General features: G+C 40.4%; 7 protein-coding genes across 7 annotated transcripts in view; 5 read left to right on the forward strand and 2 right to left on the reverse strand.

Moving 5' to 3' along the window:
• Window positions 1–7,058: 7,058 nt before the first annotated feature.
• On the reverse strand, window positions 7,059–25,269 carry csde1 (cold shock domain containing E1, RNA-binding). Its single transcript, XM_029435138.1, is given in 23 exon segments — window positions 7,059–8,618; window positions 9,090–9,222; window positions 9,362–9,525; window positions 10,378–10,556; window positions 10,670–10,789; window positions 10,883–10,995; window positions 11,089–11,219; window positions 11,221–11,268; window positions 12,552–12,659; window positions 13,951–14,115; window positions 14,232–14,372; window positions 14,547–14,762; window positions 14,891–15,016; window positions 15,465–15,593; window positions 16,097–16,178; window positions 16,264–16,361; window positions 16,834–16,920; window positions 17,801–17,910; window positions 18,312–18,510; window positions 19,187–19,375; window positions 20,597–20,846; window positions 21,851–22,553; window positions 25,115–25,269. Coding segments are annotated over 21 exon segments (2,712 nt in total). The 5' UTR covers window positions 20,723–20,846; window positions 21,851–22,553; window positions 25,115–25,269; the 3' UTR covers window positions 7,059–8,570.
• Window positions 25,270–26,426: 1,157 nt separating this feature from the next.
• sike1 (suppressor of IKBKE 1) lies at window positions 26,427–29,824 on the forward strand. The gene is made up of 5 exons (XM_029436670.1): window positions 26,427–26,925; window positions 27,530–27,635; window positions 27,732–27,874; window positions 27,994–28,107; window positions 28,776–29,824. The coding sequence occupies exons 1-5, from the start codon at window positions 26,767–26,769 to the stop codon at window positions 28,902–28,904; spliced, it is 651 nt and encodes a 216-aa protein (XP_029292530.1). The 5' UTR covers window positions 26,427–26,766; the 3' UTR covers window positions 28,905–29,824.
• Window positions 29,825–30,181: 357 nt separating this feature from the next.
• Window positions 30,182–31,834, forward strand: micos10 (mitochondrial contact site and cristae organizing system subunit 10). Its single transcript, XM_029436671.1, has 4 exons — window positions 30,182–30,328; window positions 31,213–31,260; window positions 31,400–31,506; window positions 31,638–31,834. Exons 1-4 carry the CDS (start codon window positions 30,265–30,267, stop codon window positions 31,644–31,646), a joined length of 228 nt encoding a protein of 75 aa, XP_029292531.1. The 5' UTR covers window positions 30,182–30,264; the 3' UTR covers window positions 31,647–31,834.
• Window positions 31,835–34,336: 2,502 nt separating this feature from the next.
• On the forward strand, window positions 34,337–38,955 carry htr6 (5-hydroxytryptamine (serotonin) receptor 6). The gene is made up of 3 exons (XM_029436474.1): window positions 34,337–35,251; window positions 36,551–36,685; window positions 38,550–38,955. The coding sequence occupies exons 1-3, from the start codon at window positions 34,337–34,339 to the stop codon at window positions 38,904–38,906; spliced, it is 1,407 nt and encodes a 468-aa protein (XP_029292334.1). The 3' UTR covers window positions 38,907–38,955.
• Window positions 38,956–39,352: 397 nt separating this feature from the next.
• Window positions 39,353–48,298, reverse strand: tmco4 (transmembrane and coiled-coil domains 4). Its single transcript, XM_029436473.1, has 14 exons — window positions 48,149–48,298; window positions 47,302–47,455; window positions 46,417–46,591; window positions 45,914–45,941; window positions 45,691–45,820; window positions 45,278–45,375; window positions 44,860–45,003; window positions 44,555–44,674; window positions 43,163–43,327; window positions 42,185–42,321; window positions 41,811–41,895; window positions 41,437–41,554; window positions 41,136–41,253; window positions 39,353–40,163 (listed from the first exon to the last, which is right to left on the reverse strand). The coding sequence occupies exons 1-14, from the start codon at window positions 48,189–48,191 to the stop codon at window positions 39,684–39,686; spliced, it is 1,995 nt and encodes a 664-aa protein (XP_029292333.1). The 5' UTR covers window positions 48,192–48,298; the 3' UTR covers window positions 39,353–39,683.
• An 11,851-nt stretch (window positions 48,299–60,149) lies between these two features.
• Window positions 60,150–68,540, forward strand: vwa1 (von Willebrand factor A domain containing 1). Its single transcript, XM_029436614.1, has 6 exons — window positions 60,150–60,510; window positions 63,224–63,781; window positions 65,205–65,534; window positions 66,356–66,631; window positions 66,932–67,207; window positions 67,561–68,540. Exons 1-6 carry the CDS (start codon window positions 60,432–60,434, stop codon window positions 67,587–67,589), a joined length of 1,548 nt encoding a protein of 515 aa, XP_029292474.1. The 5' UTR covers window positions 60,150–60,431; the 3' UTR covers window positions 67,590–68,540.
• A 1,303-nt stretch (window positions 68,541–69,843) lies between these two features.
• The window catches only part of LOC115010933 (ral GTPase-activating protein subunit beta-like), a 23,537-nt gene continuing 22,980 nt past the window's right edge, over window positions 69,844–70,400 (forward strand). The window contains exon 1 of the mRNA XM_029435848.1: window positions 69,844–70,036. The gene's annotated coding sequence lies outside the window, so the exon portion shown is untranslated. The remainder of the gene's footprint in view (window positions 70,037–70,400) is intronic.

Below are 70,400 nucleotides of genomic sequence, written 5' to 3' on the forward strand. Positions count from 1 at the left end.
GGTATAACAATGTTTTGTCTGGCAATGAATATTACTGGTGTCAAGTTCACTGGTGACCATATCCTCCCTGCATGTGGGAAGATGTCTGAAACCTGTGCTTCTCAGCCACACAGAGACTTCTGACATAAAGCAAAGCTCACTGCAGCATTAATCGTTTTAATGTATTGTGTTGTCCCAGAGTTTATTACTGTGGCAGTGGGGTGTGGTTAGGGCGCCAGGCTGCTGGGGAGAGACACGAGTGTCCCAGCTGGAGGCCAGACAGCTGAACGGAATCAGGTAATCAGTCACATAATAAATGCACGGTGATGGCCTGGTTCTGTTCTCTTGCAGTAGGCTGGGTTCCAGAGGAGACGGAGACGCTTCTTCAGCGACGAAGCAGCGCAGGCTTGAGAGCAGCGGACAGGAGAGCGACCTGTCAGTGGTGCCTGTAATATCAATTTACCTGTGTGCGAATAAAGCTGTGTGTGTGACACTATACTCTCTCTCTGTCATCCCTGTAACGGACTGTGGACAAGAGGCTCCACAATTACATGCTAAATCTTTTGAACAGTCATTTTTATTATACATCCATTGAGTAAAAAAGCAAAAAACAAAAAGCTAAAGACTTCCACTTTTAGGTCTGACAGCTACAAGGTTTTCAGCTTTAGGTTGTAAGCCTCCCTGTAAACTTCAGATTTTACTTTATATACCAGTTTATATAAATATAGTTTACTTATCTCTTTTTCAGTTTAGTTGTTTTTTTGGTTTGTCTACCCATGTGCCATCCAGGGCTGAGGGGAGGGAGAAGAGAATATTTTAAAGACTGGAGGGGCAAATCAGAGCCATGAATATTATAATATACATGGATAAACAAGAATAACATGTTTGTATACTTGTGTTAAAATGACCAATGCCCAGTGTTACAGATGAATGTAAAGGCTGATGACTTGCTGTTATATTTAATCTAACCTCCAGTGATAAATATAAACAATTTGAATCACAAAAAAGTGCATTAGTAAAACAGTCTGAAATGAAAATCTCTGATTTTAATGAATGACAGTTCAGAATATTTAGCAACACAGACTCACTGAGGAATGTGCTTGATAGTAATGACTCACTGGCGCAGTTTACAATTTCAGCATGTTTATGTTCTGTTGGGATTGTTATCACCCTTCCTGTTAGAAAGATAGAGGAACACCCAGATCTAAAAACAGCATTCCCACGTAAACACTTGTGAATGCACGTATACAGGAGCCGTTTGTTTCCAGGAACAGTATGTTCATAAGACTGTTTAGCTTTTACTCCACTAAAGGCATTGCTTTCAATACTAGTTATGCTACGACATCCAATAGATTATGTTTGCTTAAACTAGACTGCACATTAAAGAGTGAAATAAGCAGCAATCTTACATTTTAACATATCTCATAGAACTTGCTGATTGAGATTGAGTGACCTACAAATGGTGGCGGTAGTGGTGGTGCGTGAATGTGTGTGTGAGAGTTGGGTTGAATCGCAATGGACGCCGTTTAAATAAAAGAAAAAAGCTGGTTTAAATCGAGACTGTGTAACTAAAAAAAATAGAATAGGAATTATCTTGAATGAAAAGTTAAACTCATTGACAATAAAACACACTGACACTGCAAGTGAAAATAAGGCGACAGTACGATTTTAAACGTACGAAGGAAGATGAGCTATCACACAAACACAGCAAAGACACACACACACAGACACGCACGCACGCACACAGTCATGGTCGCTAGCTAGCTAGCTACAGCTAGTAGTATCTGCACAGTTGGTACGAAGGCAGTTTGGGTTAAAACATGGACTGCATAAATACATTTGTCCGAATAACACAACACTGAAAATTTCCTTCACACTATTTTATGACATTTAACATTATCCTATGATGCCATTATCCTTTGGCTGCTGTTAAATAAAAGTTTGCTTTTAAACTGCAGCCACAATACATTTGGTGTAAGCACTGATTGATAAATCAAACTCTTGTTTACAGCTACAGTATATCTCAAAAGTGAGTACACCCTTTAGATTTTTGCAAATATTCTGTTATATCCTTTCAGGGGATAACATTATCCTACTGAAACTTTGATATAACTTAAAGTAGTCAGTGTGCTGCTTGAATAACAGTATAGATTTATTGTCCTTTGAAAATTACTCAGTACACAGCTGTTAATGTCTAAACAGCTGGCAACAAAAGTGAGTACACCCCATAGTGAACATGTCCTAATTGTGCCCAATGATGTTGTTTTCCCGCCCTGGTGTCATGTGACTCGTTAGTGTTACAAGGATTCAGGTGTAAATGATAAGCAGGGCTGTTAAATTTGGTGTTTTGGGCACAATTCTCTCTGAATGCTGGACAACATGGCACCTCATGGCAAGGAACTCTCTGAGCGGCTGAAAAAAAGGATTATTGCGCTTCACAAAGATGGCCTTGGCTATAAGAAGATTGCCAACACCATGAAAATGAGTTGCAGCACAGTGGCTAAGATCATACAGCGGTTTTCCAGGACAGGTTCCACTCGGAACAGGCCTCGCCAGGGTCGACCAAAGAAGTTGAGTCCACGTGCTCAGCGTCATATCCAGAGGTTGGTTTCCAAAAATAGACGTGCGAGTGCTTCCAGCATTGCTGCAGAGGTTGCAGAAGTGGGATGTCAGCCTGTCAGTGCCCAGACCATACGCCGCACACTGCATCAAATCGGTTTGTATGGCCGTCGCCCCAGACAGAAGCCCCTTCTGAAACCGATGCATAAGAAAGCCCGCAAACAGTTTGCTGAAGACAATGAATCCAAGAACATGAGTTACTGGAACCATGTCCTGTGGTCTGATGAGACCAAAATAAACCTGTTTGGGTCAGATGGTGTCCGGCGTGTGTGGCGGCACCCTGGTGAGGAGTACCAAGACAAATGTGTTTTGCCTACAGTCAAGCATGGTGGTGGCAGCATCATGGTCTGGGGCTGCATGAGTGCTGCCGGCACTGGGGAGCTGCATTTCATTGAGGGACACATGAATTCCAATATATACTGTGACATCCTGCAGCAGAGCATGATCCCCTCTCTTCGGAAACTGGGCCGTAGGGCAGTTTTCCAACATGATAATGACCCTAAACACACCTCCAAGATGACAACGGCCTTGCTGAAGAAGCTGAAGGTTAAGGTGATGGACTGGCCAAGTATGTCTCTAGACCTAAACCCAATTGAGCACATGTGGGGCATCCTCAAGAGGAAGGTGGAGGAGTGCAAGGTGTCCAACATCCGTGCGCTCCGTGATGTCGTCGTGGAGGAGTGGAAGAAGATTCCAGAAGCAACCTGTGCAGCTCTGGTGAATTCCATGCCCAGGAGGGTTAAAGCAGTGCTAGATAACAATGGTGGTCACACAAAATATTGACACTTTGGGCACAATTTAGACATGTTCACTATGGGGTGTACTCACTTTTGTTGCCAGCTGTTTAGACATTAACAGCTGTGTACTGAGTAATTTTCAAAGGACAATAAATCTATACTGTTATTCAAGCAGCACACTGACTACTTTAAGTTATATCAAAGTTTCAGTAGGATAATGTTATCCCCTGAAAGGATATAACAGAATATTTGCAAAAATCTAAAGGGTGTACTCACTTTTGAGATATACTGTATGTAACTCATACCACATCGGTACTGACAGCGAACTAACAAATGGTCTATTTCTTTTCTTTTTGTCGTACAATTTTTATACAAATCAAGAGAAATTCAAACGCCGTGATTTCTCCGGCTAAACAGAAACTATGCAAGATGGGTGGGATCTTAAACTGACCTCCAGTGGTAGATGACTTCAGGAATTCTAATTGCTCTTAATTGCTCAAGAGTTCCTCCCCACCAGAACTCTCCCCCAGATCACAGCGGTCCGAGCATCTGTACTAGAGACAGGACAAAAAGGTAGGTGGATATTTCTTCTAAAGCCATTTTTAAAAGTTTGTTTTCTGCTCATTTATTTTCAGTATTATGGGGTCAATGTAGACGTCCTACAGAAATCCTTTCAACTGCCCTCAAACTTGACCAACACATGATGGGCAGGCAGATTACAGTGACTGTTAATGGGAGTCATAATGCTGTCTCCAGCACTTCCGCTAACATAGAACAAGCACCCGGTGACTAAACCTTTATGTCCTTTCACAGATTGGGTACAATGGAAGTGAAGGTGTCGGTGGACGGTATCCCACGTGTGGTTTGTGGCGTTACAGAGGAAACAACATGCCAAGAAGTAGTGATAGCGTTGGCTCAAGCCCTGGGTATGTACAGTACATTATATCTGTGGCTGTACGTAGTAATAAGATTTATGTTCTGACATGGTGACAAAGCTGACAACCACAATGTCACCCCTCTCTTTAGGTCAACCCGGGCGCTACACGTTACAGGAGAAATTTAAAGACTTCGAGCGGTGCATGGCGCCCAATGAATGCCTTCTGGAGACTCTTGAGAAGTACGGCCAGCAGGCCAGGGAGGTCCGACTCACACTGCTCCACAAAGGACCCTTGGTCTGGGACGAAATGAGCAGGACAAAAGTTGGCAGATACCAGCCCTGCCCACCATTGAGAAGAAAAGATGCAGGCACCAGAATGCGGCGGAGTAGCGGTTTACTGAGTTTGCATCGTCAAAGTTTGCCGCCGCTGAAAAGTTTAAGACAAGATGCCGAGCAGCAAAAAGAGGACGTGAAACGGCCGAAAAGAAAGTCTCTGACGCTCATGGAGGAGGCCTGGGAATGGCTGGAGAGTCTGAGTAAAAGCAAAGTCTATAGTACTGCCTGTGATAAGGAAAGCAGTAAGACGACAGATAAAAGGAATCTCACTACTTTGGGTATTTCTCTCACTGTTGACGAAGGTTACTCAGGTCGAAGCAGTAGAAGCAAAGTCAGAAGTCAGAAAAGTTTGAAGTCAGACTTGGACCATCAAACATCCTGCTGCATTGGAAGTCAGACGAGGGGTAAAGTAAACAAAAGCCTAGAGAAAAATCAAAAGGCAACATCAGAACTGTCAAAATGTGCTACATCTGAAGATGAGAAAAACAGTCTAAGAGAAACCATAATCTATCAACTCAGCTGTTTGCAGGATTTACAGGACCAGATAGGACGCATGGACAAACAGATTGTGGAGCTTGAGGAAAAACAAAGGGCCAAAAAAGCTGAGCAGGAAGCCCAGCAGAAGATGGTTGAAGAGGAGATGGAGCAGATCAAGTTTTGGGAGAATGAATTAAAGGCGGAGGAAGGTTATGAGAAAGATTTGCAATACCAGTTCCTTGAGATGAGAGCAAATGCTGTGGGGTGCAAGGCCAAACTGGAGGAGTACAAGCGCAAAATGCAGGGGCTTGATTTCTTTGCCACTCAAAACGTTGTCCAAGGGGATTCAGAGAGGTTTTCAGAAGACGGTGCAAAGGCTGCAGCAAAGATTTCAGTTGTATCAAATAAAGACCAACAATCTGATCCAGATGGGGATGTAAATATTAACAGGAAGTTCCTGCCCAAAGAGGATTTGAACCCTCCTCATGCACTAGTTCCTCCCAGCCAGATAAAGGAGCGACGCTCCACAGGGCCCACCGAGCTGAGGGAGTGGTGGACACGCTGGGCTCAAGCCCAAACTCCTCAATCACAGACTAAAAACAAGGTGATTCACCGCTCTGAGCTCACAATATATCTGGGCAGTACCAAGGTTTAGAGGTGACAAATATTAAGACAAGAAATATTAGGAATGCTTCATCGCACAGCAGTTGTGGTAATTTCATTACTCACAATGAATTTGTGCTCAATACTAACAGCTCAGCATTAGAAGTGCACCTTTGTGGCCCTCAGCAAGAGAACAAGGGCAGGGGATCAAACTCAATGGCCTTCAACAGGAAGTGTTTCTTTTACAAATACATTTTTTTGTGTACAATTAACTGACAATGAGAGAAGATTCACAAACTTCACATTTGAAGTCTGCAGGTAGGATTTCTTGCCATCGTCAGTATTTATGGAATATATTGTACATGCTATAGTGAAAGAGAGGGAAATATCAAAGCGCATTATTCCTGCCTTTGCTTCAAGGAGAAAGCTTTCATGGGGATTATGCCCTCAATTTGAGGAAAGATTAACTTTTTTTATTGAATGGAATTGTGACACTGGTAAAATCTGCTCTCTGAGGAAGCATGCAAATAATTATAGATTGGAAAATGCATTATCATGGGAGAAGTATTCAGATATTTTATACAAGTAAAAGCTGCAATACAGTGTAAAAAATACTCTTACAACTAAAAAGCCAGCATTCAAAATGTTAAGTAAAAGTCAAAAGGCATCAAAATATACTTTAAGTATCAGAATTAAAGGTAATCATTGTGCAGAATGGCCCATTTCAGATTAATAAATATTACTAGATTATCTCTAATAATGCATTAATGTGTACATCACTTTAATGTTGCAGCTGGTAAAGGTGGGAATCATTACTTTATACTGCTAAGCAGCTTAACCTACAACAATACATCATTTATTTGTTGATTTATAAAAAATGTTAATCAGAATCTGCAAAGTAAAAAGGACAATATTTGCCTCTGAATCGAAGGAGGGGAAGTTGAGATTAAATAGAAATCAAAAAGTAAAGTACAAGTACCTCAAAACTACTCCTACTGTTCTTAAGTACTGTACTTGAGTAAATCTACTTTAAACTGACTCAAATATTACATACAACTGCTCACCTCAAGAGAGCTGGTGCAAGGGTTCATGTCAAAGGGTGGGGCGGGACTGAAAGCTTCCATTGAGCTTCAGTTTTGGTGAATTCATACATTTTGTCATCTGCAGAGAAACCCTCGTTGTGGTTAATGTTTCTTACTGTGGAGCACGCACCTATACCTATGTACCTGTCTTTTTGTAACACTTGGCTAATCTTGGCACATGCCTTTTTTACAATGTTATTTCTTTCACTGAAATGAACCCTTGAGTGTTGGTCAATGTAATAAAGTCATTTTCACAGCTACTTAAATGCTTTAAAGTTTTTTTTATTTAGTCATGAATAAATCTGACATGCAGGCATTCTCTGAAATAAAACAATTTACAACAGCTCATGATTTTCATAAAACTTTAATTCAATAGTTTCATTCAAGACCATTAACAAAAGTACATGAGAACCTCTGTTCGTGGTTCAACTGAAACCCAGTGATCTCCAAAGTTGAAATTAATTTAGACTGTAACTTAATGTGCAGAGGCACAACAGCTCACCCACCACGTCTCGGCGCACAATAACTGGTATCCTGATCTTTTATGCTTTTTTTTTTTTTAACTGAATCTCTAATACTTTACCTTTCTCCTCCTTTAAGTTAAATTTGTTTTGTTATATTGGAAGTTCCAATGAACTTCACCAAGCCAAAAAAAAAAAAAAAAAAAAAAAAAAGCAAAAAAAAAAAGAGCACACATTACATACAGTATAGTTCAACCCACAGGTTTGGGATGCATATCAGTATTATTTCTACTAGAAGAAGAAAAAAACAAACAAAAAACAAAAACAAAAGCCACCCTAAGATTGTTCTGAATTTTTTGGTGGTTGGCTGGGAACAGAGGATACATCAAATGTTTTGTTTTTTAAATTTCATTTTGCTTGTAGTTTTTAGGCACCTTATTCTTACTTAATTCAATATTAGCAGATTTTCAATGAAAAAAAAAAAAAAAAGAGCAAAAATATGTGCAAGAAAAAACATAGTATAAAAGAACTGCAGATATAAGATGCCACAAGGAATTCTGCACCTGGGAAAAATTGCTTAAGTGGAGCATGTGAATACCAAAAAGGTATCTAAAGGCTCCAGATTGGTAAAAGTAAATCCCATTAGATTAACTACATTGACATTCACGTACATCACACACACACACACCATGCTTTCACTTCAGCTCTTCAATAAAGCGTTTTAAAAACTGCTCAAAAAAACGGAGCAGAGAAGAATCCTCAGTTTAAGCTCGCACATGAGAAATATGATCCTCCTTATGGAGGGAACTTTGCTTTGCTTTATGCGTCTTGTAGGAAAGCATACAGTAGTGGAAACTTGACAATGAAACCATTTTTTAAGTTTCCATGGGTAAAGGAGCAAAAATATGAGAAAAAACAAAAAAAAGGAGCAGATGCTCAAAGACACCCCAGGCAAACTATTGGACAGATTACAGGTGCAGAATTCCAGACAAACCAGATTCAAAAAGATAAAGATAGGGACACAGACAGCCACACAGTCATCACTCTGGTTTAGCGGGACGAGACCCTCAGAAACAAATACCTCCTTTACACACTACAATCACTTCTAGGATACATCACACACGCACACACTCAGAGACCCCCACGTACGCTGCAGTGTGGAACTCTGTATCAAGTATATCATACATGGGAGGCGAGGCAGGGAACTGTGGAATGAGAGAAGTTCCCTCGCAGGTTTTGATGGGGACGAAGATTACACATGCTGATTACTGTATGTGTGCGTATGTTTTGTGTACGAGTGCGTGTGTGCAAACATGTGTCGAATCAAATTCCCTTATCCCCGTTGTCGCCCTTTGGGATGGCATCCATCCAACACCAAGCAGGGTGGGCTCTGTATTGCTCAGTCAATGACACCGGGCTGGCGAGTCTTGCGCTCCACATTGAAGCCCTGCGTAGCAGAGGAAGGATGGCATTAATGTTGAAGCTTAAATAAAACAAGTATATACTTCATTTCCAAAATATACGTTATTGAAAGGGAGCTGGAAATCCTCAACTTGGTTTGATGTTCTCAATATAAAATAAATAAATGTATGGTTTTCGGAAATTGAAAGAAATGGCCTGAGCCTTTTCATTCATTATGCAACACTCATTCTGAAACAGTATAAACAAAGTAATTAAGACCGCTACACTTATTGTATATGATGACTAAATACTACTACGAATATAATCCAGTGAATGTCCTCATTCCCAGTATATGTACTGATTGAAATGTTCAACAACTTCGTATTTACAATATTTGACACAACAAGTTAAATTGGTATTTGTAGTTATGATTTCAATAGTTACACATCAGGTCAAACACTAGCAGCTACATTCCTCGCACAGACAAAAGGTGGTAGGAGTACAGGCTTGGTTGTACCTTTGAATTGTCAGGACCGCGAGGCTGTCTTACAATCACCAGGCGAGGAGCACTGGCGTCGTCAAGGGTGATGCTCTTCAATCGGTTTACCAGACGATCTGGACGCGGGGTCACCACCGGCTTAGGCCCCTCACTGTAACGGCAGGTTCATAATGAGACCAATTTTTTTTTTTAATCTTATGTCACTTGAAAATGTTGCCAAAGATGATTTATATAAAACGCCAGAAATTCAGATTATAGTTAATGGAACTAAAAGGTTCTGGAGTCTTTACCTGACTCTGCGTACGTTGCAGGCACTACATTTTCCTGTGCGTTGATTGAGGACAACTGAGAACTCCACCTCATCCCCGGTCTGGAGCTCGAGGCCATCTTGCACTTCTTTTACGTGGAAAAACAGCTTCTTGCTCTCTCCAACTTCATATGTGATGAAGCCAAACTGGGGACCACAAAACACAACTTCAGCATTCAAAATGTGAAGACATTCACTGCAGCACGTAGTAACGGTCAACACTGAGGTTCCTTTCCTTCTATTGTTTTAATATACTTAAGATAAATGTGAGGCGATGTACGGAGCTCCTCTGGGGTCGCATGGTAGGAAAACAATCTCAATGTGTAAATCTGTGCAAACGGATTTGTAATCCATTGTACATTTATGGAACTCCGTAAACTTATGACCTTATTGGACTTTTTAATCTGCAGTTGTGTCACTATAGCATTTTTAAAAAGGGACTTTGAATAGTACATTTAGTGATAGTATCAATTTAAAACGGTATTGTAATATTTCTACAGAGTTATATCCCATCATGCGTGGAGGTTCAAGCTTATAGTTCACCATTTTATTCCCATTTAGTACATCTTGTTTTCTATGTTGTATATATTGATTTAGGAGTATGTCTGGCACACAGTAGCCATGCTGTTATATTTATTCATTCATTATTAATTTATATGTTTTGTTTAATAATAAGGGTTGATGTCTTGGACTTTACCTGCTCAGTGGTGGAACACAAAGCCAGATCCTTTATTTATGTAAATACTATAATAATAATAATAATAATAATAATAATAATAATAATAATAAATGAATAAATACTTATTAGCAGTAAATGTTTTATTTAAGTAAACGCATGTAGGTCTGAAGTCTCAAGAAAAATGTACCTCGAATTCAGGGCAGTTTACAAATTTCGCCCACATGGATTTATACACAAGTTTATTTTCCTACCATGTGACCCCAGAGGGGCTCCGTAGCAATGAGCACTAATGGAACTGAAAACAAACATCTGATCACTACCTGGTCTTTGACACACTCCACCATGGCTCTACGCTGAGGGACCACATTACAGGCCATCTTCTGTCCAGTTTGGGACACTGTGCAATCCTGGAACTTCACAAGTTCCCCTTTCTGCAGACAATCTGCCTTGTTAGACATGCCCATTATTCCAAAGGGATAATTCTGGCCTTTAGTTGCACCTAAAAAAATAAAATCAAGAAGGGGGAGGGATTAGATCATGTTAAGCCTCCCAAGAAAACACTGTCATTTGAATGTTGAAGGTCTACAAGTCCCATTATAACTTGACACTAACCTTCCTCTGTGACTTCAATAAGCCCTTGGTATTCTGTCTGGGAGGGGTCCACACTGCGTAAGGGACGGATGACTTTCCCCATCATCACTGTAGCACCAACATCTTCACTGATTTCATTCACTAAAAGTGGAGAACAGTTTGCAGTCACTCCCCCTATACTGCCAGATCAACAAATATTATGACTTGAAGCGGCTGGAAATAAACCCCTCATACCTGCAGCCACTTTGGTAACCTTTTCAGCACTGACTTTGTTCCCTTTTCCTTTAGAGAGAGTGTACTCCACTGTGTCGCCCAGCTCCAAGTTCTCCAAGTCTCCACACATTTCACTGGAGGAGGAAACAGATTTACACTGAGACTTGGATTTGAACGAACAAAATGAGCAACTTGTCCAAAAAGGCATCTAGGACTTAATCCTTTACCTGTAGTGAAAGAAAATCTCCTGGTCATGATTTGCTGTCTCAATGAAACCAAAGTTGTCCTTCAGTGTGGCAACGAATCCAAGCAGTCTCTTGGCATTGGAGGCATTGCGGTTGAGGACCCGAATCGAGACCTGCGCTCTGCTGGCCAGTTCGCTTCACTTCATTGATGGAGAACTCCACCTAAAGGACAAACGTTAATATGTCACACACAGGGGGCCACAACTTTGAAGAAAGTAAATCAGCGCTGCAAACACAGCCATACAAGTTGGGTAACATCAGCAGCATAGCTTATATTGCCCAACTCTTCAGCAGTGTCTGCAACGGTTGAGGGGATCACTTCAACGTGCAAGTCTTTGTTGTGTCTGGAGATTAATCATGAACAAGATATTTGGGGGGGGGAAAGAGTAGCAGGACTCTGTGGGCAGATCGGGGGGTCTGCCACAACGCCTTTAGGTTGGCTTGGAAAGGCCCAGGATGAAGGTGGCCCGCAGGGTGAAGCTCCAGGGGTTGAGTCACCCGGACCGTGCTGGTTCCTAGGGCCGTGGACTTAGCGCTTACGGCGGTACAGGGGCCCCCTCTTGTGCTTGACGCTTTGTGGAATTAGTTTTTTTTGCAATGTGATCACCATTAATATCCATCCATCCCCTACCGCTTATCTGGGGTCGGGTTGCGGGGGCAGCAGATCCAGTAAGGAACCCCAAACTTCCCTACCACATCCCCCAGTCGGATCCAGAGGCATTCCCAGGCCAGTGAGGAGATATAATCTCTCCACCGAGTCCTGGGTCTACCCCTCGGGAGGTGTTCCAGGCACGTCCAGCTGGGTGGAGCCCAGGTGGCATCCTTACTAGATGCCCGAACCACCTTTCAACGCAAAGGAGCGGCGGCTCTTCTCCGAGTCTCTCCCGGATGGCTGAGCTTCTCACCCTATCTCTAAGGGAGACGTCAGCCACCCGCCTGAGAAAACCCATCCCGGTCACTTGTACCCGCGACCTCGTTCATTAATATCTACAGGATTAAATTGTGCACAAGAGCACAATGTTTTTTCTAGATCCATCTTAAACTTGCTCTCAAAGTTGACCAAATTGATGTATTTAACTTAAAATGTACAAACATTTTATCTCTAAAGACTAGGGCTGTGAAGCGATAAAAATAAATAATTTAATTAATTACAAGCTTTGTGATTAATTAATCGCATATATCAATATTTGCTGTCAGAGCTCCGTGCTTTCGGAGCAAAAGTCAGGGGCATCTAGGAGTGCGATTAATCTGCGTTAATATTTTTTACGCGTTATTTTTTCTGTGATTAATTAATCGAAATTAACGCATTAATGCGACAGCCCTACTAAAAACACATGACGTTGCCAAAGTCTGCGTAATCGTGGTAAATAATCGTGATTCCGATTTCTGCCATTTAAAAATCAAGCCTACTGTAGTCTTCATCAAGGAAAATAGATGGTAGATACCTTGTCTCCAACCTGTGGGTATCCTCCTCCCTCTAGGTCCTTGTTATGGTATGCCACAGTGAGCTTCACTCCGCAGTCTTCATATGCAATCACTCCTTCCTCAGCTTCCTACAGAGAGGGCAACAAAACACATTATTTTCCCAACGAGCATCACCCATGCTTGATCCAGCTGGCCCCAGCCGAGGCCGACAGTCCATCAATGCCACACCTGTAGCTGGTGTAAGCTACCAATGTCTCAAGCGGATGATTTAAGACTATATAGTGTATTAGAAGATGGTGTGCAGAGAAAGCCCACACAAGCATGTGAGAGGCAACAGTGTGCAATGCATTATTCTGCAGCAGCCTAGTTGTTTAGCATTAGTCTAGGGTACTGCAACAGCTCCGGGTTACACTCTGAAGGTCTAGTATGAAGGGCTGCATAATCACCCACCACTAATGCGGTTACATTGGGAACACTTCTGCAATATTCACACAACGTATTATATCCCTCAATTGTTCACAGTAATTGCCTGAATGCATCACAGCATGTCATTTACTAACATTTTCATGTTAAGCATTTATTCCCAACAAAAGAATAAGTAAGAATTAAGCTCGATCACAGAACACGAGCAGCCCGTTTCATGCTTCTTAATCCGTTGTGTTCTTGCTGCAACTTCCAATTACTCTTACCGTTTTGACTGCAAAAATATTTATCAACAGTCCTAATTTCAAATGCCAAAACAGATTAATGTTGCTGCTTATATCATTAAGGAATGACACAATAATTATTGTTACTGAAGGACATATAGTACTTACAACAATTAACAGCCTGTTCCCAAAAAACGTGTGCTTCTAAGGGTTAATTGTTGATCAAATACCATGCTGCTAACTAAAAGGTAAACGAGGCAATCAGTGCTCAGAAGCCAGCAAAGACCAACCTTTTCTACAACTTTAGCCTTGAAAAAGAGAAAACAGACTCCTATTAGTCAACATCACACTTGTGATGACAGTATTATTACACTGCATCATTTGTTTGTATATATATATATATCTGTGTGTGTGTGTGTGTGTGTGTGTATTTATTAGGTCGAGGAAACAAATGATTATTTCTTAGACTAAATGTTAGTGAACTGCATAAACTATTGCTATAAGTCTGTGCATTTCTTTATCGTTTATTTGTGAGACTTTATTCGTGTGGCTTCATGCAGAGCGTCTCAGTCCTACCTTGTCTTTTTTCTAACCAACAAGGAGCATGAACAGGAGGTCGTCATTGGACGAGAAAGCAAAGAGGAAAAATTAGAACTAAAAACAGAAATTGGGAAGAGGTGTTTAAGTGGACTACAAGGCTGTCGTTTTTGAACGCACTGCCGGGTGCATTTTCATGTACAATAATATTTGTCATAGTTGCGCTCTATGGTACCTTTTCCTTGCCCTTGGTGGGGCTGACATTCTTGGTGGTCGCTGCAACAACTTCCTTCTCCACCACACCCATAAAGCGCTGCTCAGACTGGGTATGGAAGGACACTGTGCCCTTGGGCAGCTTCTTGATGCGCACTGCGTGGTTCCTCTGAGCCGACAGCATATCCTGGCAAGAAACACGACATTTACTTTAGCTTGTTATTAACAAATGCTTAAATTTTGCCTGATTAAGTAGTAAGACAGAATACATACTTTTGTGAAAAGCTTATAAACAGGACCTACAGGCACAACAGTGAACTCCACTTCATCTGAGATGTGCAGCTGGCTTTCCTCCAGGACTTCACTGAAGTGGAAGAACATCCTGGCATCCCGATCCACACACTTAATGAAGCCAAAGCCATCGCGTATAGCCGCAATCACCCCCTACAAGAGGAATGGGTGACAAAGTTACTCTCTGAATAGGTATTCACTTCAGTTCAATGCTTGTGGACGCCCCTTCCAATATGCAGTTTTCTGTCATCTCTACAATCATGATTTACACAATATAATTACCCCACATCAGGAATATCAAATGGATTTATTATTTTGTTATCCCACCATTTCACGGGTCTCCTTGGTGAAGTCGAAGGTGTCTGGGAGGATGTCGATGTTGGTAGCCCTCTCCAACTTGTCTCTGCGGTCGGTGGAGATGTTGAACTGGATGTGGTCTCCCTCCAAAAGAGTCACCTTGGACTTTGTGTCCTTCTCGCCAAAGGGCAGCTCCTTGTCAGTGAAACCAATGCGGGAACTGATACGGCCCGGTAGAGGGTCGTTCTGTGGAAGCGTGAATGAGAGGTTTGTGAAAGTTGTACGTTATGTTCTTGGTTGGTGGGTCAGTGGTGCTTTTACAGCCAAAGCCTTCTCAAGCACAATTCAACTGGTCAGACTTGTTGTCCACTTGCCTGGTTTTTTGTGGGAACCTTGGGAATGACCTTGACAACAGTCCCTTCGAACTGCTCAATGCTGATATCCTCAAAGATGACTGTTCCTTGGACGAGCAGCCTCACATCTGTGGCTACCTCCTTACCCTATGGCCACAAGAACAAACATGTAAAACATGTACGCACGTCATTGAAAACAGGGTTTCTGCAGGTTTCAACAAGTTGCATTGAAGACTTTTTAAGGAGAATTTAATATTTATTTGTATTTTTCAGTTTTAGAAGTATGTCTTGACATTGACACGTTTAAACAATCTAATAGTAATATATAACAGCAATAAATATATTAGGGTTACAGTTCTAGTGGAAAACCTTTATTTTGATTGTGGTTTATTTCTTCAAAATCACTTCTTTAAAATAAAAAAACCTCTTGATTATTTGCAGTTAACACAACAATAGAAATCGTATTTTAGACCTTTTTAAATACTTAAATTTCAGACAATTGAATTAAAGACTTTTTAAAGACTGGGGGAAAACCACGATTAAAGAGTTTAAAAGTCACTCGAGTATTTCCGGAGCTGAAAAGCTTAACCCCTACATTTCTGTCTTTGATGGTGAACTCGACGTCATCTCCAGCCTGCAGAGCCTCCAGGTCACCCTTGAACTCACTGTAGTGAAAAAATATCTCCTTCACCACATCTGCCCTCTCAATGAATCCAAAGGCCTCCTGAAAGACAACACGTGGTTCAACACAACAGGTACATCAACCGTCCTCTCATAATGGGAGATCCTGCCTCAATAGTTCAAAGTTACTTCATGACACTAAAACCAAACTAACATTTGCAAATGTTGAGGCCAAACTTCGTGTTTAGACCGACTTAGGAGTCATATTCAGAGATAAAATGTGTGATGCATTTCAATCATCATCATTTTATTCATCTGCATCGTGGAGATCATGGTATAGAACCAAATATAATTAGCATTTAGAAATGATGCTGAGCTACCCGCCATCATCAAATATAAAGCAGATCTAAAGCCTTCACCTTTAACAAACAACCGAGTGGCTAGGTTGGTAAATCCTGACTGACCGGTTAAGTGTATTACTACTTTTCTCAAGTGTTTTGAATAGTGCCTTTATGATGGTGTTTTGTGGATTCAGCCATCACAAATGATAACCATAACATTTATAACTTGCTCAATAAAACATGTAATGATATTAGTGACCCATACCTTTGTAGCACACACCACACCTTGGCACCTCATTTGCTTTTTCTTCACTAGTTGAATATTACGAGCACTGACTGCACCAGTACTAAAGTAGAAAAAAAAAATAAAGTTAAAAAATAGGGACGCTGGGCATATTAAGACAACAATACTGACATGGTGTAAAGACTTACTGCTTGTTGGTATCCATGTAAAAGCTGACTTTGTCGCCTGTGTCTAGGTGCATATTTGCCTCCACATCATCAGGGGTGTAGGTAAGGTAGAACACTTCCTGTGGAAAGTCACAACAGGGTTATAAAGGTGTTTGGGACACACGTATTAACTCCTATAACTATGTCACATAAAAAAAAAAATAGAAACATCTTTTCCTGATGTCACATTGCATCTGCTCATAGAATTCAGCATTGTTTTTGTTTTTGTCATTTACATTCTCCTCATTCAAATTTAACCGTTTTGTTTCCTTATTCTCGTGCAGCGTTAAAAAGGGATTAGGCCTACGACGGCATTTAGTTGTGCAACCCTATACAACGACAAGTGAATCTTAAAAAAGGCCTGGCATGAACATCTTGCATATCATTGACATAAATCAATCATAACGTGGAAGCAGATGTAAGAAGGCATTTAGCAAAACCCAGCCAAGCAGAGAGCAAGTAATTGATTGTACAAAATCCTCAAGGAAGAATTAAATTAAAATTACAATAACTATTCCATTGATCAAGCACGCTGTAGTCCATGCCACTTACCCCATTCCTTTCATAACAAACACTGCCAGTGGGCACCTGGCCGGGTGCAGACTTTCCATCTAAGTGCACTGGGATTGCAGAGACAACCTGCAGAAAAGGGAGGAAATAACAGAGGGGGTTATTAGCACAATACTTTGCCAAGCGCAGACGGAGTATTAATTGTAATTACATAGCCCAATTAAAATATTTCTGGACATGTGATGGATGAAATGGCTTAATTTCAAAATGTCACAGTAACAAGTATATCAAGTGTCACAAATGTGGTGCATCAGCCACAGGTTTGCATTGTTGCATGATGGTGCCTCAGAGTAAAATATGTAGCATGTTGATAACCTGACTGAACAAATTAGTGAGTGAATTAAAAATCAGTAAAAGTGTGCTTTGCATGTATACCTAGATGCAGTATGTGTATGCATGTATGCATTACAAGACAAGCAGCATCACTTGCATGTTATGAACTATACATCTACAATGAGCAAAGCAATGCCACGGCAAAGCTCGGCCGTCTAGTGCCGAGTTTAACTTAATGATGCAGCAGTTGGGTTCATTGACCTTTCACAGACCAACTACAGTAGTATTTGTTTTAACTGCGCTATACTAGTTGCTGTGAGCATTCACGGAGAAAGGAATACACCCACTGAGCAATTAATTTGATCACTTGACCATATTTGTTCTATGGACATTCAGCACCTCCAGCAAACATGCATGTCTGCACAAGATGCCAATCTTAAATTTATTGTAAATCTTGATGGGAAATGTTGTTCTTTAAATTTAGATGCAGAATTAGAGAGGGGGGTCAAATTTAACAATTCACTTACAATAACATCCCCTGCCCAAAAAACACAATGGGCCATATAAATATTAATTGACAGACAACGACAGAACCAAAAATAAAATGGTGTTCCTTAACTGGATGAATATAACCATGCAGCACAGTAAAGGGATAGGCGTGCAGGTCTGGCCCCACCTGGCCCGAGATGCGCTCCTCTGGCAGCACCTCTGGCTTTATCTTTAGCAGCTTCACTGCTATTGGCTTGCCAGTGCGCCTGTCAGAGGATACCTCAAACTCTACATCATCTGAGGGGAGAGAGAAGCAGGAGAAAAAATAAACACTTGGCACACTTGAAATAATACAGAAAATGTCAAGTGGCATTCTCGTAAATGTTCAATTTAGTAAATGTCTGTTAAGTCACCGGTCGCCTACGGCCCAATGACGAAAATACTGCAATATTTATACATTTGCAGTATTACAAAACGGGGTGTATAAATTAAATAAATTCTGTATTATTTTTCTGCTTATGCAAACCAAACATTTCCTACTGCTGCAGCTTCACATTAAAAAGCATGTAACTGGTAAAGCACAACAATTGTTATAAATACAACATATTCATCAGTGAGCACCACCAGTAATTGGGATGTAGCCACATCAACCACGACATGTTTTGACAGGTTTGGTACACAAGTCCAAGAAATCTCACCTCCTATTTTAAGCTCCTGCAGGTTGCCATTGTACTGTGAGCAGTGGAAGAAGAGACGAGCCTGGCGTTCAGAGCACTGAATGAAACCGTAGGAAGTCAGGAGCTTCTCCACCACACCAGTCTCTCTAATGCCAGGCCCAGTGCCATTAGCGTATGCAGTATGTCCATTGTTATGGAGCATGCCTGGGTCAAAACTCATCTGGGAAAGAGGAGACACAAGTGTTAAAATGCATTCAGCCGTGAAGCAGACCAAAAAAAAGAAGCATGTCACAGTTTAATGCAGTGTTTGATGCCAACCTTAATAAAAAAAAAAGAACCACTTCAAAACATGCAGGTACAACAAATTTCAGGAGAAAGTGGGGAGAGGAAAAGCAATAGTAAAGCTACATCAGAGTCTTCTGGGGCTATCTGGCCATCAACAGAGGGGAACACACATCGATAACTAGGTAGAATTTTAGGATAATTTATCCTATTTAATGGAAAACATAAATGAGTGAACACATTAAGGACACTGTATGGCCTGTGCGTAGTGTCATGCACTTAAAGTTAAAATTCACAGACTTTGTCGAGTGATTTTAGTCCCAAACCACCTAAACACTGACACAACGTTGCAACATGCAAATCTGGTTAGACAGACACACGTTGAAAAACTGTTCCCCCCTCTACCTACCAACCTACCAGTGTTACAGTCCGACTAAGTGATTGTACTGGAATATCAATAAAAACTCACTTTAAAAAAATTCTACCACTCCATCCTGGTTAAACTCACTTTTCACGCAACTACAAACCATGCTGTTAGCAAACATCACATGACACAGCAGCAGCTCACAGGGCTGTTAAAGTCAGTGTGGGCACCACCGGACATGCCCTCTTACTGATCTCTGATACAAGGGGGTCCGCTTGTGTTTTTTACTTCCTGGTTGGGGATGGTATGAGAGGGAGGAGCAGCGGGGGATAGGCATGGGATCAGTAGAGGTAGATGGGGCAGAGCCAGTGTTGCGAGCCACTGGCGGTTCAGAGGAGCCTCTTTCCATTTCTGACACTGGGGATAGGACTTGGATTAGCTGTTGGGAGGAGGCAACAGCTTTGAAAAGGAGCATAGACATAGCGTTTAACTTACAGCAATCTTTTTTTGTTTTTAAATGACCCTTTTTCCAGACATCGCAAGTTGGTAATTACAAAAAAGCAGTTATCCAGCATACCGTTATAAAAATACTGCATCTTCCACTTTACTTTGCTAATCTGCCGTTATTTCATACAACAACCAGTGTCTGCCCAGGAGCCAATTTGTGGAGGCCCAACATGTAGACATTTCACAATATACTACACATTATTGTATACAAAGATTCCTCCAATGCCATTTCATTTTAGCTCATCACAAATCACCAATACTCAAAGCCTGACAGCAAAATACCAAGCCATAAGAAAACCACAAGGACACGCCGTAACAACTACTACCATGACAATCTCTCATTACAGCATCAAACAGCACTAAACACAGGATGGCTCTACAGAGAAGGCAGACTAAACTGAAAAGATTAAGCAACCTCTTTGCGCAGCCAGTTAAGGTGAAGTGCAGTGTCACAATTGTTTCTCAAGGTGGAGTGAAATAAAACTGCTGAAGATGGAGAATCAGAAAATGCAAATGACAGGTCAAAAGAGTGATGCTTCTACAGTGGACAGAGTTGGTGATGGGTTATGAGGGGGGTCCCAGAGCAGCCTCTTCTGTTAGGCCCTGTACTGCAGCTATTCTTAACAGAATACATAACCTATACGGAGGCATTTTACCCTTTAGCAAAGGACATTAAAGATCCGAGCACACAAGCCGCAATGGTTTGGTTGCCTGTGCGACAATTCTTGTCAAACATCCACGTAAAAAAAAGAAAAAAAAAGGTTTATACTGAGATAATGAAATACTTTAGTTCAATGCTGATGGGCCAGTGCTTTAAATACTACCCATTTCATTTATTTCAGTTTTTAAACCATGAACAGGACCAACTGAGATGCAGTTTAGCTTGTATTCCAACTAAAGTTTTACTTGATTGTGATATGAAGGAAAAAAAAAAAAAGGCTCTTCAGGAATTGTGAAAAGCGCCAAATTTGTACGGCCTAATCAGCAGAACACGCCTCACCCTGCAACAGTACAACTGAATAGAGGCTAGTCTCGGGAGCCCGAAAAGGATGAAGGTTAGGCCATTCACAGCAGAGAGATGCAGGGCAAGGTGGGTGGATGGGTGTTCGATGAGGTGGGGCACGTAGAAAAGAGGTGGGAAGGTGGAACTTACGGATCGGCCATATGGCGACAGGCTGAGTCCGACAGGGGAGGTGCTGCTCAGGTCAGCGCTAACAAATGCGGTGGGTGGCGACGCAGGCAAGGTAAACTCAACAAAGCCTTTCCAGGGGCTGCCCATATTTTCCCATAAACTCGGACCACACTTGCTTGAGCACTTGCTGAACTTGATTACTTGTTTGAATTTTTTGCTGGACTGTTAAGTTCTATTTTATGTAACCACCCAATGATACACCGCTGGATGTCTGCAGGGGTGAAGAGAGGAACAAACATAACGGGTAAGGCAGATAGGTCAGCCAGTGTGCCAAGTGTCACAAACAAAACAAAAGGAAAATAGCTGTGGGCTTGTATCCCAAAGGGAGGGAGTTGAAAAGGCAAAAGTCAGGGAGGATATGACTTTAAAACGACAGAATAGGAAAAAGGAGCTGGCTGGGTGTGGGAGGGCAAATCTTTCTCAAACTAAATTCATTAACCAGTTTAACTGTTTGGAGGTGGTGTAGCTTCAGTTCAGCTGGCTTATGTTTGAAGAAGTTATCTTTAGCAAATTGTATCACTGACATGATATAAATCAAGCTTTCTACTCAGTATCAATTATCACACTCATTCCACATTAGGACTGTGCAGTCATGTGCCAAAAAGATTGTATTTGTGTGTATATATATATATATATATATATATATAATGTTCATTTCAAATCAAGCATTGCGGCAGCGGATTTATTTCCATCGCTGTGGTTGACAGTGTGTCATCACTGAAACCAGCTGCTGCAACTATTGACTGAAGATGTTGCCATTTGCCTTTAATGATCAGGCAACACATCCAGATACAGTTTCGATAAGCCATTATAAAAATACTAACACATGAGTGTTTGCTTAAACAACATCCAACTTTGACAAAGAGGACAAATGCACTATTTGTGTTCAGTGACAAAAAAGAAAACAACCTCTGCGCAGCTGGCCAAACTGAATCAGTGTTACAGATGTACAAACACAGATTTTGTATTATGTACAATAAATGTATACAAACTGCAAAGTTACCAATTACAGCTTCTGAAGTCCACCCAACTTTCAGAATTTAATCTGAATTCTTAAACCCCACACAGGGAAATATTTTCAGCATACCTGGGGTGGGGGGGTAGGGGATCATTCAAAACATGACAAATGAAATCATAAGTGACTTAACAATTAAAAAGGACAGTTGTTAACATGATATGCCATATGTTATGAAGGGACTACCAACTGAGACCCACCTTTATTCGTCGTCTTTAAATCTTGTAATTCTCAGGTTCTCGATGACTTTGCAGTTCCTGCAGACCTCTTCACGCACACAGTTGAACACACGCACACAGTTGAACACACGCACACACACACACAAACACTTGTTACAGGTTTCTGGCACAAGTTCGAGATGGTTGCATAAAGCAAAAAAAGGAGAAATCTAGCACAAGAAAAAGGCAAACGCAGGTGCAATAACACTGCTTAGAAAAAAAAATACAGTGAAAACAGTGGGAGGAGTAGAGAAAAGGAAAGATGGGGGAACTATGTGGGGGAAATAAAACTAGCAGATAGCAGCCCACTCCACACCCCGGTGGTGAGTCGGTGGTGTGGTGAGGATGAGGAGGGCTAGGAGCAGCGTTGGGACGTGTGCTTTGTCAAAGCTGTTGAGTAGGCACAAACTTCTGGTTTCAGATCAGTTAGTCTTCTCAGAATATGCTTGGGCATAGGATTGCTTCTCTGTTGCGTTTCAATTGGGCTGATGGACGTCTTCTTTGGTCGTTTCAGAATTTGGTTACTTCTTGTGTTTTAAACCCTTGAAGTGATCCGTTTGTTTTTTATTTGTCTTCTGTGTTGCAACTTGCTTGTTTTGGGAGGTTTATCTTCAGTTTCTTTGTTATGATCTGAACTTGAAGCAGTTGCGGATGGTACAAAAATTCAGTTCCGTTTCACTTCATACTGTAAGGGAAGAAGCACAGGTGGTTAGCTGAGCAGAATCTGATGACTTTACAGATTATGGTAAACACAAAGGACAAAAGGCACAAGGGGCTCAAAGTGTCAGCAAAGAGGCAGTCACTGTCAAATGATAATTAAAAACAATAAACAGTGAGGACCAGTTTTTTAAAACACTAGTTTCTTTTCCCCACATTTATAAGTATTAACAATGGTTTTCCTCAGATGCCTTGATACAGGCCACAATGCCGGGAATGCTGTAGATCAACCTTCAGTTCAGGCCTTGATATTCATGGCGCCATCTGACCTGGGCTCTGTTTTGTACATCACTCAACTGTTGCACACTTATCGTAGATAATCAGTGTGCATCTGAGGCCCAATAAGCAACCAAGATGAATTACGTTTGCGTGTACCGTGTGAAATAATATTGTAAAATTTAATTACAAACTCAGACTGATCTCTATCAGTAGGTGAGAGCAGAGTGTTGTTGACCTAAATACACTGCTTTGAAAACAAGCTGGCTGAGCCAACACGGGACACATGATATCTATTCTGCTGTGACTGTGTTGCAATGGCTCTCATCCCACGCACTTCCCAAAACTATAATGTTGTAAAAATGCTCAAATGGGACTCCTAGCAATAAAGAAACTTGTTTTTGTTGAAGATGACTCCTTAATATTCATATCCAATATGTGAAAATCTGAATTAACCAACAAGCAGCACTTTTGTGTTTTGTTTACATTCACAAGGCTTGGATGCATACTAGCCCCACGGGGACTAAAGCAGTACATCCTAATGATAGTGTCCGTCAGTTATCACAGAATGGATTGGTTAAGTGGGTTAAAGGTTATGAGCAATGAACAGGGACGGTTCTTCAGTGAAAACAACCTTGGGGAAGATGGGCTTTTCTGTTCTCCTTTTTCAGCTTTTGGTGACGCAGAAAGAGAAAAATACAGTCCACCCACTAAACCACCAGCACCGACTGGCCGTTTCAGTCCTTTCCAATGAGAATAAGACTACAGTTTATTTCGGTAATCATTAAACAACAAAGACTAGGGAACCGTACAGCCTGCCCCAGCTAACAGAGGCTCTAGTCTCGCAAGCTTTAAAACGACTGCGCTACCCTGATGTGGGCCCGAACAACAACCGCCCTGACAGCACCAGCCATGTGACTTCCTAGCAATCCGCTATCCTAAGCAGGAACCGCTAATAAGGCCTGCTCCAACACGTTGCGGCATGCAATGCTATCGAAAACGTCACATCCAAGCTAGCCAGCTAATGTCAAACTCATCCAAGACTCTTACACATCTGCACAACAACTGAAGATGGGTTGCGTTTCGTGGATATACTGCTTGCTACGTAAACTAACGCATTCAAGTATAAATCATCTTAATGACCTTGTGTGGACAAACACAACCCGACATATTAGCATCTCGCTAACGCTAAAGTCGTAAACAGCCACTACCCCCGGGCGTTTCCAACTTTTACATATAAATCAAGTCACTGCGACACTTTCATTACGCCACAAGTTAACTCAAATAGTTAGTATACCAGGCATTTTAGTCATGTGGCTGTTATCACAAGTAACGTTAGGTGGCTTGAAGTCTGATCAAAAAGTTCGCGGAAAGTAACCACACAAACGTGTTATTCTTGTAAACCGAGACAACCACGCCAAGCTCTATACAATAAAACCTTCTTTGTAATGTTTTTGGTTCATCCTTAAGTGTATAAACTAGTCAGAAAATAGTTTGAGGTTTGTAACAAAACAATTGAATGTCGCGACAAATTCGGCACCCGTCTTTTAAAAAAGGAGTTAATAATAAACATTAATGAAACCTTATTTTGTAAAACATGATAGCACCACGTACTTCCCTCCGACACAGAGTAACGTCTACGTTTTTAATAGAAATGTGATTTCAAATAAAGGACAAAATGAGAGTTTGCGAGGGTCGGCAGTCACTTCCAAGGCAGTGACTACCAACGGAAAGACTGGACCTTTACCATTAAAGTTATTATACGGGCCAAATACACTTATAACGAGCCAATCAGGGTCACCACAAATGTATAGGTAACAGAGTGTATTCTGCACACGCACAAATAACAGAAATATAACGTTATCAGAGCTAACGGCACGAGGACGGGACAACAAAGAAGCTATGACAAGCGATCCGAGGCTTGTCATCAATTCATCAATTACCGCGTCTGTCACTAATGTTTCACACAGCCATTTATCGCCGCCTCTTTGGTAACGCTACACGTTTTTAGAAATAAAGAGTTGTTTAAGTGTAGTTTTAACAATATAGCTAGGCCGTTCACTATGCTAAGCGGCTAATAGCGGCTACAGTTAGCTAGCATGCTGCTGGACCGCTTGGTCCTTGTGTGTGGTGATTTATGGTGAGGAAAAACACGGCTGCCCCCACCCAGGCCCGAGCTCTGCGTATGACTAAGTGCTGTATATCCCGTTCAATTCTAAAGGCCCACTGGATAAAAAAGGTTATTGTCTTACTGACACAGTTCAAACAAATGTTTAAATTGTTATAATAAACAGGAAAAATAATAAAACTCACCCCAACAGCTTTCAGCACTGTCACCAGCGCCGCTAGAAGCAGCACGGCACATTACGTAGTGATTAGGGAGGCAGCTACCGCGATATTTCACAACGATAGGACCTCCAGAGAGCCTAAAAAGAATAGGGTGGCTACTGCAGCGGAGCTGCTGATGACTAACCCTCATTGTAGTCTCGCAACGATAATTGGAGGACTGGGCATATGTCTATGATCATGATGGCAATATTTCTCTAACTTGCTATCTGGGCTAGAAATCAGGCATATACGAGCAGTGTCACTCGAAATATATTCATCAGCATGTAATTCACTATATCTGGACCACTGAAAAATAACACGTGTGTTCCTCATTTTATCCCCTGACAGTAACTTTCCTCTTCTCAAGTAGAGTTTCTGAGGCCACACGTTGCAACTTGGGGGTGTGTTCAAGAATGAAATCGATCGTATACGAAATGTTATTTGAGGCCGCTCACTCCTCGCTTCACTCCTTTGATATTGTTGATTAAAACTGTGGATAATTTAAATGCTGACAATACTAAAACTCCTAAATATCCTGATTAGATCTTTGATGGCTGATCATACGTGTTCATCAATTTATTATTAAATGTGTTGAAATCTCAAAATGACCTTTGAGCCATAGTGTGACTGTTTGTGACAAAATATGCTTGTATGTTTATTTCCTTTTCATACCTACACAAAGGATATTTCAGAAAGCCTATATCAAGAATTTGTCATTATTTATTATTTTAACTTAATTTGATATTTCCTTGGTACTTAGGTCTTACTTGTAAATGAGATCTCAATCTCAATGTGACATCCTGATTAAGTAAAAAACATTATTTTGTTGTTACCGTATTCGTATGTGTGTGCTGTTGTGAGATGAGAGGTAGCTAAAGCATCAACATAGTCATGATTGATAGTTAATTCCAAATTCATTATGACACAAGTAAATTAACAAAGCAATGGGAAGTATAAAAAACAACAATAACAACAACAAACAAACACATTTCAAGACTGTTCTCCGTGGACGTGTTGATGATGCATTACGATAATACAATAATTAAAGACAATAACTATTTGTTATAAATGCCTTGGCACTTTCGTCTGGAAAATAAATGTTAATTAAAGTTAATTGGTTTCAATTAGACTATTTAAAAGGCTCAATATCCTTTCCTTTTAATCCTCTCCAGGTGGGACTCTTACTGTGTTGTGTTGTTTTGTTTTTAGAATCATAGCCTATTATTTGGTACAGCTATTATTAAATCAGTCTCACAGTTGCTACTGTCCGTGTCAAACGTCATTGTAAACTCTCCAGTAGATGGCGGTATCTAATTCCAATTTGGTTTGCGACTGTAAACAAAGAAGAAGATTGGACGGAAGTGACGTCAACGTTCAGTCTCACACGGAAACGGCACACTTGACAACAAAACAGAAAGACCAATTTTTTATTTGTGTGTACTGTACTTATTCTGTGTACCGACAATATTTCCGAAGGCCTGCAATAGTTTGTACACGTTGCAATAAAGGCATTGCAGCTGCCTCGGCTAACTGAGGCTAGATAGCACACGTAAGCTAACACTGCGAGGTATTTCAATCCAACTGGTAGTGTGGAGTTCCTTGTTTAGGTTACACACAGGAGTTGTCAGTTTCCAGAAATGGCCTGCACTTTGGAAAAAGTGTTGGGCGATGCCCGGACCCTTCTCGAGAGGCTGAAAGAGCACGATACAGCCGCCGAGGGACTGATAGAGCAGTCCGGGGCCCTCAACCAGAGAGTGCAGAGCATGAAAGAGGTGGGAAATGCCCTTCCAGACAAGGTGAGGACAAGCATCTCAACACGGTTACAGAGATTTCATTCAAGTGCTGCACTGCCCAAATGTCATTCACTCAGAAGCGATACAACATGACTTCGTTGAGCTCTAACGATAACCAATTCATTCTGAATAAATATAGTGAAATATAAAATAAAATATAAATGTAAAAATAAAGCAGAAATTATGATGAAATCTGTGGCCAGTTTACCTAAACATCTTTACATTTTTCAAGAAAGATTAGCTCAAATGTTTTGAACATGTATGTGTTTGAGATAACCACAATAATGTTACATTTATTTGTTATTGAATGAAGTTTGGTATGACATGCATTAAAAGAAGTTTCAGTTTTGTAACTCACATGATACTCCTCTCGTCCTGGGACTAAGTGTTACGTGTTTATTTCCTTTAACAAACACAAATAATTTATTGTTGACCAAACATATCAACTTACACCAGTTAGATGTCATGTGAACATTCCTATGGAGCCGATCAATATATCCAGTACTAGTTTACATTATATACTGAGATTTTAGTAAGGAAATGCTTTTCAGAATAACATCATTTTGTGTTATATCTAGTATCTTAGTATCTATCTCTCTCCTCTCAGCACACAGAAGACAACTCAGAGATTCAGGAGCTGACAAAATACAAGCCTCATGTCCTTCTGACTCAGGAAAACACTCAAATCAAGGACCTGCAGCAGGAGAATAAAGGTTTTAAAACGACAACAAGAAAAAAAGCCTCTTCTGTTTATTTGCATGGCTGTTGTTTTATATCTTTCCTAACCTTCTTTGTGACTGTCTCTGCAGAACTATGGTTATCTCTTGAAGAACACCAGTACGCACTAGAGTTGATCATGGGTCGATACCGCAAGCAGATGCTCCAGCTGATGATGGCAAAGAAGGAGCTGGACACCAAACCTGTACTCAGCCTCCACGAGAACCACGCAAAAGTACACTTACTGTCTTCACATTTCAAAATCCTCGCTCATTCTGTAAGCATTCCAAATGGTTGCACAGTTAAGTTGTAACTGACTTTGGGGAAACGTTTTGTTTTCGGATTGTTCTCCAGGAAGTGCAGAACCAGGTGGAGCGGATATGCGAGATGGGCCAGGTGATGAGAAGAGCAGTGCAGGTGGACGATAAGCACTATTGCTCTGTTCAAGAGAGGCTCGCTCAACTAGAGGTGAGCACAGTGCGTCAGAAAAATCAGGAACAACTGTAAATGTTTTTCTGAGTCGATCCATATTTCTGGGGAGCTATTTCTATAAAGTGCACATCAATACTGTCTCTGTGTTGCTTGGTGTGGTGAGGCTGAGCTTCAGTTGCCAATAGATCTGGAGATCTATTGGCAACTGTGACCACTTACGACCATAAACTCTTTTGTGTCGAGACCTGCATCAGATAGTTTTTTTAATCGTGGTGCTGCAAAGGCAGTGGTTGGTGTATTTCTGCTGCGTTCCTGCTTGTTTGCATATTCTTGGAAACATTGTTGAACTTCCTCTTTACGAAGCTTTGCATCTCGTTTAGCAAGTGGATTTTCTTTTTCTTGAGATTTTTTCTTGAAGGCACTGCACAATCCACTTCGCCACAGAAGTTAACCATATGTTTCCATTTTCTAGCAGGTTTTAGCTAGCTTACTTTGTATGTGTAACCTGTTTACAATACATTAGCCTTAACGTTCTTTTCTCATACGCGGAGTGATTTTCAAAGTGCAAAGGAAATTAGACGTCATAGCCAGATTGCTATGATTTGAGCTACTGTTTTTATAATTTGGATGACCTGTCCATTTAACTCTAAAAAATTCCATGTTGACATTCTTCCTTAAATCTATGGTTTTTCTGTCTTGTTCAGATTGAGAACAAGGAGCTGCGAGACCTCCTGACCATTAGCAAGAGCTCTGTGAAGACAGCAAGAGAGGAAACCAGCCAGCCAGCAGCAGCAGAGCAAGAACAGCCCCCTCAGCCAGAGTCCTACGAGTGATCAGAACAGTTTTAGTGTGAATTGTGGATGAGGCAACAAGTCCTTCAGTACCAGGAGACAGGGTGGATCATCTCTTTACCTGTGTTCACCACTTTATTTTTTTACATAAGATGGAATGCAGTCAAACCACAGCATATATTTTTTTGTAGCATTGGCAACTTAAACACAACACTCTGGCTATCGGATGCATTTACCTGCAGGTATTTCTGGATGATAGCTATTGTTTTCATATGTACAGTATGTGTATTATCACTGCAGTCGTGTTGGAGTGACTTGGTTATCACTAATAAGAATTCAGTTGGAGCTAGCCTAAGATTCACATATAGTGGAGTAAAGGCAGTAAAAGCAAAGGGGATTTATTTTGTTTTTGGCCAAAGATACATTTTCAAGGACACAGTTTCTACCTCTTTGGTGCCCCTTTGCTGTTCACACTCTCACTATGTGTAAAATACTCATAACCACCACTACTATGAGTTCACTTGAAGTCCATTAAGAAGCCAACTTGTATTCGACACTATTTTAAGAGGTTGTGCTTGATAATCACTCTGCCAACAAGATGACTTTTGGCTGTTTTACACAGTTTACCTGCTGAGGAGTGACAGTGGATCATTTGTATGTGATTGTTAATCATTTAATGAATTTGATACGTCTGTTTGTAGAATTCATATAAAAGGTGTGCCAGCTGATGGAATATCTTTATTTAATGTTAACAAATTTCAAAACATGCCAAGTTTTTTGTGTGATAGATATCAAATGTATGTGCACTGTTTGTGGCAGAAATTGTATATTGTCATCTCAGGAAATCAGTGTTAATAATATGAACATGCTGTAATGACTTCTTGACAGTGTACTGATTTGTGTCAAATGAAATTTCATTCAGAAACTTTAAAATACATTTGCAATAAATAAATAAAAAGTGAGGTTTTTTTTGTGCCATAACATATATGTATAGACTATAGGTATATAGACAGTAAATATTGAACATACGGAATAAATTATTAATTCTATTCTTTACCGCAGGATGGCGACATTAAACCACTTTAGTTTGAACTCATCGCGAGGTTTGTGTGAGTGGTGTAATGTTGCGTTCACGTGAACAGGCATAAATGTGTATTCCCTTGTTTATGAGTTGTTTTCCCTCATGTATTGTATCAGCAACATCGAGCAGATTAAATAATATATATTTGTTAGCTCTGGTGGCCTAATGCCATTGATCTATAAACAGAACCCTAAACCCCGATGCACTTCGTTACGTTTCCCCCTGCGTTCAACTCGTTAGAATTATACATTTCCGACAGCACGTGAAAGCACCACAAGAGCTGCATTATGCACACTCCTGAGGAGCTAGCTAATATTCAGCATGTCTGAGAAGGAGCTGGGGAAAAAGTTGGACCGATGCCTGGCAGACGGTGCCATTAAACTCGGTAAATATCTCAATGGATTCTGCTTGTAACGACATTGTAATGTCCAGGAATAAGGACGAAATTGGTAGCCGTTTGTACTGTAGTCCACAACTGTCATTGACTGGGCGAGAGGCTAACTAGCTTGTAGAGGGCTTGTAAAGGACAACCAAATGACCATACCGAGTTATTTAATTTTGATATATAAAATGAAGGTTATTTCATCAAAGTTTGCCCTAACGTTACTTATAAATAATTTGGTTTCCCTTTGATTTAGCTGTTGGAAAGAACCTAAGTGAGCGCCAACCAGAAAATGATCAATTGACGCTGTCTTGCTTATCGTTAGTGTACCCATAGCTAAGACATGACATACGACGTTTTACGAGTGCCCACTCCTGAATACGGTATACATACACATCATTTATTGTAATACCATGTAAGCTCTCCAATGTCTCAATTTATAACTCCATGTAGAAATTGCGAACAGGGAGCAGGGTGAAATTTGGCAGATGTTTGAATGGAGTTTGGTGCGATGTCATTGACACAGCATCAGATATTTGAGTGAGGTACCTGGCTCACTTTGTTTTGAGGAGACTGGGAAGTCAGAGGAAAGAACACCAAATGATTGACCAGTTTGTGACGTTACTCCCCGCCACCCGACTGTATAAATAATAAGTTCAAATTTAGAGTTTCAAGTTTATTGCCATGTGTATTAGAAAGGAGTGCATTACAAAGCAACACAGATTGTGTCACGGCTGCATTACAAATATACAATACATAAAGTATGAGAATGCATGCGCGCATAATAGATTATTTAAATAATTTAATTTAAATAAAGTTGCATTGTCCTCCATTTCATAATGTGGCTGTTTTTTTTTACCCCCCCCCCCCCCCCCTTTTATTTCCAGGCACTGGGCTGGGGTTAGGAATCGTGATTTCTGTTCTCTTCTTCAAACGTAAGCAATTTCAATGGATTGTTAATGTGCTGCCTCTTGAACCTATAATCGTGAAAAGGATTTAACACAGCATCTACTGGTATATTTTTGATAACACTGACGTGCTTGAGAAGAGATAAAGTACCTGTTTGCTTTGTAGGTCACACCTGGCCGATTTTATTCGGCACTGGAACGGGACTTGGCATGGCATATTCCAACTGTCAGAATGACCTGAGGTCCTTTTATATGCTGCACAGAAGCGAAAAGGTTTGTTTGTGCAATACAACACATATGGACATAATAACTTACAGAAATAACTGCTTATCAGTGTGGTAAATACCCTCGGTCATTGTTCAAACAAATCAAGGTTTATGTGACTGATTTTATTTTTTTAACAGGAGCAATAGCTGCAAGTCATCGAGGGACTGTCGTTTTTCATTTTTTTACTTTTCTGTGGGAGAGTCACCATTTGCACTGTTCTACAGTTAGATCCTTGTCTCCCTGTTGAACGATCCATCCCACTATGACTCTGTATCATTTGAATGTGCCTGATCAGATCTGTGTATGTTTAATAAAATAATCATAACAAAAAGGATGCCCTGGTGATTAATTTGACCTCTGTAATGTCTTTGTAATGTAATGGATGGAAAACACTTAAAATTATGTTGGAAAAAAAATAATGTAATGAATTATGACTGCTAGATTATACTTCTTACACTCCAAGCTGTAATAGTGATACTTGAGGGAGTAATAGGAGTCAAGTGTTAATGCAGCTTTGAAAATATGTGTTTCTTAAGTTTATTTATGAATGCGAGTGGGAGGGCTTTTCTGAGATGGTTTTGTGGAGGAAGGTGGGGAAAGCGAGTGCAAATGCAGTCCCAGAAGGTGGTGGGCTCGTGTGGGTGAAAGGGGGTCAGAAGGTTGGCAGCAGCTGATCTGATGTGGCAGATGACGGGCGTAGTGATGGAGGGGATTAGTCAGTTCAGAGGGGGCATGCAAATTGAGAGCTTTGCACGTTGTGTTTCAGTATTTGACACGGCTATTGAAATGCTGGGTTTCACATGGTTTTACTGCAGCAATGCTTTTGTTTTATCATATTTTGTGTTCAAGTGCTGCTGTTGGGAAGTGAATCATTCTGCTTGTCTGGATTTAGAATAATGTAGGAACAAGGTGAAGTGACTATTGTTTTCTGAGCTGTTAGGGGAACAGAATGTGAACTTGTTCACCAATGGTAATTTTATGAGTCACCAAAAAATATTTAATGAGCTATTAATGACAGTGAGAGCAAATTAACTTTTTGAAATAAAATATAATAATGGAAAAATTACAAAGCTTTGCAAATATATGCAAATTGCGTGCAATTATATCCAGTGTGATTCAGTCTTAAATCATTAAAGCGAGATACGAAAGGTAAAAACATGTTTTTTCATGCACTGGTTAATTTTGAAAGTTTGGGCTTATTTCAGACTAGTGGAAAGAAAACATCCAAAATACACGTTTAGGTTTTTATTCTACTAACTTTGTCTATTTGTGTCTAGATTTCCCCTAAATGCACCAAAAGTTAGCATTAGATAATGCCTCATTTGCATATTTAATCATAAAATAATCATTGTCTTAATATTTGTTCATATATAATTCATAGCCTGATTTATTTATTTGTTATTCCTAAAAACAGGTATTTTAAGGCTGTTGACAGTATATTCTGATTTATGGAGTTATGATAAAATGTTATAATATAAATATATAATGTTCTAATATGTCAACAAAATGAAACTTTAAATTTGTAAGCTGACTTTATCCAATGTTCAGATTTCGTTCCGGAAATGTTTGCAAATTAGCACATATTTAAAAACCTTTGCATATTTAAACAAGACATTTCAGAAAAATTGTAATACAAAGAAAAATGTTCTTAATGTAAGTAATCAACTGGAGAAGTTTCATGGTGATATCTATCAGTTAAAATCTTTAATCCTATTTACACGTAGTGTCTCCTCTTAAATCATAAAAAAGTCAGAGGGTGACTTCTTTTTATGGATATAATGGATCTTCCTACTACTGCTCTAAAAAAGCAAAAAAGATGACTCCTTAATAGATCTGACCCTCAACATGTCTATAAATTGTACAATGAAAACAATAACCAGGTAGAGTGTACAATTTCAGAGAAATTCTACCTTTGAAGAAAAAAGAGTTACATCTAATGCCTTACAAAAATGGTTAAAACCACCACGATCAAACATGGAAAAAAGACCACCCACACCAATTCCTATGCTGAAGAATTAGCATTTCTTGGCTGTGATTGTGCACGGTTATGCATTAACAGCTCAATGCTTTGACACGCTCCTTCTCAGAAGCTGTGCGCTCTGGCTGGTAGGCGCGCTGGAGTGGCCGACACAGGGATTAACAGGAGCGAGGGATATAAAGGCAGCGTTACGAGGACCATGATACCTGTAGAGCACTTATGAACAGAGCCTTGCTTAAAAAAGACAGCTGCACACTTTTGTGTCGGTGTCCGCTCCCCTAGGCTGTTCCCCAGAATGAAAGGACTTGTGAAAGGCAGCAGAGCTCCAGCTCAGCGGAAGACGTGCGAAAGCTGTACAATTCCATTTCTATGAGGCGAGATGTAATTCTGAGAATTGGTCCTTGCTCTATTCGTCTTCAGTAGGTCCTCTCACCGGCACAGCTCTTGTATGCCTTGTCGAGTTTATCTCTCTGTGTGCCCTCCTCCACTGACTGTCATCAGTGTGACATGCTGCTTCGAAACCCTCTGTCAGCCACCGAATGTCTCATTCTGGCTCTTAGCTGTGGATGAGGCAGGGACATGCTGCCCAGGATGGAGAGATGAGTAAAACTGTGATACTGGTGGCAGTGGAAGTAAGCCCAGGGCACCTGGATGTATTCCTGCCAAAGGGAGATGGAGATATTTACCCATGGAGAACCTTGACAGGGACAGTGTTGGATGGCTTCTCAACACAAGACCTCAGTGGCTTCTTTATATTCAACAATGTACCTTTTGCTGCAAAGGAGAACTGGTTAAGGTTCGTAACATCTAGTGGTGCCTGAAGAGGAGCTGGTTCATTGGTGGTTGCCCACCAGCACCATGGCCGACTCTCATTTGTCTGGCTCCGTAGGAAGCTACAACAGCAGCTTTCCCACCACCAGTGCTTGGAACATCACCGGTAGCGGCCCGTGGTTGTTGGCCTTCATGCTGACCGTCATCATCCTCATGACCATCTGTGGCAACATGTTGCTCATCGCCGTGGTGTTTGCCCATCGCTCCTTGCGTTGCACCTCAAACTGCTTCCTTGTGTCTCTGTTCCTGTCCGACCTCATGGTGGCCCTGGTGGTCATGCCCCCCGCCATGCTCAACGTTCTGTGCGGAGCCTGGGTGCTGTGGCCTGCCTTTTGCCCGATTTGGCTCTGCTTTGACGTCATGTGCTGCAGCGCGTCCATCCTCAACCTGTGTGTGATCAGCCTGGACCGCTACATCTTCATCATCTCGCCGCTGCGCTACAAGCAGAGGATGACCCCACCTCGGGCATTGCTTCTGGTAGGAGCTGCTTGGGGGTTGGCGGCATTGGCCTCTTTCCTGCCCATTGAGATGAAATGGCACAGCTTGGGCCATGGGAGCGGAATCTCCTCGGTTCTTGGGGTCAACAGTAGCAACATGAGCTCTTACTCTGACACACTGTACCCAGCCTCCTATTTTCAGGTGTCACCATCCGGAGGGCTTTCCTTCCAGTGCCGCCTGCAGGTCACCCTGCCCTTTGCCTTTGTGGCGTCTGTGCTCACCTTCTTTTTGCCCTCCAGTGCCATTTGCTTCACTTACTGTCGGATCCTTCTGGCAGCGCGGAGGCAGGCGAAGAGGGTCGCGGCACTGAGCCACCCACCGCACCCACATCCCTCTCTAGGGGAACCTTCCAGGCCTCCTTCACCTGGGGTCGCAGCAGGGCAAGCTCAGCTGGACGGAGATGACTGCAGTCACCAGGAACCACCTGTGTCACAAAATGTGCCGGTAAGCAAGAGAGATTAAACAGTAAAACAAACCAGCAAGGGCTGTGCTCAGTGTATGAACAAGACAGAGAAAAAAACACTCAACAATTTCTAAGAGAACTGAAGTGCCTGATAAAAAGTGATGCTACAATAGTAGACTGGCCTTTAAGCAAACCGTAATGAGAGTAGGAGTTGAAAAGGTTGATTCTGTGACTGGAGCAGGTGGCACCAAGATAATAAGCAAATCACAGTTGTCCATCTATTGTAAGAGTTCTCAGACTTGTAATATCTTTGACATTTGTAGGTTTTACATAATACTCTTCCTTCATTTCCTTTAAATGCTAATTGTACTGATGAAATCCACTCCTAAGTTTAATATCATCTAAGTGCAGCAATTAAAATCCTGGAGATGTTCATTTTATGATTATGCATGCTTCAAATGTGGAAGAAAACTCTTCAACAACTCTCTTTGAAAGCTGTTTTTTTGGCAACCGAATTTGCTTTTTTTCCCTCTCCGAGTCCTAATTTCTGAGTCTACACCCACTTGATTGTGCAGATGTGCTTAATTATGAAAGCACTTTGGAGTTTACCTAATTTGGAAGTATATCTGAAAGTATGACTGACTTAGTAATTGGTTTAGCAATTGTGTTGACATGGAAAAAACACTTTATTCATCATTTCAAGGCTAAATTGTTAAATGTCATAAAATGTTTTTCAAAAGAGAAAAGTACAGACAGTGTGTCAGATGTGCTGTCCCTGTCTGCAAGGATCACAACCACACAGTCTGTCACGTTTGCCTGCAGTAAAACACCACACACACACACACACACACACACACACACACACACACACACACACACACACACACACACACACACGCCAGAACAATTAGTTCTAAATTCATTCTCAAAATCTCGGGATAACCCCATGACATTTAGTTTTCTGATTTTTTTCCCTCTTTCATTCATTAGAAATATTCTGTATCAACTTGTTTCAACTCTACATTGAAGCCAAGCAACACTCACACTTGTGTAGCTGCTAATGGAAACATGGGCTTATTTGGTATCTTTCTAAATTTCATGATCTTCACTCAAGTTTTAACAATGTTCGGCAGGTCATAGACGCACACTTCCTGTTCGCTAGAAATAAAATAGTTCCTACGTGAAACTGCTCACAACAAGGTCTGTGGATTATCTTGAGTAATCACCTCAGGCTTTCTGGAAAGAGACATCGCTGTTGAGTTTTTCAAATGTATCTTTTGGCGCTTGCCATCTAGTTCCATTATATAAAACTTACAACAAACCATTTCTACTGTCCACAGCCGTCAGTGAACAGTGAGCGTCGTCTGGCTCACAGGCAGGGTCGGAGGGCACTGAAGGCCAGCCTGACACTGGGAGTCCTCCTGGGACTCTTCTTCAGCGCTTGGCTGCCATTTTTCATCACCAACATGGCTCAGGTTAGTAGAGGGACCAGACACAAACTCTAGCACAGATATGATGCAGAAATGTAGTCAATGAAAATGAAAAACATACTGGTATCATTACATATCAGTTGCCATCAAACAAATGATGGATGTGAGGGGTAAAATAGCCTTCACCTGTCGTGCGCAGGCGAGTGCTCTTTCTTCGTTATAAAGATTTGCAACAATTGTCCACACAATTTAAATACACTGAGGCTGTTTGTCTTTTTCTATTATAGCTCTCTTATTCCATATATCTGAGTCACTCGTTGTTTTTTTCACACGTCAATTTATTCCACAAATGTATGTGTGGTGCCACCACAACAGTGTGAAAGAAATGCAAAGGAAGGAAAGAAGAAAGGGAAAAAAACACACTTGGATACCAGACTATTTTTGTATTAGCCAGCCTTGGCGTCACAGCTTTGCCAAGCTATTCAACGACGAAATAGATTGGCATTTCAGCTTTGTGCGGCTGACTCATTCCCAAACCCAGATAACAACACACCACAGCACCATTTATTTTTAAGTTGTTGATTTTGATTAGACTGAGCACACACACTCATTAGTCCACTAACAAACATTGGTGGCCATGAAAAACCTTGGTGAGGGTAAATCAATGTCGGAAAACAGCTTAATCTAAATTGGTAATGACACTTGTCCTGTTTTTCAAGCTTTCAATGATCCAGTCATTTGGATTTCCCATCTGTGCCCTCTCGCTTCTCCACTGCAACATAGAGCACAGAGACTTGACTGTGTCTGCGCTGTCCTTCCTTTTCACACTCAATGTGGTGTGTGAAACGCACCCCTCCTTTCCGTCCTATTCCCACCGCCTCCCCGTCTCATCTTGATAGTATTGGAAGCTCTCCTCTAACAGCTGTCCTTCGCTCAATCTAGTGGTTATGTTCTTTACACCGAGGAGCAAATTTATTTACGAGTTCTACTCAGAGAAAATGAGATGTTCAATAAGAAAAAGAGTGATGAACAGCACATGCAAAATAAAAGTCCTCTTCCTTTTTTTGATGATTTCAGACTCAGCTATTCCAAATTCATAGGGGCCCAAAAGAAACAGGGGAACATAAATAAATAAATACACGTTGAATGAATGGACAATAAATAAAGATTATATCACTTTTTATAAATTTCTTTGTATTTATTTCTTTATCTTATTTCAGAATTGATTTATTTCTGTATATTTATTTATTTCATAGCTGCTTGTACCGTAAATTAACTTTTGATGATTTCCCAGGGACATGTAAAATAAATAGATTTACAATTATCTAAAAATAAATAAATATACATGTTGCCATAAAGCATTGTTCAATGAGTAGGCAATACATAAGCTTTTGTGGTGTGTTTAATTTGTTATTTCTGTAACTTTTTAGTTATATTTATTTACTTCCATCCTTAAAATGTGGTTAATTTACGATAAATGTGCACTCGAAATTTAGAAAGAAATAACTATACATTTAGTCATAAAGGATACGTAAATACATGAATAGACGATAAATGAATAAATAGATTTTCTGTTCTTACATATGCATAAATTGAATTATCTCGTATATATTATATTATAATTAAAGGGGTGTATCCTCGAGGTGAAAAAGACATGGTGAATGCATTTCAACTCGTAAAACATTTGCAAAACCTGTTTTTAAATAATATAAATTGTGCATCTATTTTCTGTATCCTGTTGCCCACATGCTCATGCACAACTTCTATGGGTTAAAAACTCTTTAAGATTTTTGTTATTATTCTTCATGTATCTTCTTATTTATTTCCTGATTTAATTATTTTCACATTTGACCAAAAATGAACTTCTGATGCCTTAATGCCTTCAATACTTTCCCCGATCTTCATTCAGGCAGTGTGTGAGTGCGTCCCCCTCGCGCTCTTCGACGCCATCACCTGGCTGGGCTACTGCAACAGCACAATGAACCCCATCATCTACCCGCTGTTCATGAGAGACTTCAAGCGAGCTCTGAGGAAGCTCTTGCCCTGCTGTTACTCGCAGTCACCTCGAAGACCCTCGCCAGCGCTCTCCCTCTCTCTCCGCAACTCAGGAGAGCCTAACGTCGCCAGCGACACCCCCTCTCCGCTGGCCTCTGACCCCACACACCCCCCTGCCACCGCCACCGATGCTGTCAACCTGCTGGATGCCGAGCACGCTGGCATCGAGCTGCCTCTGCTTCTGCCCAATCAGGTCGACACCCTGGATTGAATTGTAATTATGGAATATGTTATGACAGGAAAAGACTCATTGTGTGAGTTAAGAGATTTAGAAATAACTAATTCAGTAAGCTCCACCCGTGTTCTATCTTGGATTGTTTCTTTCCAATGATGGAATATGTGGAAATACATGTACCGGTAGGTGCATTTACTGAAACCAAAAGATTCAGGGACTATTTTCCAGTATTATCAGCGCCAATATACAATGTAACTAAACCCTGGAGCCCTATGGCAAGGAGCACTTCACATTGGCAAGGGTGGAAGAGAGAAAAGAAAAGCCTTGAAGAAGACACATTCACTGAATTACCCACTGCCTTATGGAAATTAAATTACTGTGATAATATCCATAGCAACCAGGCCAACGAATGAAAATTAGAAGGACGAGAGGAGCTGTCACTATGTCACCTATTCCTCCTCTAAAAACCTGCAAAACTCAAATGATTTACAGGTGTTTCATTTTATAAATCTTAATAAATGATAACACGATTTACAGCTTGTAAAAAAATGTACTTAATTTTCACAATTTTAAAATTGTTATTATATTAATAATCTAAAAACAACATTTTGTGGTTAAACAAAGCAGTTCATTCAGGGGGATTTTATCTTGAGGATGCCATATGTGTGCATTGACTCTTTAGCCGTCTCTGCCATGTCAGTGTGTTGACAATGGGATGAATATTTTCTCAAACAAAGCTTTGATGCTGAAAAAAAAAATAACTTGAGAAGACGAGATTTTTACAGGGAAGCAGCCGGTCCAGTAACATGCTCTTTACAAGTTTGGCTGCCTTTGTGTGTGTGTGTGCTCTGTAGTCCAGTGTGTATCATCCCAGCTCCATGATACGTGTTCATTATTGGGGTCCTCTACGCCCTCACACGGGATATTAAGAGCACACGCTGAGTCGCCATTAGTCGCATTCTCCTCTGAAGTAAGTGGTAAATTGTTCCTGTCTGATTCTGTGTCATTTAATGAGTCCAGCAGGTCTGAAATATCAGGGATATCCCAACCGCCGGCAATCTCCTCTGACACGTCTCCGCTTTCTCCCGCACAAGTCTCAGCCTCCTCAGCCTGTTTTGGTGTCTCAGTCTCTTGTTGCTCAGTGGGGGTTTGGTCAGGGACAACCACCACCCCCTGTGTAATTATTACAGGCTGACGAAGAACAAAGGAGGCTCCGGCGACTTCTCTGGTGGGAACTCCTACTGCCACCAAGATGGTGTCCATCTGACGCATGTAGTCCAAGTGACCTTTCACCTGGGAAGCAGAAACAGGGTTTTACTGTCTCTGACAAAAACAAAAAGGAATATATTTCTTTGTAAATTACAGTATACAATTTCATTTTTCTTATTCCTCACATTACATGACCAGGTAGGCCTGTCACACTGACTTATTTTTTTGTCAGGTATATTTTCCCAGAAATAATTGAATAAATTATATTATTGTCATTTCAAGACATTTTTAGGCCACTGACATTATAATAGCTTAATACTGCAAGTACAGCCTTTCACAGAGCAATTAACTTTCATTCTTAAGAATATTCGGACATTGGTATTGGAATGAGATTTAAAAAATAAATAAAAATTATATCCTAAATAAATGAAACAAATAAAGCAAAACAACACAACCCTCTTGGGCTCTGTTAACAAAAATGTGCAATGTATGCGCAATGCCCAAGGTGTTCATTCTGGCATCATGTTGGTGACATTCTTATGAACACAAACACACATGGAAACACAACGGGCCATATCCAGGTCAGCAGAAATGATCCAGGTCATGTCCATAAGTTGATAATGTAATTGTGTACGGTGCTTCAGATATGTCAAGTGTCTTTTGACCACTCTTTTCTAAATGTTCAGTTGAGTGAAATGTGACCTAGATTTGTAAAGCGTCGACTAGTTTTGTTTAAGCCGGTGTTTTCCACATGTTTCATGTGGGATCATGATGATTTACAGGTTGACAGAAAGGCATTGCTGTAAACTGAAACAGACCAGCAGGGGCCTTATTTTGTTTTTTCTTCTCTTTTTATTTAAGCAATACAACTGTCTCTTTTAAAGTGCTAATAAAATCCTGTTTAGTTGCATCAGTATTGCATTATTAAAGGACCCTTTTTTATAATTTCACAGACTCTGAACTAAAAAACAAATGTGACATTTTTATGCTTGAAAGGTGTCAATTTGAAAAACGATTCATTTAGCGAGCCTAATTTAAATATAAGCCCTGACTCACCACGGAGGAAAGATCCACATTGATTATGCGCCGATCCTGGATGTTGATTGGCTGTAGCCCCGCAACAGACAGCTGTGCAGCTGAACTTCGGTACAAGAACCCCAGGAGCCAGTCCCCTCTGATAGGTGCATAGTTCAGCAGGTTATTTATTCATGATATACTTAAGACAGTAGTTTCTGAATCTACTGCAGCCAAAACGTACAATAATGAGGATATCAAAACTATGAAGCAACTGTAAGCTTTTACTGTAAAAACGTAGAAATGTGACTCCATACGTACTGAAGGACAGAGCGCTGATTACCTGCAGTAGCCGTTCACTATTTTTCCAGCCACGACCCTGGTTATTCTCTCCCAGGCCTTTTCAGAGCCGTCCACAGGAGCCCCCAAGAGGACTACATCCTCCACTACTCCTTCACTACCTGAGGAATCACAACAGCGCAGGACTCAACTAGTTTGTCAGAACAATGTAAAAAAAGACAGAAACTAAATTCTGTCAACAGAGCAATTCTACTCTGCTTCACCAGAAAAGATGAGGATACGTTTAGCTTTTAGAACATTTAGAAAATCTAATTGAGTTGGTCATTTTGGTAGACAGTCAGTGCAAGGAAATGTGGATGTGTATCTAATACCAATGTGCAATAAAAATGTGGTTTGTCCACAGAAAGATGTTCATACCTTGGTCATTGGCAAGCTCCTGTAGACAGTAGTAGATAACTCTGGCCCCTAGACTGAAACCTATGAGGCTGACCGGCCGCTTCCCCTTCAAATACAGAACGACAGAGAAGAGACGCACAAATCTGAAGAAGCTTTCATCTTCCTTACTGAACAGACGCTAATTATTCTGTCTGAGCATGAGTCATATTTCAGGTTAATAAATATAGCATTTCATTTAAAGTGTTGTTCTAATAGTCGAGTCAATCAAAGGAACAACAAACAGAAACATCAGAAGAGGTTGAGCTGATGTGTACACACAAAATCTAACCCTTCTAAAGCGACAGCTGACACTACAGTGAAGTGTGTCTAAACAGAGTTTAAGAGGAGTATGATACCTGCTGTCTGCTTCTCAAAACCTGTGCCAGGTGTTTCCCCACCTCAGCTGAGCGGTTCAGACAAACACACCAGGGGTGGTCGATGACGCTGGCAGCTGCCAGCAGCGATGCAGGCCACGTCAGAGCCGCCACGATGCCTGGACAGTGTGATGTGTAAAAGACATCAATGCAGTACCAAGCAAGGGTCAATATAACACAAAGAACGTGGCTAGATAATATAGTCGGGATTGTTTATGCTACAATAGCATTAACCTTTTAATCACATATCTACAATGGTGATTAGGTTTCATTGTAGCAAAAGAAAGATTACGGAGCTGGGGGAGGGGAATAACACTCTTAGAAAAAACTTTAAGGAGATTAAAGTCGTAAATTAATTTACGAGAAAAATATTACAAATTTACGAGAAATAAACTTGAATATTCTCTGAGAATATGAAGTAAAACAAATTGCGATAAAAAACTCAATTTAGAAGAAAAAGAACTCTGAAAGATTGTGTTTCAGGAACCACATCTCTTCACTTTGCAAGGTTGAGTCTATGTCTTCACGCCGCAGACGCTGCCGGTAAACAGGGAATGCCACACGTTTGGTGGCAGCGTCTGTGGTGTGATGAGGTTGATCCAACCTTGCAAAGTGAAGAGATGTGGTTCCCTAAATTCACATAAAAGACTTCATAATATCAGAGAATATTTAAGTTTTTCTCTCTTAAATTTGTGTTTTTTTTCTCATAAATGTACTATTTAAGTGTCAGAGAATATCCAACTTTCTTTCTCGTAAATGTATAACTTTACTCTCGGACTATTACCCCCCTTCCCAGCTCCATGTTGTTTTTTAACCTAAAATGGCCCAAATACGCCATCGTACATATCCGAATTGTGAAGTTCGGAGCAGAAGATATTTGACCACCAGCACAAACACTCCTGTTTCTAAATACAGACCCACTGAATAGACTAAGTGCTTCCTCCTTGACAATCCTCCTACCTGAGAGCACTGTGTACTTGAGCGCCTCCTGGGCCACCATGCTGACCAGCCCATCCAACAGGGAGGCCATGGCTGAGCCCAGATCCCTGAGGAAACGTGACTCCCACACCAGGCAGTACTGTTCTCCGCACTCGCCCAGGTTGCACCACGGGGCCTGGAACGAACCTGGAAGACAGCAGTTTTGTTTTGATGTGAGGAAACGACTAACCAGCATTTGTAAGTGGAGTGTTATTTTAACCATTGTAAGTGAAGGAGGTACTAAGCGTGTACGTGTATTTATTAGAGGGGGAAGAGAGCTGCATCTTTTTATGTAAAAGCAAAACTTAAGTGGTTTGCTTGCATAATCTCAGGTGGACACTTCGTATAGTTTTAGAACATTAAGTGCAGAACTGCTGCCTAGCAATTCATATATATGTTTTACATTTCTCTTTAATAATCATGTTATTCCACCTTATAACTTTAACAGCGTTCAACTTTATTCAAACTTTAAAATGTTCAACTTATTGAGGACATTATCAGAAATATTTTCCAAATATTTTTCAGGATTGTTTTCCACTATTCAACTTAAATCATGTTCAACTCAAATTAGTTTAAAGGTGGAGTCTGTCATTCTAATCCAAAACTATTTTTGTCAAATTCAGCGACTGTCTCCTCTCGGTCCACTAGCTGTCCGTTCTGTGTGTGCGCTATGAAAAATAAATCTGGTGTTGGTACACAGCTCAGGCTCAAACAGTGTTTCAGACCGAGCGACACAACACTAGTCCAGCCAGGACAGGGGAAAGGCCGTGCATGCCTGAGGTCCTCCGATAAGGCCCCGTTAGCTATTCCCCAACCCTTTCGAGTAGCTTATCTGAGGAACTTAGACGAGGAAATACACCGCCCATTAGGCTTTTTATTAATAATTGAACTGTTACTTTTTTATTCGTTTAAAGAGTTCTTCTGCACCATTTTATCCACTGTTTTTTTTTACCGCTGCTGTTTTCTGTGTTATTTCTGTTTTCTGATTGTGATTTTGTATTCTTTCTTTTATTTGTCTTTGTTTGTGAAGCATATAAATAGGTTATTATCTGTATTATTATTCCAGAATAGCTGACTCCACCTTTAACTTAAGAGGCTTAACTTTCATTGTAAGGACAGATAATGCAAGGTAAAAAGATTTGCTCTGATTTCATCACACACATTGAACCAGTGTAGTTGTAGGATTAAATTCAGTTGTTATGACAACATGATGTCTGAAGATTAACAGTCCTATCTGGTTATTTTATCAATGAACATTTTCTCAATTCATTTTACAGAAAATGTAGTTACCATATATTGATCTTGCCTTGTAAATATACATATATCATGAGAGGATTTATCCATCCATAATGAGACAAAAGAAGCCATACTTACTGTATTTACCGCTGCAAAGCCAACCTGTCACTGCGATGGTCAGGTGAAGATGCTTCCCAGAGCTCAGTGGCAGGAACTCAAATTCCTCTATTGCCCCGACACACTTATTCATCTTATAGCCTGGAGAAACAACGTATGAAAATGAAACAAAGGCAGAAATCAAGAAGAAGATGAGAAATGCTACAGATACAAAACTTAGGAAGCTCCAAAAGAAAGTGGATTTATAAAGTTTAGTCAACATTGTAAAGATGAAAACTTATTTTTTTCTTCACACAATCACGTGTCTCCAACTCCAACGCTCATACCAGTCAATCCAGCTCCTGCTGCTCCAAACATGGAGGCCATGATTGCAATGCCAGTGGCTGAGCCCAGAGCAGCAGCCCCTCCTGCCCCCAGCACAGCGCTGGCCCCCGCCGCCACCAAGGGGGCTGCCAGCCCACCTGTCACACCTGGCAGAGGCACAAAGAGTGCAGTCAGTACAGAACAAAGAGTCTGTAAGGTGAAGCCTTTTTAGAGAAAAGCTAAGACTACGGAGTGAAAAATACATCTATTGAAAGTGTGTGGTGATGCAGGTTGCCATCTTCATGCCTTATTCTGAGAGTTTTAATGGTGTATGGTGATACAATTATCAGTTTATTAGCTTATCAATGTGTCCACATAAGATACTACATGTTTCAAATGTCCATTTAATGTTTTCAAAAGCACAAAAGCGGGAATAATCACCAATCAGAGTTCCTCCGCCCACTGTGGCTAGTCCAATGAGGAGGTAGCGTCGTAACTTCCTCCCTCTTTCTCTCCTCAGCCGCCGAGAGGACTCCTCTCTAATGGAAGCAGGTCATCTGTATTAGATTAAATATTCATGGGCTCTAAAAATAAAAATATCAAATGACTCTTTGAGTGCATTTAACGAGACATCTTGAAAACAATACGCTGCCACAAAACTCTTTTCTTCATGGTATCATTTTGGATAAGTGTGACTGCCGTGCACAACGTGTCACACACAAGATTTGTCCAAAAAGTAATTCTAAGGCAGAACATATTATCATTAGGCATTTAAGATGAACTAAAGCACCATGTAAACGTCGCAACTGTCACATATCATGTGTCATCCATCTTTCCATGCAAACATAACGTACGCGCTCTCCTCTCCCCCTTCCCTCAGCTTCTCTCCCAGTGTTTCCTCAAACTCCTCCAGCTGCTGTGAAAAGACTCGCAGCAGACAGCTGACATGACGGATGAGAACCCTCGATCTGGCATCATACTGGCCTGAGTACATGACAGACCATGACAGTTGTAAAGTAACAGGCTTATATGAACTTACACCATATATCAGTCATTAGTTCATCAAAGGCTTCTTACCGTCTTTGACAGAAAAAGACACCAGATCCTGTAACACAAAGTGAAAGCTGCTTAGAATGTGTTGGTTTGTAGAAATCCAGACACAAAATGAGTCAAATGCAATTTAATTAATGTTATTAAAAAATAAAGCAAAAAGGTTTTACTGCTCTGTCAGCATGATCAATTGTGAAACAGTCCAATCAAACCACAGCATGTTATATTAAATAACACTTGACTGTATGACCTTGAGCACAAGTGATTATGATACACATTCTATGTAGAAATTATAATTAATAAAATAATTATCTCACCAGTTCTTTCTACTTTAATTATTATGTTAAATTGCATATATCTGTTTTTCTGTATTTATTTAAATTGTACATTTCTATCTAATATGCTATTTTATTGCAAAAACTTACAGTAGAACAACCTACAATTTTATATTTACATTTGCAAAAATCCAATTTCCCAGTGAATGAATTAAAGTTTAATGTCATTGCATCCTCTATATGAATAGCCATCACCTGTACGATGGGGGTGGCCCCAGAAGCCAGCAGTGGTTCTGCCTGTAAGGTGGAGAGGAAGGTGTCGGAGCCTTCAAAGCCCAGGCCTGACAGGAAAGCCCCCATAACCGGCATCACTGACTCATCCAGGTCCAGCCAGAAGACCAAGCCCTGCAGATACTTCTCCCTGAACGCACTGAGAAACATGCAACGGCTCAGGTTCACAGTTCAGTTAAAGCATTATTATTCAGTTTAGTTATTAATGAACATAGATATTCTCAAGTGGAAGAAGAAAAAGCAGTGTTCGGTATGTCATTTGTGCAGAATATTAAATAAATGAAATGCCAGTCCTCATGATTTCCTGGAGGCTACTGCTCGTCACCTTTTTCAAATTTCTATAACAAACCTTTGGAAATTCTTATGTTTTTGTTATTATTATTATTATGATTTTATGACTTCATTATTTAACTAATTATATTATATATTTCCATTTATTTATAACTTTATTTGTTTTTTTGAAGAAAAAAAAGATGTTGTGCTATCTTTGAAAATTATATTTACATATTTGTAGTGTATTGTGGTTTTATGATACTGCAAGCTTTACATTTTAACTACACTGTACATGTAAAAGCCCAAGTAGGGAAGAGTTGAACATTGGCAATAGCTATAAACCCACTGTGCAGAATACCAGTTTCATTCTCTGCATTGGAACTATATTAAATTGCATCGTCCTTATCAAATAAAATAATTCTAATTTAAATTAGAGGAATGTTGATGGTAGTTTTTAGCTTACCAGAAGAACAAACTGAAGCAAGCACTATTAACACAACGGCCACATTGATATTGATATTACTAGGAAGGACACACAGAATATCATGACGACAGTATCCTTCATGGCTCTGTTACCTGTTTTCAGGTCCAGTAAACAACTGGCCCAGAGAGACACCGCACAGGGCAGCATAAGCAAAACGTCCCTGTTCACTCAGCTGTCTGCTGATTATTATTACCTCTGGCCTGGAGTCACGTGGGGCATCTTGTGTTGCTCCTACCCCCCCTGGGTCTAAGGTGAGAAATGGACAAAGCTTAATTATTAACTTTAAGGTATTGGTTTGAGTCACACCAGAAATAAACTAAATACAAGTAAGTGACAAACTAATATATATCAAAGTCTCCTTAAGCTTGAGTAAAAACCTCAAAATGTATGGTATTTGCATTTGAGGGTACACAAACAATGTATAGTAATATTTTAAATGCTGTTTGGTGGTACACTTGCATGCCGAATTTATCAGAAGACCACAATGATTATTATGAGGTCTTACGACATGCAACATGATATGTTAATGTCACCTATGAGTGATTCAGCATTAAACTCCCCGATTTTTTAACGTAGTTTAGTTTGAAGTTTCGTTCGTGTCATTCAAAAACCGACACGGAACTAGGTTATTCACAGTTTATGCACCATCATGTCTCTGTTGAACTGATCTGAATTCTACACACAGAGGCCGCTTAAACGTGACCCATATGATTTTGTTCAACACTACTTATAGCTATAATTTAAACAAAGCTAGTGTAACTTAAACCAGTGAATGTCAACAACACACAACACTTGCGCTAGCCGCGAAACACAGCTGGTACAGTGACCGTGCTGCCTCAGCCAGTATGTTGGCTAACGGTCCACTGGTAACTTTTGTATATCGTCGTTAATTTAATAACTACAACACTGGGGGAAATAATAAAATCATTATATGTATACCTGGAGCAAAATTGGTGTCAGTACTGCTCTGTTTTTCGTCCATGGCCACAGATATCTCAACTCTGCACACTAAACTTTTGTTGCCTTCACGTACATTGCTGAGCTCTGACGTCTGAAGATTACACGTAAATACGGCACTACAGTCTAGGGTTCAAACGATTTCGAAAGTAAATATTCACCAAACCACCAATGCAAAAACATAAGTTATTGAGGAATGCTAGTTATAATGTGTTATTGTTCGATATCAACCCCAGCACATAGCTAATCTGTAATGGATTGATAAAATCAACATATTTGATGATGTAATTATGTTACTTTGGGAAATGTGTAGCATATATCACTGTTTCTATCAATTAATAGCACGGCTTCAAAAATGCAGCTTTCTGTGTCTCAATAAAAACCTTATTGGGACATTTATATGGTTGTTCATATTATAATGTTAATATTTTCGAGTGTAGCTGAAGCCATCATTTGTTACTACAACTTGTGAGTGACGTAACATCCACGTACGCTTATAAAGGGGCAGGGGTCTGTTCACGGCTGACACGTTTTAGAAAGTCTTTGTCAGAGAAATATATATTATGTTGAGGAATTAGACATATTTAGGTCAGAAATGGGCAATTATGTGCAATCAGCGCCTGCTTTACACAGAGAGGCAGGAAAACAGTGAAAGCCTCATGATGACACACAATATCTAAAATCAGTGCTAGTACAACTGCTGGCCAGTAGATGTGAGTGTAACATCTAATTTCTCTTTGCTTATCCCTTTTCTGCAGTTATGTCTCCACCACAACCCTGATTATGCCAATTATTATTGTTTTTCACTTTAATAAGCTAAAAGGATACTCTTTTCATAATGTATATCATCCTGAAATGTGGCAGAGTTCCCTGTCATATTGAATAGTAAAGCAATATGGTGCCTTTTTTCATTTGTTCTCCTTCTATTCACACATGTTTCAATTGTACAGAGTTGTTCCAAGGCCCATGTATGAGTGTCTGTCTGTCTGTCTCAGATGCTCGTGGCGGCAGGCCTTCATCAGAACAAGGATGGTTGCCTACCAACCAGCTTCACTCAAGGACATGGTCACAGAAGCCCACTGGAATAATTTGATAAGATGTTGCCAATGGCTAAGAATGCAACAGAAAACACCATTGTTCAATGGTGTGTGGTTAATATGTGGATTTTAGTTCAGTGTCACTGGGAATTATTGTTAATTGTGCAAAGGGAGATACGCTCTGTGAGCCATACAGTGCCATACCCAGTATGTGCATGGGTAGTAGCAGTAGTGGACAGTAACTAAGTACATTTACTCAACTACTGTACTTGTACATTTCCATTTCCTGCTACTATATACACACACTTCTACTTCACACAGATGGAAATAGTGTACTTTCTATTCCAACCTATTTATCTGACATCTTAAATTACTGTAATAATTCATATTAATACAAAATATAAACAAATATTAATCTATCTAGATATCTATTTATTTTGTATAGTTTAAGAGAACTTAATTGATCCATTGGTGAAATTCACAGGCTACCCAGCAATATATAGTAAAATAAAAGGTGCAACATCAAAGTGATGAATACATTAATGCATAAATAATAATTAAATATTATGATATATATTATTTTGAAATGGGCCACTGTGTCACGGTGGAGAAAAGGTGAGGACCCAAATGCAGTACACTGGACAAGGTTCTAACAAAAAGAGAGCTTTATTTTTATAAAAAGCTAGTAAAAATACAAAGTAACAAATAAAACTGAAAAAACAAACTAGGAAGATACGAGGAGACAACAGGGGTGACACTTAGATGACGAACTCACAAGGAACACTGGGACAGACAGGGATATATACACACAGACACTAAACGAGGGAACGAGACACACCTGGTGAGAAAGGCAGAAAACACAAGGGCAGGAAGTAATACCAGACATGACACAAGGGGAAGGGAACATTTCAAAATAAAACAGGAAACAGAAACCAAGATCATAACACACTGTGCAGTATTAGTGCTTTAACATTTGGTACTTTAAATATATTTTGATGCGAATTCTTCTGTACTTTTACTTGGGTAAAATTTTGAATGAAGGACATTTAATAGAGTATTTCTACAGTGTAGTATTACTACTACAAGTACAAGATCTGAATACTTACGACCACCACTGGTAGTAGGTCTATAGCATAGTAAAACATATTATAGTGCAGTATAGTAGCCTGTATGTGTAGTATGATATAGTATAATATAGCATTATAAAAGTATAGTAAATTGTGTTTAGTACAATAAAAGTCCAGTAAAGTGTATGTAGGATTGTAAAGCATGTGTAGTATAGTACAGAATTATACAGTATAGTACAATATGTGGAGTATAGTATAGTACAATTTGTATTGTATGGTATTGTATAGTAAAATACAGACAAATTAAATATAGTAAAACTAAAATATAAGAAGGTTATCATCCAAGAGTGTTTTTTTTTAACAGTGTCTGATTCAATGCAGGTCAACGACTCATTTGTCTAGTCTACTCTTTATTTTCTTATACATCGCACGCCACTCTTTCACATACACTCTATGATCGCTGCTCTGTTGATTTCTGACTTTCTCTCGGGTATTTCCAGACTGTTTGGCTGCTACTCTCCTCCCACTCCCTTCCCATTTGCTTCATCAGCTCCAGTTTACTGTATATCCTTGGCATCGCTATCATCTCACTTTTTTCCAGTCTGAATTATGTGCAGTGACAAGAGAGCAAAAGGCAAACACCGGAAAAAGCGCGCAAGGCCGGAATAACTTCCACCAGTTTTCCTCTTCATTTGGAGGAACTGTTAGTACACCGTGGGTACTTTGTCAAAATAGTATCCTGGCCTTGTTACAGAGGAATCTCAAACTTTCGTGTAGTGTAGTCTGTCATCCTGTTTATACAGCCTACTGAACAGTCTCTAGTGTATCTTAAACAAGACTTTATATGTAGCAAAGCCACAGCTTGATTAAAAATGATCTACAATAGCTTATCTTTATTTGGAATGTCTTTTTTGCATAGTATTAAAATGATTTCTATATTAAACACAGCGTGTGCAACATATACAACTAACTGTTATATGATACACAGATAAGAGGCTTTGTGAGAGAGGAATTGTTGAATAGGACCAAGATGAGTTCTCATTTTACAGATTTGCCTAGACTTGTGATCAGGGGGAAATAAAAGCCCTGTGTCTGACTGTGAAAACCTTGAGTGTTGAAAAGCAGTGATAGAGAAGATAATATGAAGTGAACTCCTGCTGTACCTTGTATACAATCTATTTGTACCTGAGCTCAACATTCTTGCAAACAGTGCTTATACTTCTGATGGTACCTCTGCATTGTCTTTAGTTTCTACAATCCAAAATGGGTTGAAATGTTGAAACGCGTAACTAGTGTTTTGCATCACTAGAATATTTCATGGGCTTTAACACTTATTTACACTGCAACATTAGTGGATTAGAAAATACAAATTATTAACAATTTAATAAACAATTAATAATGTCAGTAATTTTTCAAGCACCACAAGAACCACCATAAAAATATTTCAAATTTCATGGCAATCCATCCAATACTGGACCAAAGTGATGGACCACCTGACAAACTGACATTGCCATTCCTTGAGCTACGCTGCTAGCGTGGCTATAAAAAAAGAAAAGAAAGCGGGTTGGAAAGTGTTAAACAAGGTGTGTGAAGCTTTGTCAATTTGACGTATATATTACTGCCTGACAGCCGATACTGATACTGATACTGTTTTCAACAACAGAAGCTTTAGCAAAATGTCTATCTACAAAGAAGTCAAACTTTTTAACCCAACCAGCAGCCTCCACGGCACACACATCACCCATCGATCTCCCTTGGGCTAAAAGCTCCTCTTCCCTCTTGTACTTGAGCTATGTCACACAACCTGCCAGTGTGTGCTCAGTCTTACAATGGATTACTCATTGGAAAACAGGCAGGCAGGCAGACAGGCAGACATGCAGAGCTCATGACAGACAAGTTCAAACACAACACCCCCCCCCCCCCCCCCCCCGTCTCCAAATCTGTCACCTTGATACTCGAAAGGAGGGGAGTTGAGTGAAACCAAGACAGAGTGGACTGTGTGACCTGCGGGGCACTTTGGAGGGTGTGTTATGTGTGCGTAGAGTATAAAGAAAAAGCAGGAAGTGGCAAAGGGATAACAGAGAAAGGCTGAAGCTGCGAGCGTGTGTAGGACGAACGTGCCAGGAAGTGAAAGGCAAATACTTTAAGTGGAGAGGCATGCAGAGGATGTGGATGACAGGTGATGGTGTTAACAGGCAGGATGGGCCGGACAGCAAGGTTGTCATCTTTCTGTCATTAAAGGATGGCGGGATGTTCAACACACCTGGTGAGGTGTTGGAGTAAAAGTTTCAACCTATGCAACACAAGTATCCAGACTCTGATTCAACTAGGCGGACAGATTGAGACTTTTGATCGATTTATGAGCCTTTGTGTGCATTCTTTTTTCATTTATGTGTGCACTCCTTTAGAGTGAGCAGTTACAAGAGAGGGGGTGGTTTGTCTTACTGATAGCTTTGATAGGTTGCCAGCCCCCCCCCCCCCCCCCCCCCAGCTCAACCTGCCCTAACAGATTCCACTGCAGATACACTTGTAATTACAACACATCCCTCACATCCCACATCCCTCCCTTTCAGACATACCACAAAAGTGACTTCAGCTACCTTTTGTGTTTGCATTTATACTGTATATACTGTATGATTGCGTGTGCCCCTCTTTCCGTGTACATGTGAGGGCTTGTGTGTGTGATTGTGTGTTTGTATAATATACAGGAGTGTTACTAAGGGTGGGAGGCAGCTGGGACTGCCGAGGAGGGAGTGTGCGTGCGGGGTGACGAGCAATAACAGGGCGAGGAATCACAAAGGGAGGAGAGAATGGAGAATCCAACTGCTGTCCACTGTGGCCAAAACACTTTGAAGGACCAGCTGAAAGGAAGATGATGCAAAAGGAAAAGGACACAAATTAAAAACCAGTGTTGGGGAGTAGTGAACTACATGTAATTAAACTGTTAGTTTAACTACACGTTCCAGTACGTTGCTGGTAGTTCAACTACATTCATAGTTATTGATTGAAGATGTTAACTTTTTTGAATTTCTTTTGTGCAGTTAATTTAACGAAACTATAAACAATGTTTGGCCATAAAAGTAAAGGAATCATTTTTATTTATTTAACCATTGCTTCTCTACTAATTGAACCCCCTTTGACCAATCCCGCACTCTTTTTATTTAAATATATGTTTAAAAAATGTAGTGTGGTATTTTATTTATTTGGTTTATGTATCGGTAAACTAGTTCAAATTTTAACAAAAATTAATGAAGTGGCATCTTTTGCGGGAAAGTGACCTTTTTAATATTATAATTTATTTCACATCACATGTGCATTCACCATTTGAAATATTTTCCAAATTATTTTAGAGTTTTTATATAAGTATTTGCATTTTAAGAAATAATATGGTGACAGGGCATACACAACTAAATAAAATAAAGATTTGTGTTGCATACCTCACCTTTTCCCCCATAATCTGTCAAAGAATGGTTATTTTTTCCATTTTATATATTTAATTCAGAAGATCCTTCCATTTAGAGTTATCTAAGCTTTCATCTTTTAATTAATTCCTTGTAATTTGTTTAATTATTGAGAATCTTTCTTCTTGATCTCTTCTGGTAACAGGATAAGTGGGTATTTATTTAGAGAAATACACAAAATATTTGACAGTCCTCTTAAAGATATTTCCCAGAAGTCACTTATAGCTTTACATGACCAACATATACGCCTGTTGTTTGCCTTCTGCTCACCGCGTTCTCTCCAGTATCTTGAAGTTAAATGTATCTTTGTACTGATCATTTTTAGTAGTTTGAACTACTTTTGCTTGTTGCTTGTTAACCAAATTAGAATTAGTTCAACTTCTTCCAGTGTGAAGTAATTGGTAGCTTACAACGCTTATAAAGTAGCTTCCCCAATACTGTTAAAAACAGTTCAGGAGTCGGATGACTAGAGGAAGAATGAAAGAAAATATAGGATGAGTAGAAATATGACCAGAGAACATGAAGGCAGGAAAGTGTGGAAAGGATTTGTTAGAGTCCTTGTGATGTGATACACACACAAACGCACTTTAGCACAGTACTGGATTGTGGTTGTGTGTGTGTGTGTGTGTGTGTGTGTGTGTGTGTGTGTGTGTGTGTGTGTGTGTGTGTGTGTGTGTGTGTGTGTGTGTGTGTGTTAGATGTTAGAAACGCCTGTTACATGCAGCCAACTGTAGCCTACCATCCTTCCTACAGGCTGAGTGCAGCCAGCATTTGGAGCACTCTGACTTCGATGAGTCACCGCCACTGACCTTTTCTCATGTGGTTTCTGAATAAGTGGGACTAGTATTTCTCGGATTATAGCGAGCATTTGAGGTTCTTTGAGCAGTTTGTGCTTTTGGATGGAAGTCCTTTATTTCATACAATACGAGAGAGCACTCGAGGGCACGCTGAGGCTGTGAATGGAATTTCCTTTTTGTATTGCTGAATTATAGTCAACAAAGCAGAATTATTAGTTCTCAGTTGCTCTATTTAGACTTTTTGGAAACATCCAGCCGTCTTTCCAGAGGTCTTCAGGCTAATTAGGGGTAAAGTTTCTCACATGCCGTAGGGGATCTTCAGTCAGCTTCTTCATAAATCATAAGACTCTTTACTTTAGGCGGTACATAACCTCAAATCTTTGAACCTGCCATCTTTTCCCGATCAGTTTGTATTCGCAGTGAGCCAAAAAGATAAGTACATTTGTCCTCTACCTACTCCTCAACACAATAAGACCGTTGTCTGAGCTATAGAGAGAACCTCCATCGACCCAACTGGGCACGACCAGAGGCAGTCTGTGACATTTTACTGTGGAAACTTGCAGTGGGTGTTGGCCTCACCAGCGTGGAGAGACTCACTGACTGTCGATTATTGCAAAACAGATGTTCTAACTAGCGCGATGGATCGAGCTGTATACCCAGTTTCACTCCCAAGACAGTGAGCATACACGGGTGCTTCTGTCCAAACTTAAATATACACTCACAGATTTATTCTGTGAAGATATGAGCATGCCTCCGAACCGGCGGTTGCTTGTGTTTAATATAAGTCATATTTGTTTAGGAAAAGCAAAGGTTGAGCATTTCCCTGGATACAGTTAGAGTTCTTAGAACACATAGAGATATCAAGCGTTCAGTCCAGAGGCAGCCTCTTACCCAACCCACATTATTTTGTCTCAGGTTGGTAGAGCTAAACAAAATGTCCTGATGGTTAAACGCTACGGAAATGCCTTTATAGACAATGCTTAAAATATAGGATCCACTGTTGACATACAGGATGCTGGTCAGTGGAAGCAGGAAAGTACCACTGACGCACGCCGGACCGGAGGTGTCACTGTTGTGCAGGAAGGCAGTGGGCACTTGGCTCATTTCTGGTCTTCTGTACATCCCCAGTGATGGGAAATCCCTCCAACATGTCTGCTTGTATTGTTAGGTTAATGGCTTTTATTTATGGGGAAGAGCATTCTTGGCTCTGCGTTTGAGCTGCTTGCCTAACAAACTTGCATCCCCCTGCATCCTCCCCCTAATCTCTCTCTCCTCGATCAGTGTTTCATCTCGCCTCTCTTTCTCCTTCTTTTATATCTTTGTGATGCATTTATACACTATTACTTACTGTTTTACAAACTGTTTATGCCTCTGTATATATATATTTATTACTTCTCATTACGCATATACATTACTAAATCCTTATTTACATTCATTTTATTCATTTGCGTTCACTGTCTACAAACGCAAATTTATACAAACGTATGCAAATTATGACTTGTTGTTGACTTAAAACTCAAAGTTTAGGACGTGGCACTTGATTCTGGACCTGCCTGTCTTGACTTGAGACTTGAGTGCAAAGACTTGAGACGTACTTGTGAATTGCAAAAATTGTCTTGGTCCCACTTCTGATGTTTAACACTATAGTATGTCTTAGACTCTCATTTTGTTTTTTTAATTGCATGATTTTATTCAATACATATTTAATGAGCGTAGAGGGAGATCCAATATGTCCATTGCCAACGACTGCTTCTCCGTCATTTCTTTCGCCGTAAAGTTTCTGCTTTTTCTTGCTCAAATCTTCACACATACCATGGTTTGCTATAAACCAAACCTCAAATACCATAGACTGGCAGAGAGCAGGAAAATACTGGCAAATATAGATCTGTGGAATTCACTTAACCACTGACAGTGGCATTTCAAAATGTTGCCAAATCCTCAACAGCCAAAGTTTTAATGGGTAATTACAACTAGGCTCCTATTATGGTCCAAAGTTACAAGCGGCTGCATAACAGGAGGCAGTAACTCTGCTTGGCTGCTTGTTTCAAGCTTCAGCCCTCTCCCCAAAGGATGGGCTGTTGTTCTTTATTTCCAAGTTATCACACCCTCAATGTTGTGATGAATAAAATGTTGTAAACTCTTCCAATGATGACATCTCACTGCTGCCAGTTCCTCCTACTCCATCTGCTGCTGCCTTGTCCACAGCTTAAAGGTCAAGTTTATTGTGCTGCTTTCCCTTTTTCCCCTTATGCAGGACTTTTAGGTTGTCATCCCACCAGGACTATGATGGTATGTGAGAATAAACAGAAACAGATCACTCTTCAAGTTGCATAATACGACATTATGATTGAGGCAGTGGAGACAGGGTGTTGACAGGAGACTGTGTTTGGGGGAAAAAGCTGGCATTGTCGGTGGATTTCAGCGCAATGTCAAAACACAACTTAATTTGCAGTTTGTGTGCTTGACACAGGTCCGTCAGCTGCACGTAACCTGTCATTACACAACTCATGCAACAACATGATGAAATACATACAGAACTCCTGCAGAGAATATACACCCAGAGCATGCTCTGTTCATATGCATGTTCAGCTATTTAGTGCTCTCTCACACACAAACACCAGTGCCAAGTTGTTCCAGGTGGGAGTATACTGTGTGTATCTAACTGATTTACAGCTTGCTGACTACATGGTGAAAAAAAAAAAGCACAAGAAGAAAACCCCCATCTGTAGTTATATCCAACCTGCACAGCGTTGTTGACCACTGGCTCACCTTCGGGGGCACAGATTTTCGTGTGAGAACTTGTTCAGCCCTGGAGGGAGGGGAGTTACAGCAAAAAAGAAACACAGAGAAATTAATGTTGCATGTCTGTTGTGCAGTAGCAGCAGGGTATTAAATGGATCATGATGTAGCAGGGAATTAGACTACCCAGACGTTTAGAGTACAATTTTAGCAACAGAGCAATAAAACAAGAATCTTCAGAAACCGGACACGGACTGAAACAGTCATGGCTGCCAAAGCCATTAATGTTAATTTGTACAAATTGAAAAAAGGGTGACTCAAGAGCCACAAGCACTATTGTATAGCCTATTACATAATTGCAAAAAACATAATAAATGATGTATAAAGTGATAAAGTGCATGTAGTGGTATGTTGTGCATTTCTTACATACAGTTTTCCATGTGGATGATTACAATAAAATGTAGCTATGACAGTGCAATCATAATGCTGACTGGGCTGTAGTCTTAGTGTTTATTTACTAGGTGTGTATATTGGGAAGGGTGTGTGTTTATTGTCAATGTCTCACTGGAACAATAGAAGTATTTGGACACAATGCGTCACAGAGGAATCCAGACCTTTGAATTCTTGCATCCTCTCCCGTCCATTTATCCCCTCCTACCCCCTTTGTTTCGTTCTTGTTCTGTCTCTCACACACACACACACACACACACACACACACACACACACACACACACACACACACACACACACACACACACACACACATGCGCACACACACACACATACACACACAGTATCAATAGTCTCCATGTTGAATCATACAGAAGGTTCTGTGTGACTCCATGCAGCCCACTCACTTCACTTTTTACACGGAAATCAACTTCATTTAAAAAGGTTTAGTGCTAGACCTCAGCAAATAGCCTACATGCAAAGCTGCTGACACTTTTCCACTCTAGGATTATGTGCTGTATAATTTAAAAGATGCACTCCCAGCAGTTTGAATACTGAAGTATTTGTGGTCTCTCTCGGTGAACCAGAGGTTCCTTAATCTCTTGGATAGCTGAAGTTCTTGGTTATGTTCGCCAGGCAAATATTGAGAAAATAAATGAAGTCTAAAGGTAAATATTAGTGTCTGGAGACTACCTCAAAGTGTATAAACGACATCAAGGGGGCATGAAGGCATTTCAGCAAAGCTCTACATGTTAATGTATTAATTTATGCTCTTATTCCTCTGTATATCCCAATAGACTCCACATTAGCTAACACTTGCCTATGTGGCATATGTGACTCATTTAAAAAATGTATCAGCAAAAATGTAAAGTGGTTTCCCCATTTATATACCTGCTAATAGGGTAACGTAAAAGACTAAATCTAATTTTGGCTCAGATCCAGGGTGTTGACGCCTGTATGGTTAACACACAGCCCTATTTACTATTCTGAGTTACTGGGGAGACTCACTGGAGAGAGAAGGGAGGAGTGAGGTACACAAGACAGACAGAAGTAGCCAGAGGGAAGTTAGAGCAGCTTTGCCTTCAAAATAAAGGCTTCTTTTAGTCAGCCATGTCAGAAGTAGTGGCTTACTCTGATTTGTCTGGGGTTAACCTTTACTATCTATTGTAATCGCACATCGTTCTTGGAAGTGTGGTACAGCTAAGTCTCTGTGGCAAGTGTTTTTATAGGCTACACTAAGTTATGGCAAAGTCGCTGAATATATTCGTTTACAACCAGAACTCAAAACAGTTTAAATCTACTGAACACAGTGGGTGGGATTACTTAGATTTACTCAAACACGTTACTTAATTTTGAGGTACTTACTTTACTTGAGTATATCTATTTAATGCTTTTTATACTGTTTTACATTTCATAGGAACATTTTGTACTTTTTACTTCACTATATTTATATGATAGTTACTTTGCAGATTAAAGGTACATTGTGGAGCTTTTTACCACTAGGAGCCCTAAAAAGCAAGTTTTTATAAGTGGGTCCCCAATTTTTATTTTTGTGCATGCAGACGAGGATGCACATGCACACGCATAACAGCCAAGAAACTCTGCAAAGCAACAGTACAGGGCAAGAAGAAGAAGATTTTTAGCAACTAAAAATCATTGTGTATTATATACCAGACCCAAATATGGCTCCTTTTCAGTCCAATAAGAATTTCTCGTCTGGCGCATGGGACAAAACAAGTTTTTTAGCTTCCAGGTTTACTTCCTGGTTATGAGTCCCACTGAATATGCGCTGTAATGTTAAACATCTATGGTGAGTAAAGCTAAATGTAAACAGAAACTCTGTTTACAAGAAAAATCCTCTTAGCATCTTTAAGATTTTGAATTTATGAATTATATATTTCAAATATATATATATATATATATATATATATATATATATATATATATATATATAAATAATATAGCCTACATGATGTAAATGATAATCATTGTTATAGATTAAACCAGCCAACACTATACAAAGCAGTACAACTGGCTGAATAAATCAGCTACAACATTAACATCCTGCTTATACATCAATAACAATAATAATAAAATGACTGAGAATTTAGAAAGTGAAATTACTTGTGATGGAGTATTTTTATACTGTGGTATTACTAGGCTATTTTTATTTCTTTGACTTACTAAATGTTTGTTTTTTTCGCCACTGACTAAAGCTTTGGGCAAACCAAAATGTCATGTTGAGTTACTCATAAATATAAATACTATAGAGTCTAACCTGATCCCCCTGAGACAAGTCCCTTTCCATGACATGACGTTTTAAAGAAAATCATTTTAATTTGAAACTTTATTTTGAAAGTTTTGCCCGGAAAATTTGTATTTACTTCTCGCGTGCTTGTTATGTGTGTCCTCCTGAGCGAGAGCGAGGAGCGTTTGCATTGACAAGAAGCGTCCAGACGTTGCGCACACGGGCTGAAGTTTAGTTTAACTTCCAGCGTCTCCAGTGACCGAGTGGTTGACCATGCTCAACGAGGAATAAAGAGAAGAAGCAACACAAAAAGCCGGACTGGATGTGACTCATATGAATTATGCTTCTGACTTTAATTTACTGAGTGGGAACGCGCTCGTCTGGGCTGTGGTGGATATATGGTTGACTCAAGAACCCATAACATTTGTGTTATAATTTGCTTCGGGGGAACTAACTAGCCATTGTGATGGAGAGTCGCGTGACATGGATGCTGTTGTGTGTGCTCCTGCGGCCGCTGGCTACACAGAACCCCGCACCTGAAGGAGGTAAGCCCCCTCACATATGGACACTATTGATCCAATAGAATCCAAATTACATTTTTATATTATCATAATAGAGACACATGTGCCAGAAATAGATTTGGAGGACATGACTTAAAGTATACATTTAAATATAAAAAATGTCAAGACCAATTATCACTTTAAATATACCCAATATCTTCTCAGTCATTACACAACTTTTCCCCCAGTTAATAAAAACATAATTTAAATGCATTGGTGGCGCATAATATTAGATGTAGCTACTTTTCCATTATAAACTGATGCTGCTGCAGGAGGTGGAGGGATTGTCTGAGCTCAGGGTGGATCAGGGTTGGGTTGATATTACACCAATGTTCTCAGTGAAATGGCACGACTCCAGGTATTGCATTGTATGCTGATGAAATCCCACAGCCTGGGGCAGGGGTTCCCAAAACGGGGTGAACATGAGGACTTTGGGTGCTCCCCATATAACGGACACACAGACAGACACACAGACACACACTCACACACACACACACACACACACACACACACACACGCACACACACACACACACACACACACACACACACACACACACACACACAAAGGATTGAATTCCCAGATTATTGTCTGCTGTCAACAGTAGTGGTTTCCAAGGCAAGGACAAAGCAGATCAGTCTCCAGATCAACTGAGAAATAGTAACAGTTTAATTATTATGTCATTCATTAAAGTAATAATATAATGAAAAAAGAAAACTAAGAGTAAGAAGGACTGATCTGCAGTTTTCTTTGACTAAATAATTTGTGTGATAGAGATATGAGGCTCACTAAGATCTAATAAAAAATGTCTTTCTTTTTCGTACACTGATATAGAGTTGAGACACTCCTCGGTGACTTTATAGGATGATTTTGATATTAATACACGTCTCTCTGTCATCCTCAGTTCTGATCAGTGACGACAGAATAGCAGTTTGATTCAAAACAAATGTTATCATCGGTGCCTTTACACCCTGTGGTAAAGCACATGACCATGAAGTGTTCGAGAGCTAAACTTGGTGGTGGCGACACCCTGCCGAGTCTGTCAGTGAGAGCGGCTCTTAAGGACTGTGTTAACATAGTAGCTAGTGAGTTAGATGCTGTCTCTTTGTTACTTCCATTAATAGGGACCTGAGGAGACTGAACCAACATAGCTTACAGTAATTGGGCTTTTTCTAAGTGCACTTTCTGTTATTACTGTCATCCTTATGATCACCCCCAACAACCCACAGCTTCAGAAAAGGAAGGTGCATGTTGCCCAATGTACGTTAGTTGTCTGGCTTTGTAAGCTCCTCTGGACTTGAAACGTTTAAAGGGAAAGTTCTTTAAATACTCTATTCATCAATCTATATTGTTTTGGTGTGAGTTGCCGAGCACATAATCTACATAGTTCAGGCTTGATTGTGCATGTGTCAGTGTAAGACTCCCATGCAATGTTCCCATGTGTTCAGTAGGTTGTGTTTTACTAGGAGGTTTGACAATTAATCTTTCCTCAAGTGCTAGTAGTCCGCCAATAGATCCCATTTGTCGTGCGATCGATAGCAGCAGGCCGCATTTAAGCTTGTCTTCTCTCTAGATAATAACAGTGAAGTCAACTCTGATCTCCAGACATCAACATGTGGTTTTCAGATAAAGACATACCTGCACACAGGTAGAGGTAGGGGGGCTGCGATACGGAGCGGCCCCCTCGCTCCAAAGTCCAAACAACCTGACAGATGTGAGAAATTCTTTAGGCTGATGGAGAGAAAGGCAGCGAGCGTGCGCGTCTACATGCCTCGCTGCATTCTCACCTTTCAACACCGTAGTCCTATAAACACCTCACCTCATGTGTTAAACATTCAAGTATAAAAAAAAAAGAGGCATCCAAGGAAAATAATAAAAGTGTCTAAGTTGATGCTGTAATTGCAGTCTTATTAAATCACAGTAACCCAGAGGCAATGTAATCTCTCACACTTTATTTGCTTCTCTCTTCAACCCTAGATCTGAGATTTTAACAGCGGGTGTTATTTTCTCAGATGAATGCACAATCTGCAACTAAATATTGCTTTTAGATTCTGTCTTTATTACTGCAGCTTCTTTCTTCCCCTCTCTGCTCTGTATATGGCCATTCAACATTCCTCCTCGTCTCTCACATGGAACTGCCAGTACTCCCCCCCCCCCCCCCCCAGCCTCGCTCCTTTTAACGCCATTTATTTCCCCTTGTCCCACCTTCTCTCTCCATTCCCTCTCTCGCTACAGCTGAAGCCCAGAAGCTACTGTTCTCCCTCCTGTCCTCCACTCTTGGCATTCACTTTTAACTTTGCCTCTGTTGTGAAATATGGAACATTTTGGGGGGGGGGGGGGGAATCAACTCTGTGCTCGGTGCTTGCATGCCTTTCATCCAAGCACAATGTCGTTTGTAGTTCCTCTGTTTGTTTTGATTTCTTCTTATCTTCACTTGCTTCTGACTCTTTGCTGCTTTCATGAAATATCCCTTATAAATGTTGTGTGACTGTGTTGTTCCAGAAGCTAGACGGAGAAAGGGAGGGAAATTCCGAAACTGTGCTTGAGTCAGTGAATAGGGAACTTGTGGAAAAAGTTGTGGGAGTAAAAAGGAATCATAGAAGGAGTTCTCACATCAGTATTAAAATAAATACATACTGAATTTGACTTCTTGATTTGCATATAAATGACTATATTGATCTTTCTTTCTTCTCAACAGTGCTGAACTGCTGCGAGGGCGACGTCCTCTTCTTAGTGGATTCCTCAGGGAGTGTGTCGTCCTACGAGCACTCCCGCATGCTCACCTTCCTGTCCGAGCTCCTCCTCCCCTTTTCTCTGGGAGAGGACCAGGTGAGGGTTGGACTTCTGCAGGTGGGCACCAAACCACGCCTCGAGTTTGGCTTCAACACCCACAGCACCCAAAGTGGCTTACAGGAGGCTTTGAGGCACATCAAACCTCTCAGGGGGGACACCAACACGGTGGAGGCACTGAGAATGGCAAAGGAGAGTGTGCTGAGACCCGGAGCAGCAGACGGGGCCAGGGCGGGGCTCCCGAGGGTGCTGGTGTGGTTGACGGATGGGGTGAAACCAGGTGATGTGATTGGACCAATGGCCGAGCTGCGGGAGCAGGGCGTGGCTGTGCTGGTGGTCTCCACTGGGCATGGCAACTATCAGGTGTTGAGGCAAGTGGTGTCTCCGCCCGTGGAAAGCAACCTGTACTTTGTGGACATCGATGATTTGAGTATCATCACAGAAGACCTGCGGGATGCCATCATTGGTGAGTATGCTATGGGTTAGTTAGCTGGGGATATTTGAGGTTGAAGGTCTGGAGCCTGACTGTGCCACCAAAATAATTATTGATATGCAGTTTTTAACAATAATCAAGTAATACACTCTTTTACAGTCAAGATGGCAGCAAAGATAACAAAAACAGGGATTTGGATGTCAGTTTTTGAGCCATGACAAAGACCAAAATGTGGCCTGCAACAGAATACGTAATGCTTGTTTTCTTTACCTTAGCTGATATCCAGAAATGCCTTTTGCTACTGAAGCTGTTGTTTATCACTTTTTGTCCCTACCGGCCGTTTAAGAGTGTTGAGGAATCAGCAGACAATCACGGTATTAAACTGTCAATAACGTTTTTCAAAAATAGTGAATCCACAAGAGGTCCCTAAGCATGAAGTCATAAACAAGCACAAATTAGGCTGATGGGTCCAGGAGTTTGCGAGATCAGCTGCGGACAGAACACATGATGATGCACACACGACCAAATGCATGATCTCCCAACAGACTTATGTCTGCCGGAGATAATGATGAATTCATATTTTAGATTTCATCTTTTGTGATTCTATTTGCTCTTGTGCCAAATCAGAGCCCCTGCTGCTGCTTTGTGGGTTGGACTTGTTTGATTTGTAGGTGTGACATTGCTTACATCTTTAAATTACAGCAATTCCCACATTCCCACAATGCAACAAAAAACATAGATGGTCCCGGGCATGTGCTCTACTTTGTAATTGTGCTCTGCACTTTATAGTCAGTTCACTTTATACTCATTACACAGATACATGTATCACATGTCTCTGTGCTCCACCCTGATTCCAAACATGCTCCTGAAGACAGTGTGACTAAATATAAATCCAGGACACTGAGAGTGTCTGTGTGAGTGTGTAGGAGTTACTGTAATGAGAGAGGACCATCTATTAATGGATTAATGATTCGATCCCTGCATCCTCCAACATGTATATATTTATACATATAGACTCACCCACCTCTCTGGCCAGATTAGGTAACTCCCATAACACTCACAAGGGACACCTCAGCAGTTATTCAACGTATACATATTCTTCAGCTGTAAGACATGATGCATAGTATAAATAAGGCTTGTGCACAACAAGGAGCAATGCACCAGTCCTTGCTTAGGATCTGGTTGCAGATATCAATGCCTCTGTGGCATTTGTTATTTTGTTGCAGGGCTTTACTTGGCTGGTTATTTCAAGTTGTCTTATTTTAAGGGCTCTGAGCGCATCCAGAAACCCAAGTCTGTCTACGTGGGTGGCTGTCTGAGGCATTTTTAGCACTCTGTCTAGTTGTCTTCCCTGTCGCCATCCTTTCTCTGCGTTTTTGCAGAATTAGTAGTTCTTTAATTATAATCCTGACAGACCCGTGTGCACACAGTAACCATCTTATTCCTGCTTTGACAGAGATTATCCGAGCTGAGCGAATGAACGTCCGTGACGTCTCCACCAACTCGGCCACGCTCCAGTGGCGACCCGTTCTGTCCGGTTTGAAGGGCTTCTATGAGATTCGCTTCGGCCCGGTTCCAACAGAAGGAGCAGGAGGCGGTGGAGGAGGTGATGGGACCAGTCCGAGCACCAGTGGTAGTCAGTACCAGAGAATAACTCAATCTGCAGATTCCAGCACTACCAGGCTAACAGGCCTGAAGCCTGACACCAAGTACACAGCCACACTGACCCCGGAGTCCAATGATCAAGCATTTAACATGCTCTCCGTCACCTTCCAAACAAAGCCAGGTGGGCTTACATCCCATTTACACATTCTGTCACAACCTGTGCACTTCATTTACTTCCTGCTCTTAATCTTTTCATTGGGTTTGATATAGTGCAAATTAATATGGTCTCAAATGTAACAATTTGCTGCTTTTATTTATTGTATTTCATTGTAAATTGCATATGTTGCCGCTTTGAATTGTTTGACAAGCTATTTGAAGATGTCACCTTGCACTCTTTTATGGCCATTACTCACTATTATTATGTACTGAAGCCATAAGAGGTATGTGAGAAAGAAACATTTTGGAGATCCTTTTTCCTAGTCTGATCGAAATTGTTTTTAGAAATGTAGATAAATGTTTAAAAAACCACCTGTTTCACAGAAAACTAAGAAAGATTATCTTGGCAAAAACATTTAGATAGAAAGATCACCAAAGTTATTTTTCTCTCTTGCTTCCTAGGGCTTCTGTAACAACCTTATATTTTACTGATTTAAAGAAAATCTAAATAATTTGGTAAAAGTAATTATTGTTAAATTGTCAAAGCTCAATTTAAACCAAAATAAATATTTATTTATTCTTCACCTATTATTGTAAACTTTATATATACTGTATATATGTTGAATTGTATGCCTATCTGTAAAACACATTTTCACATTACTGACTAAAAGACTAAAAGACTTAATGCTAGTAATGAACTGGAATTGATCAATTGGAAGTGTACCAATTGAGGAGTGCCTCTATCTTCTCTCTATTCCTTCTCTCCACTCTTAGTTACAAGAAAAGTTATCTTGGGCAGGTTATTTCCTCATGTTATCGTATACTGATTCAGTGTTCTTTCCCCAGAGGTGCTCAGCCCAGCTGTGGTAACGATCTCTGACTCGGGGGAAACCAGCGTTCGGGTGAGTTGGGGTCCTTCTCAGCCGGAGAAGGTTACAAGCTACTACATCGAGTACTCCGCCCTGCCCAGGGGCAAGCTCCACGCTGTCACCGTGGGCCGAACGCAAAACTCCACGCTCCTCAGGGACCTCCAACCAGATACCACTTACTTGGTCACCGTCAGTGCCCGGCACCACTCGGGCACAGAGAAGGCCATGTCTGTCAAAGTGTGCACTCAGGAAGGTGAGCTACATGAAGACAATGCAGTTGAACTTGGTGATCAAGGATCCAGTTAATTCACACTAATCCTAATCAGACAATTACTTGCAGTTCGATTCAGGTTTGATTACTCCAAGGCCAGTTCTGAGCAGCAAGAGGAGCTTGAGCCAATCACATTTTTCTACCGTGCGATTTCTATTAAAGCATTTCTGTTTTCCTTTGGCCTCTACTTTTTTTTCACTCCTCTTACTTATCCTCTTCTCTAAAATTCTCATTTCTTTTGAAATATGCTCTAACTAAGATCGTTGTGGTCTTCATTTCCAGTGACTCCAGCCCTGACAGACCTCCAGCTGACCACAGTGGGTAGTGACTCAGTGCAGGTCGACTGGAAGAGCAACTCAGGTGGTCTGAGGGGCTACTGGCTCACCTGGGAGGGACAACAAAGCTCTATCTCTGGCCAGCGCTCCTCCTTCTATCTGCCACCCGACTCTCTGTCAACGCGCCTCACACATCTCCCTCCAGCAACTAGAGTGTGCGTGTCACCCATTTACCGGTCGGCACGAGGAGAGGGACTGTGTTGCACGACGCAGTTCCATTCAGGTGAGCGGTGACAGGGGATGCGTCCATTTCACGCAATGAGGTGAATAGTTGGGTTGATATATCTTTATTTTATAAAGTATCGACCAAACTAACTTCACTTCACTATTCTGGGAGTAGTTTGATAGTGTGGGAAATGTAGTTATTCGGCCAATGCGTTCCACCTCTTTTCTTTTGTCTTTATGTCTTGAAAATACTAAAAGTCAGAAATATGTGTTTTTGTAATTTGTGTGTAAAGACCCTTTGAACAGAAATGTGTTTGTCTGATGATAGTGTTCCTAGATACAAGATTCATAACACTTTGAATCGTTCCCATTTAATGTTTCAACTGTTGTTTTCCAACTCCTGCCTTTTAGACGCATTAGCATATGGCTACCAGTCATAGCACCCTGAGTTACAAGTGCACCTTACCAAACATGGAGGGACGATGGCGAGAAGAATGCTGACTTTCATCCATAATTCTTTTCCGTGCCTCTCCCCTCTGTGGATATGATCCAGGAGAGATGTGTGGCTTGGCTTACTGAGCACTCATGTGGAAGCCATAGACACTTAAGAGTGGTCTAGGACATTACGGCAACATGTTGACTGCTACAATCTGCAACACAGCGGACAATTTTCTTTTCTATTTCCTTTGTCTCTTCTTGTTTAAGCCTTTAGCAAATGTATAATGTTTCAGTGTAGAGACATAAGTGTGAGATAAAGACATTTCTTGGTTCTGTTTTGCAGATACAGAGCAGCGCATGTTGGGAATGTTGGATGTTTTATGTGATTTGTTTTGGAGAAAGGCTTTGCACCATATGTGGGACTCATGCCCAAATCTGCATTTTATTTTTTAAATCCTGCTAACACACAGACAACATCTGACTTACATTTATAATGAATACTTATGAATTGTACTTCTCTTTCAGCACATGTTTCACACTTGTGGAGTGCAAACAGGGAATGTCAACGTGAGGTCTCTAATAACAGGATTTTCAGGATTATATTAAATTTGAAAGAAATTACGAATAGACCATCCACATGTCCTGAATGTGTGTAACTGAGAGCAGCCTTGTTTTGGTCTCTGGACATAGATCCATCATTCATATTTATTAATCAAGAATCATGTAAGTATGATAATTAAAAGTATTTACAGACAGGCTGTTTACATATTAAGACTTAACGTTTTTTTAAGCAAGTCTCTGCTGCCACCTACTGAAACGATCCTTACTGGTTTAGAGCTGATCTTTCACTGTTATCCTCTCAGAGCAAATGTATTGTTTAATGTTTGTTGACCACTATTTGAAATTTAACATGAGCTTGCAATAAAGTCCTTTAATAATTTTGTTTATATTAATTGTATTTTTATTTTTTTATTAATTATGGTATAATCTAGCATTATGGACTGAGATTAGGGTTAAATGTTCTGATGAATAGCCTTTTTTAAATGGGGCATACATTATTATTTAGCAGGCAGAGTGGATCTAATGAAAGATTCGTTGGAGAAGAATATTAGGGACTAAATAAATATGTTTGCCTCCTGCTTCAATTAAGACCATTCTTTTTCAAATCTGTTTCTTGCAAGTCCCCATACTTTTTGTAAATACAATACTAAACCAATAAAGCCCCCTTTAAACCACTTTCTGACAGAACTGTACAGTATAGGGGCTATTTTATCAAGAAATACAATATTAATAACACCACCAGTTTCCAAGAAAATGTAGTGTTTGCAATTTTAGTTTATAATTCCTTCCAAATTCTCGGAAAACACAGCATTTTAGTTCCCCTTCAAGTTGTGTCTAGTTTGGCGAACGGTATAAACAAACAGTAAACATAAACAAACAGACTGACATGGGACGGGTACCCTGTTTTTTTGGTGAGTGACAATATGAAACATTTCTGTATCAAGGCTTCCCCCTACAGGTGAATAAAGTGAGTTATGTTGATAAACATTGGTGGTTAATTTGTAAGTCTTCTCTGAATTAAAGATATTAAGTACAGAATTTGAATTTTAAGAATGTTAACCCATATAGGTCTAAATACTGGATCAAATACAAGTATCGCAATTTTTACTGTATCTTGTTGCCTTTTAAAGAACATTTTAACCAGGAAAGCCTTTCTACAATCAAGTTGTGGGCAACATGGCTAAAGTCTTCTGGATGTGGGCAGCTGTAGCGTGGCTGGTAGCCTACATGTGTCGGGCATTAAGTGTTATATCATACAGGGGGCCATGTAATAGGGGATCAGGGTACCCTTACATTACTGTAAATGGGACTGCAATACAAAAGCATACCCTACTCAAAAACACCTGCTAACCTTTGTTTCATCTTAGTTTGTGTCCTCTTAAGACTGCAGCACCAGAATGAAATCAGGCAATGCTACAAGCTTTAAGACTTGTTATTCAGAGGTCAAACCTTTTCCAAAATGATTCTTCATAATCTATCATGTCTCACCTAAACTAATCTAACTTTTTATTGATTCTTTCTTTTTATTTTAGTAAGAAAGCTCCTGAACATCACGCACACCTCCGAGAGATGAAAACATACAATTATTCAGAGTATATTATTTATTTGAATTAAAGCTAAAAAAAGAACTATTAGGACAAATACTGTTTTGTTAATTTAATATCTGACCGAGAGCACCTAAAGGCAGCACCAGGTCTGATGCAGTTGCTGTACAGCACAGTAGGGAGCGACAATCGACGCATCCTGTTTCCCGTTAGCTCATCAAGCTGCAATATTCAAGCCTTGACATTGCGAAGATGGACGCTGTTATGGTCTAGACCAGGATACATAGAAACCACAAATTGCAAGTTTCAGAGCTCTGTTATGAGAACATTTCCAGTTGGTCCAGGTAAATGGAAAACGCCCTGGTTACTTAGCTAGCGAGCAAACGTAAGCGTCTTTGCAAAGTTATGTAGCTAGCAAAATGACAGCCAACTCAGCTAATGTCAACGAACAGGCTAGCGCAGCGAACATTAGCTAAGCTAGCTAGCATCGTCGGTTCAAACTACAACGTAGTTTGAGATTACTAACTGATACGTTAGTGCATAGAACCGCCGGTTTTTCTTAACGATAGCCTCTTGTGTTCTCCTGAGAGACAGTCGCATATCACAGAAACCAGCTAGCAGCTAACTTTAGTGTCATCAGCAAGATGAGGAAGATGTTTTGCTGTCAATGCTAGCTAACGTTAGCAAGCTAATCATTTTCAGAACCGT

This window comes from Cottoperca gobio, chromosome 7, assembly GCF_900634415.1.
Source record: "Cottoperca gobio chromosome 7, fCotGob3.1, whole genome shotgun sequence".
Classification (NCBI taxonomy): domain Eukaryota; kingdom Metazoa; phylum Chordata; class Actinopteri; order Perciformes; family Bovichtidae; genus Cottoperca; species Cottoperca gobio.

What these genes read in the sequence shown, in the direction of transcription:
- htr6 (XM_029436474.1), top strand. Translation starts at nt 34,337, where the DNA reads ATGGCCGACTCTCATTTGTCTGGCTCCGTAGGAAGCTACAACAGCAGC. An exon ending in CTGTGTCACAAAATGTGCCG is followed by an intron (nt 35,252 to 36,550) that starts GTAAGCAAGAGA and finishes TACTGTCCACAG; the next exon opens with CCGTCAGTGAACAGTGAGCG. An exon ending in TCATCACCAACATGGCTCAG is followed by an intron (nt 36,686 to 38,549) that starts GTTAGTAGAGGG and finishes ATCTTCATTCAG; the next exon opens with GCAGTGTGTGAGTGCGTCCC.
- tmco4 (XM_029436473.1), bottom strand. Translation starts at nt 48,191, where the DNA reads ATGGACGAAAAACAGAGCAGTACTGACACCAATTTTGCTCCAG. An exon ending in GGGCGGAGGAACTCTGATTG is followed by an intron (nt 45,004 to 45,277) that starts GTGATTATTCCC and finishes TGCCTCTGCCAG; the next exon opens with GTGTGACAGGTGGGCTGGCA. An exon ending in CAAGTACACAGTGCTCTCAG is followed by an intron (nt 42,322 to 43,162) that starts GTAGGAGGATTG and finishes CACACTGTCCAG; the next exon opens with GCATCGTGGCGGCTCTGACG.
- micos10 (XM_029436671.1), top strand. Translation starts at nt 30,265, where the DNA reads ATGTCTGAGAAGGAGCTGGGGAAAAAGTTGGACCGATGCCTGGCAGAC. An exon ending in AGACGGTGCCATTAAACTCG is followed by an intron (nt 30,329 to 31,212) that starts GTAAATATCTCA and finishes TTTTATTTCCAG; the next exon opens with GCACTGGGCTGGGGTTAGGA. An exon ending in TTCTGTTCTCTTCTTCAAAC is followed by an intron (nt 31,261 to 31,399) that starts GTAAGCAATTTC and finishes TTTGCTTTGTAG; the next exon opens with GTCACACCTGGCCGATTTTA.
- sike1 (XM_029436670.1), top strand. Translation starts at nt 26,767, where the DNA reads ATGGCCTGCACTTTGGAAAAAGTGTTGGGCGATGCCCGGACCCTTCTC. An exon ending in GAAATGCCCTTCCAGACAAG is followed by an intron (nt 26,926 to 27,529) that starts GTGAGGACAAGC and finishes CTCTCCTCTCAG; the next exon opens with CACACAGAAGACAACTCAGA. An exon ending in CCTGCAGCAGGAGAATAAAG is followed by an intron (nt 27,636 to 27,731) that starts GTTTTAAAACGA and finishes CTGTCTCTGCAG; the next exon opens with AACTATGGTTATCTCTTGAA.
- vwa1 (XM_029436614.1), top strand. Translation starts at nt 60,432, where the DNA reads ATGGAGAGTCGCGTGACATGGATGCTGTTGTGTGTGCTCCTGCGGCCG. An exon ending in GAACCCCGCACCTGAAGGAG is followed by an intron (nt 60,511 to 63,223) that starts GTAAGCCCCCTC and finishes TCTTCTCAACAG; the next exon opens with TGCTGAACTGCTGCGAGGGC. An exon ending in CCTGCGGGATGCCATCATTG is followed by an intron (nt 63,782 to 65,204) that starts GTGAGTATGCTA and finishes CTGCTTTGACAG; the next exon opens with AGATTATCCGAGCTGAGCGA.